This window comes from Salmo salar, chromosome ssa23 (genome assembly GCF_905237065.1).
Source record: "Salmo salar chromosome ssa23, Ssal_v3.1, whole genome shotgun sequence".
NCBI lineage: Eukaryota > Metazoa > Chordata > Actinopteri > Salmoniformes > Salmonidae > Salmo > Salmo salar.
Genome location: NC_059464.1, coordinates 42,038,913 through 42,111,001, shown reverse-complemented (window position 1 = coordinate 42,111,001; position 72,089 = coordinate 42,038,913). Strand labels below are relative to the sequence as shown.

The 72,089-nt window shown below is 42.7% G+C and overlaps 3 protein-coding genes across 5 annotated transcripts; 1 reads left to right on the top strand and 2 right to left on the bottom strand.

The window, feature by feature from the left end:
• Positions 1-18,912: 18,912 nt before the first annotated feature.
• On the bottom strand, positions 18,913-34,274 carry api5 (apoptosis inhibitor 5). Its single transcript, NM_001140346.1, is given in 14 exon segments — positions 18,913-19,879; positions 20,833-20,978; positions 21,230-21,309; positions 21,401-21,457; positions 21,619-21,712; positions 24,681-24,865; positions 26,445-26,534; positions 26,660-26,764; positions 27,235-27,441; positions 27,867-28,018; positions 28,568-28,633; positions 32,763-32,856; positions 33,047-33,208; positions 33,994-34,274. Coding segments are annotated over 14 exon segments (1,593 nt in total). The 5' UTR covers positions 34,069-34,274; the 3' UTR covers positions 18,913-19,799.
• Positions 34,275-35,209: 935 nt separating this feature from the next.
• LOC106584661 (sorting and assembly machinery component 50 homolog A) lies at positions 35,210-54,198 on the bottom strand. Of its 2 annotated transcripts, none has more exons than XM_014170160.2 (15): positions 54,007-54,198; positions 51,848-51,958; positions 51,645-51,746; positions 48,789-48,876; positions 48,523-48,629; positions 47,936-48,066; positions 46,763-46,850; positions 46,446-46,574; positions 46,090-46,161; positions 45,873-45,959; positions 45,134-45,204; positions 40,534-40,601; positions 40,257-40,403; positions 39,748-39,889; positions 35,210-36,889 (listed from the first exon to the last, which is right to left on the bottom strand). In XM_014170160.2, exons 1-15 carry the CDS (start codon positions 54,025-54,027, stop codon positions 36,844-36,846), a joined length of 1,410 nt encoding a protein of 469 aa, XP_014025635.1. In that variant the 5' UTR covers positions 54,028-54,198; the 3' UTR covers positions 35,210-36,843. The 2 variants fall into 2 exon arrangements, with proteins under 2 accessions (XP_014025635.1, XP_014025636.1); XM_014170161.2 differs by lacking the exon at positions 54,007-54,198 and adding an exon at positions 53,512-53,791.
• A 4,661-nt stretch (positions 54,199-58,859) lies between these two features.
• LOC106584662 (G/T mismatch-specific thymine DNA glycosylase) lies at positions 58,860-67,048 on the top strand. Of its 2 annotated transcripts, XM_014170162.2 has the most exons (11): positions 58,860-59,006; positions 59,269-59,339; positions 60,084-60,301; positions 60,693-60,892; positions 62,216-62,285; positions 62,559-62,694; positions 62,829-62,911; positions 63,300-63,394; positions 64,412-64,586; positions 64,876-65,001; positions 66,569-67,048. In XM_014170162.2, the coding sequence occupies exons 2-11, from the start codon at positions 59,284-59,286 to the stop codon at positions 66,718-66,720; spliced, it is 1,311 nt and encodes a 436-aa protein (XP_014025637.1). In that variant the 5' UTR covers positions 58,860-59,006; positions 59,269-59,283; the 3' UTR covers positions 66,721-67,048. The 2 variants fall into 2 exon arrangements, with proteins under 2 accessions (XP_014025637.1, XP_014025638.1); XM_014170163.2 differs by lacking the exon at positions 59,269-59,339 and having other exon boundaries at positions 58,866-59,006.
• The last annotated feature ends 5,041 nt before the right edge of the window (positions 67,049-72,089 follow it).

Below are 72,089 nucleotides of genomic sequence, written 5' to 3'. Positions count from 1 at the left end.
TTGGTGTGTGTGTGTGTGTGTGTGTGTGTGACTTGTTTCTCTTGGTCTGAGAGTCCTTTAGGTGCCTTTTGAGAAACAAGATTCTCTGGTCTGATGAAACCAAGATTGAACTCTTTGGCCTGAACACCAAGCATCACGTCTGGAGGAAACCTGGCACCATCCCTACGGTGAAGCATGGTGGTGGCAGCATCATGCTGTGGTGATGTTTTTCAGCGGCAGGGACTGGGAGACTAGTCAGGATCGAGGGAAAGATGAACGGAGCAAAGTACAGACAGATCCTTGGTGAAAACCTGCTCCAGAGTGCTTAGGATCTGAAACTGGGGCAAAGGTTCACCTTCCAACAGGATATCGACCCTAAGCACACAGCCAAGATAATGGAGGAATGGCTTCGGGACAAGTCTCTGAATATCCTTGAGTGGCCCAGCCAGAGCCCAGACTTGAACCCGATTGAGCCTCTCTGGAGAGACCTGAAAATAGCTGTGCAGCGACGCTCCCCATATAACCTGACAGAGATTGAGAGGATCTGCAGAGAAGAATGTGAGAAACTCCCCAAATACAGGTGTGCCAAGCTTGTAGAGTCATACCCAAGAAGACTCGAGTATGTAATCGCTGCGAAAGGTGCTTCAACAAAGTACTGAATAAAGAGTCCGAATACTTATGTTGTCTTATTTTTTTAAATAAATTAGCAAACATTTCTAAAAACCTGTTTTTGCTTTGTCATTATGTGTGTAGATTGATGAGTAAAACATTTAATTTAATAAATGTAATCAATTTTAGAATAAGGCTGTAACGTAACAAAATATGGAAATTGAATACTTTCCCGAAGGCACTGTACTTATTTTTTTTAACTAGGTAAGTCAGTTAAGAACAAATTCTTATTTACAATGACAACCTGAAAGTGTGTTAGTAAAGTATATGTTCCAAGCAACAATCATAAACTCGGTAGCACTGCGGAAATATTGATGCACTCCCAATTGGGAGGTTGCAAGTTCAAATCCCCAAATAATTATTGTATACTCTACGTCAAGTGTCCTTGAGAACTGCTAGCTTTATGTTGATGTAATGTTGGTGGTGATAATGGTACAATTATTTACTTGATTGTGGGTGGCTTTTAGCAAAGTGCAGAAATGCATTATAGCCAAGGAGTCTGTTGCCATATCTCTTTTACACTCACAGATCTGGTGTTGGAGCTGCCCTGCAGCAGGACATTACACGTTTGGTTCACAACACAAAAGATTTAACAGTAATTGAAATCAGAATAAATCTTTTTTTTTTTTTTAATAACACTTTTAAGTTGTTGTATATGAATTACTTTATTTTTACTGCAACTTAAGGCAAAGTGCAAAAATGTATTCTTGGCAATTAATATATAGCCAATCTCTGTTATGTCCATAGACCTGGAGGCTCGGCAGGTACTTCAGGTAGCTAGTAACCAAGATGTAGTGAGTTCAAATCCTGAAGTGAGGTTCAGTCCCAAGTAATCAGCATACTGTCATTTAACATTAAAAATACAGTAACTCGTTGTAAAAAACCTTCTGGAGGACCATGACACAACATTCTGAGAACGTCCCTGGAACAAACCTGGGAACTAGAATGAAACCTGGGGACCATGAATGTTTAAAAGGAATTCATGTAATTTAAAGTAAAGTATTGTAAATGACGTTTGACCTCTCGGCTTTTGCATGTGCTCAAATGATGTCACGTGAAATTTCATGGTATCACATATTGAACTGTTGCATCCCTATGTTGTAAAACAAAATTCACATGAGATCAGGTTATCACATATGTTCAAATGTTGTCATGTGTACTTTCATGTTCTCACATGTTTACATTTTGCATCAACATGTCACATTTATTTCACATTAATTTCACGAGATCACGTTATCACATTAACATCACATTAAATCACGTTATCACATGTGAAATTCATGTGGTTTTTCCATAAGGGACCCTAATTTGCCCTGAATTTGGTAAACCCTGGCCTACTGCACGAGGGCAAACGTAGATATTGAGGTGGCGCCATTGAAACGTGAGGAAGCGTCATAGAAACGTGAGGTGGCGCCATAGAAACGTGAGGTGGCGCCATAGAAACGTGAGATGGCGCTGTCTATGATGCTGGAAATGGCTGCCAACGCTATGCGTGTTGAGGCACACGGTAAACCCCCAGTCCAACAGACTGCTCCACCTTATGTCATGCCATCACTTTAATATGTAGCCTTTGACCACATGAGCACGAATTAGCATACACGTAAAAAAAAGATCGCAAAATAATTAGGATCTAACCAAACTACAAATAGACCTAAATGGTATTTGGCAAAAGCATTCACTTTAGAAAGTCACAGTTCTGTCCTAAATTGAACCCTATTCCCTATTTAGGGCACTACTTTTGACCAGAGCCCCATAGGACCCTATAGAACCCTATATAGGGCACTATTTTTTACCAGAGCCTGGTCTAACTTAGTGCAGAAATATATGGAATAGGATGCTATTTTGGATGCACTCATACACCTCACCTCAGGAGTGTCTCCAAACACACCACTGGTGCTTGGTTTTGTTGGGCCCTGCTGAGAATAGTAAAAAGACTTCACCACAACGGAACCATGACTAATAACCTTTGCCAAGAGTTGAGAGAAACAGAGTTGAGAGAAACACATATTGCAGACGGTAAGCGTCAGCCTTTACACATGACCTGCAGAAGACTTTTCTCGGAGTTGCTAAGAGAATCGTTCAACATATTTAAAAGTCTCAATAAGCTATAGCCTATGGGTTACTCTAGCATTATGTCTGCGGGGAAAGGCTTTGCGAATGACGCGGAGACTCTCTATTGTTCTGAAAAGTTAAGAGGGAAGAGTGGGCTAGGTCTGCTTCAATGGAATATGATAGCGCCATGACTTAAATGGCGACTGAACTTCCTGATTTTGGCCACGTTTAATATTTGTTTCATTAAGAAAAATGCTAGTGGCCATAACTGAATCCAAACGTGAGTTTGTTTCTGGGTGTGGTTTGATGTGGGTGTCTATTGTGTGTGTTCGCAGGTGGGAAGAGTTAGACAAACTTTTACGCCAACTAGCTTCAGCCAGTTGATGTGCAACCGTGACAAAGTTGGTTTGACTTTGGATAGTCTATCTCAGGGTCTAGTTAGGGACTGTCAATATTACACAACAACACAATCTCACACTCAATTCGTTCAAATATGTACAAAAAGTATTGCAGAGCAGATTTCGTGCATTTTTGTTTTTTGAGTGGCTTAATTAGAGTGACAATACAACACATTTTTGTGCGACTTCATTCATTGGAAAATTACTTTTTTTGGGGGGCAGACTTCGGAACAATCTTTTGAAAGTTGTTAGAGGCAATGGTGTTCTACACTGCCTTTTGTTTTTGTGTCCCACATTTATTTATATTAAAAAAACAAACGCGTTAACAACCCAATATTGTTAATCAACCAGGTTGTCACCGAAATAATTGTAATAATAGTATCCTTATGTTGTTGTATTTGTAATTAATGCCAATACTGTTTTCTATGCTTGTTTACATTTAATACTTTGGGATACTCGTGCACTTGTAGTCAGATATGCCCTTTATTCGTGTAGGCAACACCAGGTCTACATGACTTTCTTCATAACACATTTCATATTTTGTGGAGTCTACATTACACCATTTCTTTCATAATGCATTGTATCCAAGGCTATGTCGAATTTTATGAGGGTTGCCAGATTGGAGAAGAAAAATGTATATATATATTTTTGGGGGTATCGATGTTATTTGATTGGGGAATGGGGATAACTTTTTATGATGGGAAATTATAATACACACACACGCACACAAATACTTTGTTTGTACTCCTGTTATAGTTAACTCTTGACATTTGTATTAATTCTTTTTTATAAAATATTTGTAACTAGTTAAGTGTTTGCAGTTTGCATGTTTCAGTAATGTTTAACATGGTTAAATAGTCGTAAATCTTTGCTTGATTTATCTTTTAGAAAATTTGGCATTTTTATGCATATGCTGTATTTCCACTGATTAAAGCATTAATTAATCAACACACTACTGTAAATAAATGGACACTACCTGTTATAAAATAGGAAATTGCTCTATGTAAATAAATGGTGAGAAATTCTCAGTCTGAAGCCATTCAGCTATGGGTTTCACAGCCCTATAATAATGATACAAGTTATATCACCTTATAAAGTATCATGGCTCAGGAGAAGACCCAGATGCAGACAGTTTGAAGTAACAAAAGTTTATTATAAAAACAGGGAGCAGGCAAACGACAGGTCAAGGGCAGGCAGAGGTCAGTAATCCAGAGCAGAATCCGAAAGGTGCAGAACCCCAGGCAGGCTCAGGGTCAGGGCATGCAGAGGTCAGTAATCCAGCGCACTGTCACAAGGTACAGAAAAGGCAGGCAGGCTCAGGGTCAGGGCAGGCAGAATGGTAAAAAACAGGAAAACTAGAAAACAGGGACTAGAGAAAAAACAGAGTACGGGAGAAAACACTGGTAGGCTTGACAAGACAAGATGAACTGGCAACAGACAAACAGAGAACACAGGTATAAATACACTGGGGATAATGGTCGAAGATGGAAGACACCTGGAAGGGGGGTTTAGAAAAGCACAAAGACAGGTGACACAGATCAGGATATGACAAAAAAGGGTTTATTTACAACCTCTGGGGTTTAACATGTTGGGCCAAGTAGTATAAGAGAGTCTGACATATAACCTCTATCTTGAGTTCAGTCTTCACCAATGAAAACCAAGAGAGGCCTAGCTTTGTCCTTCATGACTGGAAAAGGCCTTGATTCTAGGCCGTAGAAAATCCTCCATCCATCTCATTAGATCAGAACAGGAAAGGCCTTGATTCTAGGCCGTAGAAAATCCTCCATCCATCTCATTAGATCAGAACAGGAAAGGCCTTGATTCTAGGCCGTAGAAAATCCTCCATCCATCTCATTAGATCAGAACAGGAAAGGCCTTGATTCTAGGCCGTTGAAAATCCTCCATCCATCTCATTAGATCAGAACAGGAAAGGCCTTGATTCTAGGCCGTAGAAAATCCTCCATCCATCTCATTAGATCAGAACAGGAAAGGCCTTGATTCTAGGCCCTAGAAAATCCTCCATCCATCTCATTAGATCAGAACAGGATGGATTCAACAGCGATTCATATTACTGGTATGCATCCTATAAAAAGGATAGTTGTGTTTGGCTGCGTAACACACATTATTTGTCTACCCATATGATGTGGATCATTGTCAGGTTATTAGATGTATAAACTTCCGTAAAACAACAGAACACCATGGTTGTAGTAACACTTTAAACAGCTAGTTTGTAAATGTGTAGAATGTGTTTAGTTTTGGGTCCACACTGGTAAATTAACTTAGACCGTCACAAGAGGATTTTCTTCTGAATAACTGGTCAGGGCATAACACTTTCCATTCAGCTTCAGGCTACGTTGATGTAAGGCTTGATCACAACTGTAGTGACTACTGCCTATCCGTCACGCCCATTGTTGCGTATCTATTGTTCACTAGATATATAAATGTAATTTACATCCAACACAATGTTGAAGAACAGAACGCTTCCCACCACTAGATCGGATGACTAGACGTGAGATGGACGTAATCCCAACGCTGCCACCAATGTAGCGGAAGAAAGTGAAAGCTGCAACAGGGACTCTAACCAGGGCTCATATATTGCAAAGTGAGCTCTAATGGCAGTTGTCATGAAAGCCGAGTAGGCCTCTGGGCAGAGGCAGTAGGGCTACAACGCTGGCTTATGCCTTGTTACAAGAGTATATAACATGATTGAGACGACCGTAATAAACATCATGAAACGACCTTGGAAAAGCCATAAGTGTAAGCCAACATAATTCATTATTTTACATGAACCTGTTTAACTGCATTGAAATGGCTTAATTGATCATAGTCCAGACTCGTTATAGATACATCTTAACTGATCATAGTCCAGGCTCGTTATAGATATGTCTTAATTGGTCATAGTCCAGACTCGTTATAGATACATCTTAATTGATCATAGTCCAGACTCGTTATAGATATGTCTTAATTGATCATAGTCCAGGCTCGTTATAGATACATCTTAATTGGTCATAGTCCAGACTCGTTATAGATACATCTTAATTGGTCATAGTCCAGGCTCGTTATAGATACGTCTTAATTGATCATAGTCCAGGCTCGTTATAGATATGTCTTAATTGATCATAGTCCAGGCTCGTTATAGATACGTCTTAATTGATCATAGTCCAGACTCGTTATAGATATGTCTTAATTGATCATAGTCCAGGCTCGTTATAGATATGTCTTAATTGATCATAGTCCAGACTCGTTATAGATATGTCTTAATTGATCATAGTCCAGACTCGTTATAGATACGTCTTAATTGATCATAGTCCAGACTCGTTATAGATACGTCTTAATTGATCATAGTCCAGACTCGTTATAGATATGTCTTAATTGATCATAGTCCAGGCTCGTTATAGATATCTTAATTGATCATAGTCCAGACTCGCTATAGATACGTCTTAATTGGTCATAGTCCAGGCTCGTTATAGTGGCAAATACCATGCAGTTGCACCAGGGGGATTTAAACCAAACAGATTTTTTTTTTGCAGGTCTTCTGTTTCCCCACATTTATTGATGAATTAATTTCCCAATCAAATACCTTAATCAAAACCACAACAACAAAAAACAGACGAATACAGCTTCTTACTCCAATCTTGCAACCCTCATAAAAATCTGACATAGCACCAGTTTCCCAAAGAATTAAGCAAAAACAAGCATAGAAAACCACATTGGCGTTAATAAAAATCGAATAAAAACGCTACTATTATAAGTATTTCGGTGACAACATGGTTTATTAATAATATTGGGTTGTTAACACGTTTGTTTTTTTATGTAAATAAATGTCAGACACAAAAAAAGGCAGTTTAGAACACCATTGCCCAAAATGCATTACTCCAATAACTTTCAAAAGATTGTTCCGAAGTTTTACCTTCCAAAATGTATTTTCCTATGAATGAAGTCGCACCAAAATGTGTGTATTTTCCTATGAATTAAATCGCACAAAAATGTGTGTATTTTCACATGAGTTAAACCACATAAAAACGGACAAAATATACTGAAATAGGTTTTTTACATATTTGCACTAATTGAGTGTGAGATTGTGTTGTACACAATGTAAATTTGACATTTTCATGTTGCACACTTTTTTTTGTTTCTCATTAAATTCTTTCAAATATTTGTATATGAATTTCTACAGTTTATAGTTGGTTTGAGGTTTTTGGGCTGTGCCGTGGCGGAGATCTTTGTGGGCTATACTCGGCCTTATCCCGGGATGGTATGTTGGTGGTTGGAGATATCCCTCCAGTGGTGTGGAGGCTGTGCTTTGGCAAAGTGGGTGGGGTTCTATCCTACCTGTTTGGCCCTGTCCGGGGGTTTCATCGGATGGGGCCACAGTATCTCCTGACCCCTCCTGTCTCAGCCTCCAGTATTTATGCTGCAGTAGTTTATGTGTCGGCGGGCTAGGGTCAGTCTGTCACATCTGGAGTATTTCTCTTGTCTTTTCCGGTGTCCTGTGTGAATTTAAATATGCTCTCTCTAATTCTCTCTTTCTCTTTCTTTCTCTCTCTTGGAGGACCTGAGCCCTAGGACCATGCCTCAGGACTACCTGGCTTGATGACTCCTTGCTGTCCCCAGTTCACCTGGCCGTGCTGCTGCTCCAGTTCCAACTGTTCTGCCTGCAGCTATGGAACCTTGACCTGTTCACCTGTCCCAGACCTGCTGTCCCAGACCTGCTGGAACCCTGACCTATTCACCGGATGTGCTACCTGTCCCAGACCTGCTGTTTTCAACTCTCTAGAGACAGCAGGAGCGGTAGAGATACTCTCAAAGATCGGCTATGAAAAAGCCAACTGACACTTACTCTTGTGTTACTGACTTGTTGCACCCTCGACAACTACTATGATTATTATTATTTGACCATGCTGGTCATTTATGAACATTTGAACATCTAGGCCATGTTCTGTTATAATCTCCACCCGGCACAGCCAGAAGACGACTGGTCACCCCTCATAGCCTGGTTCCTCTCTAGGTTTCTTCCTAGGTTTTGGCCTTTCTAGGGAGTTGTTCCTAGCCACCGTGCTTCTACACCTGCATTGCTTGCTGTTTGGGGTTTTAGGCTGGGTTTCTGTACAGCAATTTGAGATATCAGCTGATGTAAGAAGGGCTATATAAATAAATTTGATTTGATTTAAAGTTATTTACATTTGGCACTATTGGAATCTTAACATATTGTCCCATGTACATTGTGTAATTTACAGATGGTGTCTAACTATCCCTGTCAACATCCAAAGTCAACCCGAATTTACCACAGGCATAATGATCCCTGTCGCGAGTTGATGATTATGCCAACGTGTGTGATGTCAGCTGTGGGCATATGGGCAGGATTGAAACAAACTCAACCTTAATTTACGTTGTGATGTAGTCATGACCACGTCTCACAAAACTCAGTTATGGACGAGACTGACTTTATGGTCAAAATGATCCTATTTACACTTTGTAGTAACTTTTGATGGTAGAATAGATGTTTCTGACTCTTATCGATGCCACATAGTCCATTTTCTACTAGATAAGTAGTTTTTTAGGGGCAGTTGCTCAATTTGTTGAGATGAAATCATGGGGGGTGAATTTTTTATGATAGTCTTTCTTTCGTATTGATATTGTCAAGTAAACGATGAACTAATAGGCTAGGCGGCTTATTGGCGACCTATAGTCGAATCAAAAATGGAGAATCATATGATGTAATAACACAAATGTCAGACATGATAAGCAAGGTTTATATTTACTTGCATAAATCATGAAATGTACAATAAAATTGTCAAGGGTGACAGGCCTATATGGGTGTTCTCGGCATAAAGCAAATGGCTCGTCGTCCGCGTCCTTGCCTTTCCAGAGATGGATCATAAGACGTCATCGGGAACAATCAGGAGTCACGCAGCAGCACTCAGGGGTCAGAGCCAAGGCTGCCTGGAGAGAACGATTCCGGAGGTGACTAAGAACCGCCGACCATGGAAACAGAGTGCTGTCCTCCTTTATGAAAACATAAACACACAAGTCACCTCAACTCCCCCCGCCTCCTCTCCGTCTCTGCCTCCCTCCGCCTGTTTAAACTCTCCCTCCGTCATAACGGTAGCACATACGACTTGATAAAGAAATTAGAATACGGCCGCTATCTAAAACCGCTAGGATTTTAAACATGTCAATAAAACATGGTTTCATTTTCCATTTCTATTATGAAGCTCTCCAAAACATTTGCCTTATGGTTGGCCCCCTCGTCTCCCACATGTGCCTGTGTGTGTATACAGGGATCATTTTCATTTGTTTGACGTCCCTCCCATCTGCCTTCGGGTTTCCATTCCATCTCGCATCGGGCGACGCATAGTCGTTCTAGGAAATCGACAGGATTTTGGTTGTTTACTATTGAGAGCTGGATGAGGCGTGGGGGTGGGGGTGGGAGGCATGGATGGGATAAGGGGAGTGGAAGAGATTAATGGTGGGGGTTTGTTTGAATTTCAAACTCAGATTAAGGATCCCTTCCCTCCCCCTCCCTGTTTATTTTCCATCTCTCCTGCCTAAATGATGTCAATAGAAGCAGAGCTATAGGAGCTATTTATAGCATCCCCCCACCCACCCACCCCTCGGCATCACGTGGTTCAGAGCTGCTGCACAATAACCACCTCAAGACAAGAGTCTGCATGAATAGAGGCGGTGAATATTTATCAACGGACGGGTGTCCTGCCATTGTCACATTTACCCGCTGTGCAACACCCGCTTGAAAAAAAAAGTTTGTGCGTGGGTGTGTTTGGAGTGGGTGGATGTTTTATTTTTTCTTCTTAATTTTAACCGAAACCTTTATATGCAATATCGCTCCCGCAAACGTGCAACTGTAACTGACTGCAACTCGCACCCATTGACAAGGATTGCGCGCACACAACACACACGCGCGCGCTCATATTGGGTTCATTCATTCATCCCTTCACCCAGTCATTCACAGAATTCCTCCCGAGTTCCCCGAATGACTAGACGAAAGAATTTGGGAATACACTTGTTCTTCTGACGTAGAGTACATTTTGTACTTTACCAAACACCCAAATCTTCGGGGACATAAAAGTACACAGTGTTCCCTTGTTATTCGTTTTTGGTGCGCTTTATGCATAGACCACATACCATGGTGTTCTACTCTTCTCTCCCCCTAAACCCCTTCCAACTGGTTGTCTCTCGCTGCGTTCACATGCTACATTACATAACGAGGCTTTACGTCTTCCTCCCATCACAAATAAAGACACGGTTCGCTGCACAAGCGTCTTCGGTTGAGAACTGAAGTCTATTTTTATTGGCTATTTCTGCATGTGGCAGGCGATAAAAATACACGACAACCCCCATATCGCTTTCAAACCCAAATCCTTTATATTACACACTTAGTATACAAAACATTAAGAACGCCTGCTCTTTCCATGACAGACTGACCAGGTGAATCCAGGTAAAAGCTATGATCCCTTATTGATGTAATTTGTTAAATTCACTTCAATCAGTGTAGATGAAGGGGAGGAGACAGGTTAAAGAAGGATTGTTAAGCCTTGAGACAATTGAGACACGGATTGTGTATGTGTGCCATTCAGAGGGTGAATGGGCAAGACTAAAGATTTAAGTGCCTTTGAATGGGGATATGGTAGTTTGTGTCAAGAACTGCAACACTGCTGGGTTTTTCACGCTCAACAGTTTCCTGTGTGTATCAAGAATGGTCCACCACCCAAAGGACATCCAGCCAACTTGACAACTGTGGAAAGCATTGGAGTCAACATGGGCCAGCATCCCCGTGGAACGCTTTAGACACCTTGTAGAGTCCATGCCGACGATTTAAAGCTCTTCTGAGGGCAGGTGTTCCTAATATTTGGTGTACTCAGTGTATATTCCATACAGTATAGGCTATATCCATCGTCGAACAGCTATAACATCAAAACAACAACTAAAACGATATAACCGAGCCTTTTGTCAGAAATAACTTAACACAAATAAATCCCTTTTATATAGATTGGCATAGGGCTGCAACATTTACGCCATGTTGTGTGTTTGTCTTCTGAGCTCAATCTCACGTGCGATTGAATTTGTATGGGGTTGTAACAACAGCAAATCTTTTTCGATGTATAATTTATGGCGAGGTTGCTGTTTATAGCGAGCTGCGTATATTCGGTTCTGTCACACACGTGTAGCAGCGTCTTCCTCGCACTCATGCTGAAGTTGACATTCTGGCGCTGACTGGCTGCTATATATAGCTCGTCTCGCTGTGCTGTTACTATTCCCAGCATTGTACATGGGGGGGCGGGCGTTGATTTTCTTTAGTAAAGGGAAGAATACAAAGCTTTTGTTCAGAATGGATGCATTTATTTATCCGTGTAGGTACGTTCCTGCCCTGGTGTCTGTTTCGTTTGCATAGCAAACTGCTGCATCGATACGTTAATCACTTATGTATCAATCACTGGGAATCAAGTAATTATCTGTATGGCGCTATCCCATGGTGCTGAATGGTATAAAATCCCCTCTCTGGCCTTGTAAAACCATGGCGAGGTCTTATTAAAATACATTTATCTGGAGCCTTAAAACATAAGGATATTCAAGTTTCCCTCTCCTCGGGGAGCCGCTGCCACTCCATGTATGTGATGTATTCCAGAGCTAGCACACCTGATTTAACTTGTCAAGCAAGCCCTTGATTAGCTGGTTCAGGTGAGTTTGTTCAGGACTACAACTCCCGAGAAGAGGTTTGGGAACCACTGCTGTAAGGATAAAGACTTGGATTCGAAATGAGGTAGTGTTTTTTTTTGGGTTGAATGCCTCTAAGATCAGAACACAAGGCTTTAGAGACTGGCTACTATTGGTACACGACCAGGGCCGTATCCATAAAGCGTCTCAGAGTATGAGAGTGCTGATCTGGGATCAGGTCCACGTTGTCCATGCAATGTTATTCATTGTGATCTAAAAGCCAGATCTACTTTGATATGCTGGATACATACAACCCCAGGTAGCCAGAGTGAGGAGCAATAGGCTCTATAAGGGTTATAGTATAAACTACCACCATCAATAGACACATATGTAAACCATTTATTGAATGCTCATTGAGTTTCTTCATGTTTTTTTGTTGATTCACCTGGTTCTCCTGCTCAAGTCGACTACTCATTGAGGAACCGTTTCAACGCTGAGTCTTTCTGAGGTTTCTTCTATTCTATTCCTGCTGCTACACTCTCCACCTCCACTTCCTGGTTATTTTCGGCAGTGTGTTTTTGTGTCAGGCTCCGCGGATGGTGGGTTTGGGAAATACCTGGTCACGATAAATCAGGGGGAGGTTTAGCTAAGAACATGTCTCCCCCTACTGCATGGGAAGGAGAAATGCATGCATATACGGATGGTAGTTAGCAGATACATAAAGTGCTGTGAAAAAGTATTTGCCCCCTTTCTAATTTTGCACATTGTTTTTATACTAAATGTTATCAGATCTTCAACACCCAATGGCCCTGTGGGGAAAAAGTAATTGCCCCCATACACTCGAAATTGGGTAAAGTGTTATGAAATGTCATGTAATATTTTAAATTGTATATAACTGTCTTAATATTACTGGACCCCAGGAAGAGTAGCTGCTGCCATGGCAACAGCTAATGGGGATCCTTAATAAATACAAACAACTGGTTGTGCCACCTTTAGCCGCAATGACTCCAACCAGACACTTCCAGTAATTGTTGATCAGTCTCTCACATTGCTGTGGAGGAATTTTGGCCGACTCTTGCATGCAGAACTCATGGTTCCTTCTATGCTTTACTGCCTCAGGACCTGGACGACTGGCCTTAATAGGAGATAAACATCTACCATTATCACACCAGCCTCCCTCTGGACCCCCCCATAATCACACCAGCCTCCCTCTGGACCCCCCCATAATCACACCAGCCTCCCTCTGGACCCCCCATAATCACACCAGCCTCCCTCTGGACCCCCATAATCACACCAGCCTCCCTCTGGACCCGCCCATAATCACACCAGCCTCCCTCTGGACCCCCCCATAATCACACCAGCCTCCCTCTGGACCCCCCCCCATAATCACACCAGCCTCCCTCTGGACCCCCCCCCATAATCACACCAGCCTCCCTCTGGACCCCCCCCATAATCACACCAACCTCCCTCTGGATCCCCCCATAATCACATCAACCCCACTTCTAGACCCCCCCCATAATCACACCAACCCCCCTTCTAGACCCCCCCATAATCACACCAACCCCACTTCTAGACCCCCCATAATCACACCAACCTCCCTCTGGATCCCCCCATAATCACACCAACCTCCTTCTGGATCCCCCCATAATCACACCAACCTCCTTCTAGACCCCCCCCATAATCACACCAACCCCCCTTCTAGACCCCCCCCATAATCACACCAACCCCCTTCTAGACCCCCCCCCATAATCACACCAACCCCCACTTCTAGACCCCCCCCCATAATCACACCAACCCCCACCTTCTAGACCCCCCCATAATCACACCAACCCCCCCTTCTAGACCCCCCCATAATCACACCAACCCCCCTTCTAGACCCCCCCATAATCACACCAGCCTCCCTCTGGAGCCAGAGGGATGTTGGGAACATTATGGTGGCTCCAAAATTCCTCCACAGTGATGTGAGAGACTGATCAACATTGTTCCTCTATAATGAGTCAGAACATCATAACTACCTTGGCTGACATTCCCATTGCGTGGAAGCGTTTGGTTGAGGTCATTGCAGCTAAAGGTGACAACCAGTTATTGCAGCAAAAGGGGGCAATTCATTTCTCACAGGGGAATGGGGTGTTGAATAACTTTGTAAATTAAATATCTTTTTGTTGTTGTTATATGTAAACTCAGGTTCCCTTTCTCTAATATTAGGTTTTGGTTGAAGATCTGGTATCATTCAGTATCAGAAATATACAAAAAATAAAGAAAATCAGAAAAGGGGGCAAATACTTTTTCACGGCTCTGGTACATACATGCTAACATAAAAATTGTATAGACGCACCAGAAAGAGAAATAACAAATAATCAGGTTTGAAATATGGGCAACAAGGCTGAAGGAGGAGTCAAAAGAGCTTTGTGAGACCAGAGCATCTGGGAGACAATGGTCACGTCTCAAACCAAGTCCTATTCCCTATTTAGTGCACTCACTATTGGCAAGAAAATGGCAGGGGTAATTTGTGCAACTCAAAACGCCCTGAGACGAATAGACTAATGCATACTCATCCAATCAGATACACGCCCCTCTATGTATTGTTTCCATCCATGTCATGGTAGAGTCATGTTGACCTCAATAGGTCGCCATAGTCCCAAGCCCTAATCATTTAATAAGATGTATTCACTTATCTCAGATCTACAGTTCATTACAACCACGCAATGGGAATGTCAGCCAAGGTGGTTATGATGTTCTGACTCATTATAGAGGAACAATGTTTACACTCTGGGTTGAAGAGAAAGGGATTCTATCTACTTGACTAGCAGGGCCGTGTTCAACGGGCCACAACGTTGTGCAACGTTTAATAGAACAGAAACTGTGTTATGTGTGATTATGGTGGCTCCAGAGAGTGGTTGTGTACAGTGGACATGTGTTATTATGCTTCAGAGGGATGTTGTGGACATGTGTGATTTCAAATGGTCACCCTCATATAGATCATTTTAAACCACGCCCACAAAACATACCTTAGAGAATGCTGAAGAATGGTAAGCATAGTTTGGGGGAAATGTGACGTTCTATTTACACCGTTGCGAAAAGGAGCAAAACATTTCACGAACTGAATGCGTCCCAAGTCTCAAAGCTTCTCATACCCGGTAAGACTTACCGGATAGAATGCATTCTGCAATGCAAAGAAAATCAAAAACCTTTACATTACTATTGCAGGAGTTCAGGGGCAGGGGGGGACAAAATGCTGGTCTGTGTTGCCCTCTAGTGGAGGAGTTCAGGGGCAGGGGGGGACAAAATGCTGGTCTGTGTTGCCCTCTAGTGGAGGAGTTCAGGGGCAGGGGGGGACAAAATGCTGGTCTGTGTTGCCCTCTAGTGGAGGAGTTCAGGGGCAGGGGGGGACAAAATGCTGGTCTGTGTTGCCCTCTAGTGGAGGAGTTCAGGGGCAGGGGGAGACAAAATGCTGGTCTGTGTTGCCCTCTAGTGGAGGATTTCAGGGCCCATTTTAATAGATTAGGAGTGCCGATCTACGAGCAGCTTGGCATTTTATATCATAATGAATAAGATTAGATTGACAGAGGGGAGACCTGATCCTGGATCAGCACTCCTACTCTGACATACTTTATGAAATGGGCCCAATTGTTCAAAGTCAAAAGACCAACAGCAGCCCCGGTGTTCACGGCCGCTGCCCCGGTGTTCACGGCCGCTGCCCCGGTGTTCACGGCCGCTGCCCCGGTGTTCACGGCCGCTGCCCCGGTGTTCACGGCCGCTGCCCCGGTGTTCACGGACCGCATCCTGAATGGAACCCTATACCTTCCTACATAATGGGGAAGAGAGTGCCATTTGGGATGCACCCTTGTCTTGCTATTACAATTAACATTACTCAATAAGAAATAACCGCAGACTAGAAATCTATGAACGCTTAAAGAGTATGCTATGTGTGTATTGTGAGAACAAATTCATAATTTACTTTCAGATTGATATCATTATTGTAATTTGCTTACGTGAGTTTGACCTTAAGCTCGTCCTCAGGCTAATGGATCTGACGCTCGTCCTCAGGCTAATGGATCTGACGCTCGTCCTCAGGCTAATGGATCTGACGCTCGTCCTCAGGCTAATGGATCTGACGCTCGTCCTCAGGCTAATGGCTCTGACGCTCATCCTCAGGCTAATGGCTCGTCCTCAGGCTAATGGCTCGTCCTCAGGCTAATGGCTCGTCCTCAGGCTAATGGATCTGAAGCTCGTCCTCAGGCTAATGGCTCGTCCTCAGGCTAATGGATCTGAGGCTTGTCCTCAGGCTAATGGATCTTAACCTCGTCCTCAGGCTAATGGATCTTAACCTCGTCCTCAGGCTAATGGATACAGCATGTGAAAGAGAGAGCCAGCTAGCGGCCAACACTAGATTGATCTCAATCACAAGACACAAGAAAGTTCTTCATTCAGGAGGCTATGATTGATAAGATAATACATTTGATATTTAAAGTCCATTATCTCCATTGAGAAACCTAAACCATAGAAACCACACCGTGACAATATGAACACACAAACCATCTTGGTATTGATGTTCATCAGTTCGTTGTCGGGCATTTCCTACAAGTCATCTTCTGCTTCACTGAAAAACGAACTATTCAGATAGAGGTGAGGAATTGAAACTACCATCCGATTCAGAAATATGAGAGGGAGAGAAAGAACCGCCCCTCCTCCAACACACGTGTCCCCACATGCAGACCTGTAGCTCCCACTGTGAGCCTGTGTGCGTGTGTGGAACCGAGCCAGCATGTGAACGATGCGTGAGCGAGAGAGAGAGTCGGGACACTCCATCCGGGTGTGTAAAATAAAAGAGCTTTCTAAACAAGGCAGCCGCTATTTTTAGCTCCTTCAATTATTGGGCGCCAGATTCTACTCTCCCTACATCAAAGCAGTTCTCCCCACTCAGTCCCGACGCTGGGGGAGCTGGAGGGAAGGGAAATAAGGAATGGAGACAGGTTGCATCCCAAATGACACCGTATTCCCTGTACAGAACACTACTTCTGACCACTGTAGGGAACGGGGTGTCATTTGGGAGACAGAAGAGGGGAAAAAAACAGAGCATCCAAGCAAACCTGACAGAGGAGAGAGAAGAGGGGGGGGGGACTCGGGAGAGCGAGAGGAAGGGACAGAATAGAGGAAGGGAGAGAGAAGAGAGAATGGAGGGGGGAGAGAGAGAAGGATAATTTAAAATGTGGATCCCAGATAGCAGGGCCATGGCTAAAATTAGCTCTCCCTTCCTCCCCTCTCCCATTGATGAAAGGGTCTGAGCCAGGACTAAAGAGGGGGTGATGGAAGGTGAAAAGTGGAGGGGAGGAGTCCGGGACAGATGAGAGGGAGGGAATGACGAGGAGAGAAGAATACAGGTGTCTATGCTGCCCTTTCCCCACTTGTCCTTCAATCACGTTAGGTTTAAAAAGACCCACATCTCTCTCTGACTACACACAGAAATGCAAACGATTACTTAATCTATATAGCGGTCATGTTTTCCTGACATTATAAACCCCCCAATGACTGGACTACCATATATTCTGATAGTCTTTCTGTTGCTGTAAGATTCTGTTCACTCTTCTCAACAAGCCCTTGGAGAAGTCCTGCTATATGTTGTTTGGTGGAGGCATCGCCAATAGCTGCCATGTGTTGTTCATTGGAGACCTCGCCAACAGCTGCCATGTGTTGTTCGGTGGAGGCCTCGCCAACAGCTGCCATGTGTTGTTCGGTGGAGGCCTCGCCAACAGCTGCCATGTGTTGTTCGGTGGAGGCCTCGCCAACAACTGCCATGTGTTGTTCGGTGGAGGCCTCGCCAATAGCTGCCATGTGTTGTTCGGTGGAGGCCTCGCCAACAGCTGCCATGTGTTGTTCATTGGAGACCTCGCCAACAGCTGCCATGTGTTGTTCGGTGGAGGCCTCGCCAACAGCTGCCATGTGTTGTTCGGTGGAGGCCTCGCCAACAGCTGCCATGTGTTGTTCGGTGGAGGCCTCGCCAACAGCTGCCATGTGTTGTTCATTGGAGACCTCGCCAACAGCTGCCATGTGTTGTTCGGTGGAGGTCTCGCCAACAGCCGTTTCATCTCTTCCTCTGCAAGTTTCCATTTTCGCCTTGCTGCTGTCATTCTCTCCAAGTGTCAAGCCGAGATAGTCAAATAGACGTCAAAAAGCAGATATTGTTTTTGCATTGAAGCTAACCCTAACTCTTCTCCCAACCTTAACCCATTACGTTAATTCTCCTAACCGGCAACGAAAAGTCAATTCTGTCCAAGGTGCTGAAGGGTTAGGGGGCAGCTTGAGAGGCTTCAGAATCATCAGCAACCTAAGCACAAATATGTTTGTCACCTTTTAGATAAAAAGGTCAGTCATATTTTAGCTAGGAAAATGAAATACATTTAACTCACCAATATTGTTAAATCTCTATAGAAACCATGTCAAGCCATTCCTTCCTGTGGTGCTGAGGGTGAAAGGGAGTACTTCACTGCTGTAGAACTTAGCGGATTGGTTAGGTGGAAGCAATATGTTAATATTTTCACCCAGCAAATCACAAGGCAGGACGAAGCAATCCACCATAACATGAATATATATTAATTCCTCTCAGATCTACAGGAAACAGTGGGATGTCATTTCCTTCAAGATACCTTACTCTTCCTTTGACAGCAAGGTCAGGTGGGCTTCAGAAAACACCAGTTCTTTCACAAAAAAAGGTTAAATAAAATCAAATGAACAAATTCTAGCAAGTGAAGCTCAGTACAAGCTAAAACAGGGGGTTGTGTTCAGTTGGTCTTTTTGTTGTAGCAACATTTTATAACAGTACATACCAAACACCACATTTGTCCCAAATACCACAAGCTTGGAGGTATGTTTGCTCCCGCGTGCAGCGGGATGGGAGGTGTTCAAATCAATAGTTGCTACGTTTCCTTCAACCTGAATGCACCCCAGGAGTCTGTTTTGTATTGATTGATATAGACGATACAAAACCAACTATAAAGCAGAGAACCTATATAAAAACAGGTCAACTTCTGTATTCTGCATAGAGAAGAAAAGGTTTGAAGGACCATTTGGTAGAAAAAAATACCCAGAAATAAATCGATCATGTATGCCAATCAGATTTGATTTCCTTTTTTTAATCCAAAAGTTTTTAAATAACATTTATGGGGAGAAATGTTTAATAAAAAATAAAAAAAAAGCATGCAAAACATTCATGGAAAACTCAAATTGAGGGTCTAAACATTTAAATTTAGTAGAAAAGTTACTTGGGAGTTAATTCAAATTAAACTCCCAAATCCTCAATCTGCCTTGGCTGATTTCAATGACAACCAATGTCCAATAAAACAAATTAACTTTGTAATAATGATCTTTTCGGCGTCACATAACCTGTTTTGCAGAGGAAATAATCTAGTTTTTCTACTACCTAAAAATTCAGAATACATTGGTTTTCAATGCAATGGTCTTATTTTAACATGGTGTTACACAAACAAGAGGGCATGGTGGTGGAGACATCAATACAAGTTTGATAAAAAATTCAGATGAGAACATTTCGATTCATACAAAGTAGCGAAGAGAGTAGGCCAATCCAAATCCAAGCTCGAAAAAAATTTTAAGGAATAAAAAGAGAATGCATTCGTCAACAGTTTATAAAACTTTTTTTTTTTCTGACAAAAATATCAAATCAGGTACAACTTGTCAGTCTCTGGTTCCACAAAAATACTAATAAAAAACTAAAACCACAAGGATCTACTTGAACAATCGCTTCACCAGGCAAGAGTGTGAGGGTGGAAATGTCAGGTAGGAAAGTCCAAATCCCAGTCTCCTTGAAGTGGATTTACTCTGAGGGCAGGAAACGACAAAATAAACTTCCTTTGCACAGGTGTTTGGAGGCAGAGGAAAAATAACAAGTGGACACAGGTTGAGGAGCGGTGGTCATGGAGACCCCCTTGGTTACGGCAGGGATCCTGATGTGCTGCAGTTCAGTGTGTGTAGGGTGTGTGTGTGTGTGTGTAGTGTGTGTGTGTGATGGTGGACTCAGTAGATTCGGCCTCGGCTCCTGCCTCCCCTGCCTCCGAATCCTCTTCCCCGGCCGCCCCTGAAGCCTCCGCGCTGCTCTGGAATCACAAGACGGGCACAACAGACGGGGGATCAGTATGGACGATCACGGTAAGGGCCAGGAGATTTCCCTGACTGTTAGGAATAACCTCTGGGCCTTAGTTTGAAGGGATCCAACAGCCTATAAAAGGAAAAACCGTCTAACATGGTTGGGGGAAAAACTTCTGGTGTTACTCCATGTGTGTTATAGCTCAAAAGCATCGGAATATGGAGACATTCCCTCCCATTCAGTTGCAGATTTCTCAACTGCTCACATGAAACAGAGGGCTCAGCTTGAAAACAATGCCTGATTTGGGTTAATTAAGCAATAAGGCACCTCAGGTTTGTGTTATATGGCCAATATACCACGGCTAAGGTTGTACTTAAGCACGACACATCGCGGAGTGCCTGGATACAGCCCTTATCCGTAGTATATTGGCCATATAACACAAACCTGAGGTGCCTTATTGCTATTATAAAAACAGGTTACCAATGTAATTAGAGCAGTAAAAAATGTTTTGTCATACGTGTGGAATACGGTCTGTTATACCATGGCTGTCAACCATTCAGCATTCAAGCATCGAACAACCCAGTTTATAACTATCCTTTGAACACGGTACATTACAGCATCAAATCATTAGCATGTGCACCTCGGTCACTCAAGTAACACCACCAGAAAGGGTGTACGTGGCACAAAACACGGTGGAAGTGAACTATATCTAACACACACATTGGAGAGGATCAGTAGGCCCCCAAAACATGACCACAGTTCAGTCAGTACATCATCTCACCCAGAGTGACAAAGTTACACCAAGAGCATTCTACTTATGTAGGAGACAAGACGTCAGAGAATAGGAGAAATAAACAGAGATATGTCTGAACAACGTCAGTCTTCCACCCAGTGCCCCTAAAACCCAGCTATGGCTCAGGGTGCCACCCTCGCCGCCCCCGCGCCGCCCTGCGCCGCCCTCACCGTTGGAGAAGTTGCCGATGGTGGCGCTGTATTTGCCACTGGGGGGATTGTAGATCTGCCGTGCGTCCCTCCGGGGCAAGGGGGGGGACAGCTGCTTCTTCATGGTACTGCCTGCACCCATATCCTCCCCGGACGGGCGCTTCAGACTGTGGTGGGCAAAGAGGGCAAAGGTCACATAGTGTTATGACCCCAGGTGACCTCTTATCTAATGGTGTTTTATCTGAAGATTTGCTACTGACAAGATGCTAGAGTCCCTGTATAATGTATTACAAATCCATTCGTTGAGAGGAGACTGAAACCCAGTGTAATGCATCTTTAAGACTGTTAAAGAACACCTCGTCAGAAACCGATATTCTGGGTCACCAGATTCCCAGTGACAACATTGAAAGAGGCTTACGCTACAGCCTCAGCCTTCTGGACAGGCTTCCAGGACAGCGTAACTGTGCTCTTGTACGACGGTGGGTTGTGGAAGAGATCCTGCAGAGAAAGGGAACAGTAAAATGTTAGCTAGTGTTTCAGGGTCGACCAGGTGCGTTTCAGGGTCGACCAGGTGTTTCGAACGACTCACCTTGATCAGAACGTTGATGTTGTTGGTGATCTTCAGAGCCACCACTTTGATCTTGTTCTGAGATGAAAAAACAATATAACCATCAGGGAATAATTACAATAGAAAACTGTCTACAGCTCTGGATTGAAATCAGAACAACTATGAGGCTTGTCAAGAAGAAACAAGTGACGCATCATTGGAGACCAAAACAACAGCCAATAGCCATGATACATAGCTACCTCTTCAGTCTTCAGTGCGTCTCCCGTCTTGCCTTGCAGGGCAACTCGCAGCTGGCGAATGTATACCTGCAGCCCTCTGGCGAAGTACTGTAATCTGGAGGTAGGAGAGAAATCAAACGTGGGTTTTACACCTTTCAAACCAAGACGTTTTTCCCGCCATCTTCAGCATCCCGCCAACCAACCTAGTAATGATTTCTGTAAAGTTCTGACTTAGTATGAAGCGTAGCCGTAATGCTGAGGCGGCATTGGAAGGCTCTTGGTGGTTGCTAGGCAGCTAACTACTATCATCCTGGCAGTTGTAAACTTTGCGAGGCATGTCACTTCATCCATCTCGTCGCGTAGCCCACCACATGCACTGTTTTCTCAATTATAACTGGATGGATCCATAAAGACTTACTGTGGGAATAAATATCACTGAATGACAAAAAAAAAATGGAAATAAAATAGGCTAATGCAATTGAAGGCATCAAATTGTTGCTTACTGAAACTCCCAAAGTCATTCAATTGTTAAACTGTTCAAAGCATTAGCCTACCTGTGTGGAGTCACTATTTCAGCACCGTTTCGCACTTTTGAGACAAATGTGGATATTGTTTTATTTTCACAGAGTCGCCGTTTGGATATTGGTTAGGCTACAATTAGGCTGTGAAATGTTAGCTAAGTTGAGGCGAGTGCTGCTCATGATCATCTTGTCTAGTTGGCTCATTATTTTGCATTGATCAGAACATTTTGCCAGCATGTTATGTAGTTTAACTTACGGGTTATTTTGCTCTTCACTCGCAGTCGCTTAGTAGCCTAGGCCTACTCCCAACCAACATGTGACTTGTCTTCAAGTGATTTGGTTTCACTGAATCTCTTTCTGTTTATTTGGTTAATTCTAAATCAGTAGAGGTGGGACAGCTCCATCTGTCACTGCTCAGAAACATTTAGCATGCTAGCATGTAGCCTAAATCAGGTGATTATCACTGCTCAGAAACATGTAGCATGCTAGCATGTAGCCTAAATCAGGTGATTATCACTGCTCAGAAACATGTAGCATGCTATAATGTAGCCTAAATCAGGTGATTATCTCTGCTCAGAAACATGTAGCATGTAGCCTAAATCAGGTGATTATCACTGCTCAGAAACATGTAGCATGTAGCCTAAATCAGGTGATTATCACTGCTCAGAAACATGTAGCATGCTATAATGTAGCCTAAATCAGGTGATTATCACTGCTCAGAAACATGTAGCATGCTATAATGTAGCCTAAATCAGGTGATTATCTCTGCTCAGAAACATGTAGCATGTAGCCTAAATCAGGTGATTATCACTGCTCAGAAACATGTAGCATGTAGCCTAAATCAGGTGATTATCACTGCTCAGAAACATGTAGCATGTAGCTTAAATCAGGTGATTATCACTGCTCAGAAACATGTAGCATGCTATAATGTAGCCTAAATCAGGTAAACGTCTATTTTTGCTCAATTGCATAAATGCAACTCCAAAAGCCCCACGGAGGATGTGAAATTTGAACACGAGACCCAAATGCTTTTGAAACTATAGAACGCTATTATTTTCTAAGTGTATAATGAAGATACTCAATGTGAGACCCTAACCCCTAACAAAACAGAGAGTGGATAAAAAAAAAAAAAAGTGGATAAAATTTTTATTTTTGAAATCATGGACTTGCCGTGGGGGTTCTTTATTTATATGACAGCAGTTCCACACGTTGCCATGCAGGAAAAATATTATTTTGTCTGTAATTTATTCTGTTACATTTCATTATATTCTTAGCCTACTATAAAATTCAATGAGCTCCAATTGGGACAGTGAAACATTTGCTTTGACTGTATACTCCAACACTTTGAAATGATACAATGACTGAGGTTGAAGTGCAGACTGTCAGCTTTAATGTGAGGGTATTTTCATCCATATCAGGTGAACCGTTTAGAAATTACAGCACTTTGTGTACATGTCATCCCACCCATTTTAGGGTACAAAAATATTGGGGCAAATTCACTTGTGTATTAGTGGTCAAGTTAACCATTTGGTCCCATATTCGGATTGGAGGTTAACTTTAAAGATATGCTAGTGGTCAACAACTCAGATGTGGAAGCCAAACAACTCAAATGCTTAGAATAATGCTTGTTAATGATTTGTAACTTAAGTGGATGTCTTGTACGTCAATCCATTCATTTTACAACGTAATTAAATACACTTGTATTTAGAATTCCATTTCAGACATTTCTTCATTGTCTACTACTGTAAATCACCTACAGCTTAAGTGTTATTACAAGTCAAATGATACGTTTATATAATATACACATATCAAATACTACTGCCCACTACAACCGCAGTCATGGTATCATTTCAAATCCAAAGTGCTGGAAGTACAGAGCCAAAACAACAAAATGTGTCACTGTCCCAATGCTTTGAGCTCACTGTGTGTGTGTGTGTGTGTGTGTGTGTGTGTTGACTGTAGTCAGGGTAGCCCAAGTAGGCCTAGTTGGTTGAATGATCAATAAACACCTATTGATTTCATGTGAATGGCTCAGCCATCTAGGTTGCAGACTAGTAACATCATTCAACTCCAAATATGCTATTCTAATCTTTTAAAAATACCTTATTTGTTTTGTGTTTCTTAGGACCTGCCTATAACGACCTAATAGTGGATTTCTTTGTGATGGGTGTGTATTCCAACTGATTTACTCAAGTAAGACGTCCACCCACATCTACTCCCACACTGGACGGCACGTAGGAAAAACTTATCCAGGGAGGAAAACATGGCCAGATAAAAATGACAGGCAACTTTCAGTAAAGTCTGTATGTAAAAGATTATTAGACCGACTTAAACATTTTGTTTTTTAACTACGACGCGGTAACAAATCACTAACATTACTGGCATCCACACACTACAGTAGATACTGATACAAATTAAACAGAAGCGTTATAAAAACGCAGATGACTGATGAAAATGTAGACCGAAATAAATTGAAATGCCAAACGTTCCCACAATATACCAAGACCTATCAAAAAGACAAGCGAACGTTGCCAAAACGTTACGGGGCAAACCCTCCTCTACCTGATCTTGAAGTCTTTGAGGCGCTCTGCATTGATCTTGTCAATGAGGAAATCAGGCAGCTTTTTGCCCAGCTGGTGGAAGCTGAAGAGAAGACACTCCACGTAGCTGAACTGCAGCTTGGGCTCGTCGCTCAGTGTGTTCTCGCCGTTCTCACCCTCCGCCTCTGGAGGCAGCGGCATCAACTCCTAGACACAGGGAGGACCAGTTAGCCGTTTACCCCTCTGGACCAGTTAGCCTTTTACCCCTCTGGACCAGTTAGCCTTTTACCCCTCTGGACCAGTTAGCCTTTTACCCCTCTGGACCAGTTAGCCTTTTACCCCTCTGGACCAGTTAGCCTTTTACCCCTCTGGACCAGTTAGCCTTTTACCCCTCTGGACCAGTTAGCCTTTTACCCCTCTGGACCAGTTAGCCTTTTACCCCTCTGGACCAGTTAGCCTTTTACCCCTCTGGACCAGTTAGCCTTTTACCCCTCTGGACCAGTTAGCCTTTTACCCCTCTGGACCAGTTAGCCTTTTACCCCTCTGGACCAGTTAGCCTTTTACCCCTCTGGACCAGTTAGCCTTTTACCCCTCTGGACCAGTTAGCCTTTTACCCCTCTGGACCAGTTAGCCTTTTACCCCTCTGGACCAGTTAAGGGCAAAACACACCATAACCAACATCGGCCTCATACTTCAGCACGGTCTGTTTGGTCCATTGGCCTTTTACCAGTCTGATAAACCAGACCGTTACGTAAGCTGGTCCAAAATCAACAACTAGATAGAGATACCAGTATGGTGAAAGCCCTCCTAACCCCATTAGAAGGTACCAGTATGGTGAAAGCCCTCCTAACCCCATTAGAAGGTACCAGTATGGTGAAAGCCCTCCTAACCCCATTAGAAGGTACCAGTATGGTGAAAGCCCTCCTAACCCCATTAGAAGGTACCAGTATGGTGAAAGCCCTCCTAACCCCATTAGAAGGTACCAGTATGGTGAAAGCCCTCCTAACCCCATTAGAAGGTACCAGTATGGTGAAAGCCCTCCTAACCCCATCAGAAGGTACCAGTATGGTGAAAGCCCTCCTAACCCCATTAGAAGGTACCAGTATGGTGAAAGCCCTCCTAACCCCATTAGAAGGTACCAGTATGGTGAAAGCCCTCCTAACCCCATTAGAAGGTACCAGTATGGTGAAAGCCCTCCTAACCCCATTAGAAGGTACCAGTATGGTGAAAGCCCTCCTAACCCCATCAGAAGGTACCAGTATGGTGAAAGCCCTCCTAACCCCATTAGAAGGTACCAGTATGGTGAAAGCCCTCCTAACCCCATTAGAAGGTACCAGTATGGTGAAAGCCCTCCTAACCCCATTAGAAGGTACCAGTATGGTGAAAGCCCTCCTAACCCCATCAGAAGGTACCAGTATGGTGAAAGCCCTCCTAACCCCATTAGAAGGTACCAGTATGGTGAAAGCCCTCCTAACCCCATCAGAAGGTACCAGTATGGTGAAAGCCCTCCTAACCCCATTAGAAGGTACCAGTATGGTGAAAGCCCTCCTAACCCCATCAGAAGGTACCAGTATGGTGAAAGCCCTCCTAACCCCATCAGAAGGTACCAGTATGGTGAAAGCCCTCCTAACCCCATCAGAAGGTACCAGTATGGTGAAAGCCCTCCTAACCCCATCAGAAGGTACCAGTATGGTGAAAGCCCTCCTAACCCCATTAGAAGGTACCAGTATGGTGAAAGCCCTCCTAACCCCATTAGAAGGCTGAGATGCGCTAGGCTGTTACTTACAAGCAGCTTCTCAAACAGCATGGTGAGGTTGGTCTCCACCTTCTCCATGTCCCCACAGAATGGACTCATCTCAGCAAGCAGCTTCAGCACCTACACACACACACACACACACACACACACACGTCAATGCTATTGTCCCCGGCATGTTGGAGCCAACATGGAGGACTAGTTGCCTGAACTCTGTACGGTTGGTACAGGGGAGGGTGGTAACTGACCTCCAGCTGAATGTCCAGCTCTGCTACGGGACTGGTCAGGGAGCTGAGGTTGGGCAGGACGTGGTCACAGAAGTAAGTGACGAAGCGGGTGGAATGGACATTTTTCTGGAAGTGTAAAAAGAATGAGTTTCAAGCTCAGGAAGTTCAAGTTTATTTGTCTCTGAGGAACATTTGTTTTAGGGGGGGGGGGGGGGGGTCAGAAGCTGGAACAAACATGCATAAATAGAAAATAAGTAAAAATGAGACCTAAAGGCACAAACACAATTTGCATTTTGCAAACAATTACAGTGTGTGTGTGGTGACAGTGAGCATTGTGAAACAACAGTGTTTGGTGATACTGTGTGTGCTGTGAGCGGGAGATAAGCAGTTGCTTCAGTTGGTAAGAGTGTGGCACTAGCAAAGCCAAGGTCGCAGGTTCAAGTCCCACAGGGGACACAAAAATGACTATGAACTCACTGTACTGGAAGACACTAAGTGGAGTATAGTATGTTAGAATGTCTGTGTGTGACTCTCAGAGAAGAGGTGGAGTATATTATTATGGCCTGTGTGTTATAGTGTGTGTGTGTATCACTCACAGAGAAGAGGGGCAGGGCCTGGCGCGTGCACTGCAGCAAGCGGTCCACAGTGTCGGGGTCAGCGGGGTTCAGGGCCTGCTCCAGAAAGGCCTGCTCCACCACCAGCTCCACCAGCTGCTGCCGTCCACTCATCGTCTGCAGGCCCTTCAGCACCATCAGGATACGCATCAGCAGCACAAACTCTTCCCCAGTCACGTCCTCCAGCACCTGGGGTGGGACACAGGGTCAACGTGGGGACACAGGGCTGGGTGGTGTTCAGTAGGCACCAAACAGAAGAAAAATGACTCAAACTGGGAGGGACTACCAGGACTTGTAGCAAAAAATGACTTTCTTGTTGGACGATGTGCTCTAATGAAAATGACCCAGGAGTCGCCGTGACCCACGAGTCGCCGTGACCCACGAGTCGCCGTGACCCACGAGTCGCCGTGACCCACGAGTCGCCAGTTACAAATATATCCTACATCCAACTAGGTGACAGATCCCTCCTACAGAGCTCTTGTATTCAGTTTGTCAATTAATAGTAATAAAAACGAATTGTAATCTATCCTATCCAAGCCCTTTCACAAAGAGCTCTACTAACCAGCCCCAAGCAGGGAGTTAGTTATCACGCGGATCGTTGCTATGGAACAGACCTTCTTTGTCTCAGTGAAGATGTAGTCCTCCACCTCCTTAGTCATGGCGTCCTCAGGCATGGTCTTCAGCTTGATGGAGAGGAACTTGATGGCCCTCTCCCTCACTATGTCCTCCCCCTGTAGGATCTGAGAGAACAGACCTCCTAGTGTAGCTGAGACACAATAGAGAAATACAGGTTGCTTAGCCACAGGACATAAAGAGGCTATGCAGAAGTCCTGCCTCTGGGGGGTTATGTTATGCTCACCTCAACTAACTATGATGGTTAATTACAGTTTTCTAACTATTCCGGTGCCCATTTCACCCATTCGTTTGGCATTAAGGCCTGCCACATGTTTACTAACGCGTTGTTCAGAGTTCTACACAACAGACGGTGTGGAAATACAGTCAGGTATAAAAACATCTGAAAAAAACTACAATTTCTTTTGAACTACTCTTTTCTTTTTAGAGCATTGCACGAATACAAGAGCACGAGGCAGGGCGCCCTGCCTGTTCACTAGTGTATACAAGAGCACGAGGCAGGGCGCCCTGCCTGTTCACTAGTGTATACAAGAGCACGAGGCAGGGCGCCCTGCCTGTTCACTAGGTTATACAAGAGCACAAGGCAGGGCGCCCTGCCTGTTCACTAGTTAAGTTGTCCGTCATCTCACGATTGAAAACCTATTCATACATGAGATAAAAAATAAAACAAATGGACACTTACCCTTCGCATCCATCTTGAAGATGGAGACCAGCGCTGTGTTCACTTGGTTGAATTCGGCCGAATCATCTGTAAACAACAACGTAGAAGAGAGTATAAATATTGGTCCAACAGCATCCCAGACGGTACATATCTCCTATTGACACCCACGGTATACACAATATCCACTCCCTGGAGAGTATAAACACCACCACGGTATACACAATATCCACTCCCAGGAGAGTATAAACCATGGTATACATAATATCCACTCCCAGGAGAGTATAAACACCACCACGGTATACATAATATCCACTCCCAGGAGAGTATAAACACCACCACGGTATACATAATATCCACTCCCAGGAGAGTATAAACCATGGTATACATAATATCCACTCCCAGGAGAGTATAAACCATGGTATACATAATATCCACTCCCAGGAGAGTATAAACCATGGTATACACAATATCCACTCCCAGGAGAGTATAAACCATGGTATACACAATATCCACTCCCAGGAGAGTATAAACCATGGTATACACAATATCCACTCCCAGGAGAGTATAAACCATGGTATACACAATATCCACTCCCAGGAGAGTATAAACCATGGTATACACAATATCCACTCCCAGGAGAGTATAAACCATGGTATACACAATATCCACTCCCAGGAGAGTATAAACCATGGTATACATAATATCCACTCCCAGGAGAGTATAAACCATGGTATACATAATGTCCACTCCCAGGAGAGTATAAACCATGGTATACATAATGTCCACCCCCAGGAGGGTATAAACATTACCCCTCAACAGGGCATGTGCTACATTGGTTTGATACAAGGTACGAGTGTTGCTCGGTATACCGGTAACGTTCCCATGGTAATCGTTCATTACCCAAACATCACGATACCAACAGTTTCAGAATAACGCAGAAAAGTTTCATATGATACTACCGATCTAAAGAACCTGCTGTCGCTTGTTATAAAATGTTTATAAATTCAGTTGAATTCAAGAAACAGCCACCACCTCACTCGCCTGCTTCTCTCTGGGCTTTCCCTGTATGTAGTCTTGCTATTGTACCACTGCTCTTTAATTACTTGTTACTTTTATTTATTATTCCTATTTTTTCTTAAACTGCGTTGTTGGTTAGGGGCTCATAAGTAAGCACTTCACTGTAAGGTCTACCCTGTTGTATTCAGCACTTCACTGTAAGGTCTACCCTGTTGTATTCAGCATTTCACTGTAAGGTCTACATCTGTTGTACTCAGCACTTCACTGTAAGGTCTACCCTGTTGTATTCAGCACTTCACTGTAAGGTCTACCCTGTTGTACTCAGCATTTCACTGTAAGGTCTACCCTGTTGTATTCAGCATTTCACTGTAAGGTCTACCCTGTTGTATTCAGCATTTCACTGTAAGGTCTACCCTGTTGTATTCAGCACTTCACTGTAAGGTCTACATCTGTTGTTCTCAGCACTTCACTGTAAGGTCTACCCTGTTGTACTCAGCACTTCACTGTAAGGTCTACCCTGTTGTATTCAGCATTTCACTGTAAGGTCTACCCTGTTGTATTCAGCACTTCACTGTAAGGTCTACCCTGTTGTATTCAGCACTTCACTGTAAGGTCTACCCTGTTGTATTCAGCACTTCACTGTAAGGTCTACCCTGTTGTATTCAGCACTTCACTGTAAGGTCTACCCTGTTGTATTCAGCACTTCACTGTAAGGTCTACCCTGTTGTTCTCAGCACTTCACTGTAAGGTCTACATCTGTTGTATTCAGCACTTCACTGTAAGGTCTACATCTGTTGTATTCAGCACTTCACTGTAAGGTCTACCTCTGTTGTATTCAGCACTTCACTGTAAGGTCTACATCTGTTGTACTCAGCACTTCACTGTAAGGTCTACATCTGTTGTACTCAGCACTTCACTGTAAGGTCTACATCTGTTGTACTCAGCACTTCACTGTAAGGTCTACCCTGTTGTATTCAGCACTTCACTGTAAGGTCTACATCTGTTGTATTCAGCACTTCACTGTAAGGTCTACCCTGTTGTATTCAGCACTTCACTGTAAGGTCTACATCTGTTGTACTCAGCACTTCACTGTAAGGTCTACCCTGTTGTACTCAGCACTTCACTGTAAGGTCTACCCTGTTGTATTCAGCATTTCACTGTAAGGTCTACCCTGTTGTACTCAGCACTTCACTGTAAGGTCTACCCTGTTGTATTCAGCACTTCACTGTAAGGTCTACCCTGTTGTATTCAGCATTTCACTGTAAGGTCTACCCTGTTGTACTCAGCACTTCACTGTAAGGTCTACCCTGTTGTATTCAGCATTTCACTGTAAGGTCTACCCTGTTGTATTCAGCACTTCACTGTAAGGTCTACCCTGTTGTACTCAGCATTTCACTGTAAGGTCTACATCTGTTGTATTCAGCACTTCACTGTAAGGTCTACATCTGTTGTATTCAGCACTTCACTGTAAGGTCTACATCTGTTGTATTCAGCACTTCACTGTAAGGTCTACCCTGTTGTATTCAGCACTTCACTGTAAGGTCTACCCTGTTGTTCTCAGCACTTCACTGTAAAGGTCTACCCTGTTGTATTCAGCATTTCACTGTAAGGTCTACATCTGTTGTATTCAGCACTTCACTGTAAGGTCTACATCTGTTGTATTCAGCACTTCACTGTAAGGTCTACATCTGTTGTTCTCAGCACTTCACTGTAAGGTCTACATCTGTTGTATTCAGAACTTCACTGTAAGGTCTACATCTGTTGTATTCAGCACTTCACTGTAAGGTCTACATCTGTTGTATTCAGAACTTCACTGTAAGGTCTACCCTGTTGTATTCAGCACTTCACTGTAAGGTTGTTTTCGGCGCCTGTGACAAATACAATTTGATCTATTCCTCTATCAGTTTATAAAATGGAATTTAGCCGTGATGGCGAGTGAGATTTATTAAATGTATTTAACCAGGCAAATCAGTTAAGAACAAATTCCTATTTCCAATGACAGCCTACCAAAAGGCTTCCTGCAGAGATGGGGATAAAATGTTCTTAAAAAAAATGACAAAACACTCATCACTACATAAAAAGAGACCTAGGACAACACAGCATGGCAGCAACACAACATGGTAGCGGAACAAAACAGGGTACAAACATTGGGCACAGACAACAGCACAAAGAGCAAGAAGGTAGAGACAACAATACATCACTGCAGTCCTTGAGTCTTCTGTTATATTTGTTACATCAGAGTAGGGAGAGCAAAGTTGATACACTATATAATTTCATTGCCTGTTATAACTATGGGCACAGGCCAGTCTGAGTAGACTGGAAGTTCGCTGTGACGCAGCCTCCCGAGTGCCAGAGAGAGTCAATTGAGCACAAGCCTAAACGGGTAAAAATATGACCCATATTACCAGAGACACCTTTTTTCCTTCTATGGGATTCCTTTCTAACAGTTTTATCCCCGTATTATAAATGTCTTTCAAATTATTTCCTCCTTGCACTGTCTGTTATAAAAATAAAAAAAATACTGACCAAAGGAGATCTTTTTTTAATCAAGAATATTTTAAGTATTATTTTCTATAATCCTTTATACAATTTCACAAACCATGCCGCGGCCCGTTGTAAACTAATCCAGGGTAACCAATTATTGGTTTGATAACAAACAATGTTGTTCAGTCATGTTACCTAGCTAGCTAACAACCCGGTAACTTGACAGTAGGTCTAGGCTAATATGATAGGCCCAGGAAGAAAGGGTCTGCTACTTGTGACATGTGCTTCTAAAAAAAAAAGACTAAAAAAAAGGAATGATTCATGTAGGTCTAAACTATATTAAAACATTCTCCTTCTGGTGTTACTTCAATTCTGTTTGGTGCCTAACATTTTAAAAGTTGGAAGCAGTGTGTTTATGACAGAGAAGGAAACAGAGTGTGATGAAGGGGGGGAGATGTGTGTTTGTGGGAGAGAGTAGTGTGTGTGTTTATGAAGGATTAGATGTGTGCTTATTAAGTGAAGAATAAAGAAGGTAACATGCAATATTTTCCCTTACTGCCATGCAGATCATTATGCATGTATATTCCACTAGGCCAATCCCCCCTCTGTGGTAAAAGCAATACTTGGCCTGGTATCGAAATTAAAATGTTTGTATCACAACAACACCAAGTTAAATGTGAAAATATCTAGGAGGGTCAGCTTAAGAATACTGTACCTGTCTGGAGAAGCTGGGTGAGGATATCTGCTACCCTGACGATGTTCTCCCCGGCTGCGAAACGGGGGAGCTCTTTGATGGCCTGCCTCCGAATCTACAGGAGGAAAGACGAAGAACCAACAACCGATGAGCAGCGGAGTAGTAGGACTACTGTGACCAGGCATTAGATATACAGCTACTCTTTAATATAGATTGCTTCAAATCTAACTTTTTTTGTCTTCTCCATTCTGCACAATGGAATTACCCAAATGGATATGATAGTGCCGCTGGGATAAAATCCTTACCGAGACGTCTTCATCCTCACACAGGTCAAGCTGAGCGTTGATTGCTGCATCCGCCAGCTCTGGGAAACTGCTGAAGAATTTGGGAATGAACTGTGCTGCCAAGCGCTTCTCTTTAGGACCGCCTTTCACACCATCAAGGATCCCCTGATAGGCATCTTTGTGCTGGAGGACAGATCCAAACAATTTGATACATTAACAAGTTTGTAATATTAGGACATCACTGTCCAACATGAATGCAAAAGCTTCCAGTTTAGTGTTGGTCAAAATACTGAGTAGACTAGAGATGAATCCCTTGGCATTATACTAGCTAGTTGTCAGTAGTAGTAGTAGCTACTTAGCTAGTTAACAACACTATAGTAAGAGAGCGCCTTTGATTTTTACACTGTAAATCTAACCAGCATGACAAGTTGCAAATCATGCCATGGCTCAATTACTTTTTCAGGGGCTGTGCAAGGCAATCAATAACTCATCTTAGACAATTAACGTTAGCTAACTATCCGCTATTTAGCTAGTGGGATAGGGGTCAGGTCAAATCAATTGGCTAGCATGAAGCTAGCTAGCTGTCTGTGTTCTGTTTTAACTTCGCTAAGCCAACTAAAATGTATTACACACATCGTCAAGTAACTAACTAGTTACCTTGCTTGCTAGAAATGTAAATGAATAGGGCATAGTTAACGTTAGTTCCATGTGTTACCTGGCTAGCTACGATACAAACGCCGGGTAAATCAAGTGAAACAGGATTAGCTAGCAAGTTAGGCCCATTTTAGCTTGCTAGTTTAACATGATGCTAACTAGCTAATTACTATACCTAACCAATGTGTGCGATTCGGCCTAACTTTCACCTCTGGCTTCCACTGCTGTAACTTATTTAAAGAAGAAAAAAAAATTGAGCTATTCTGGAAGATACTTCAATTACTTAGATAACTAGTCATCCATCTCATGCATACCTGGCTCAGATCCTCCGGCTTGGCATCAGCAAGAATCCCATAGTTACGATACAGCTCCTCGATAGTGACCGCCATCAGCGTGGGTCCAACTGCGTGTTGTCGAGATGACAATACAAAACAATATTCCACCGATAAGACTTTAAATTCTTCCCTTTAAGTCCAGAATTTCTCCAAAACATAAACAATACTACGTGCTGTGTATTGGAAAAGGGGATGGGGAGAGGAAATTTGTAGAACAGCTGCGAATGAAACCCCGTTGTCCGTTCCTTGCTACGAAAATTAGTATCAGGAAGAACATTAATGCGCATGCGCTTGCTTCAGTGACGCACATCGACGTTCTGGAAAGCGCGGACTAGATTCCTCATCTTCATCATCTTCCCTACAATACTGTAGTTTCCACTGTCCGAGTGAAGTTAGCAATTTGATGACAGTGATGGCAAACGCATATCCTATATATAAAGTAGGGACAATGGACCTTTCATTTCACTGTATGATACATTTTTAATGGCACGGCTTTCGGACCAACTCGAGCGCATCCAAAAGCTTGTCTGTCATCAACTTTATGCAAAAATATTCAGTGGTGGGCAAAAAGTACCCAATTGTTACACTTTAAATTTGATTTATTATTAAGACGACTCAAGTAAAAGTGAAAAGTCACCCAATAAAATACTAATTGAGTAAAAGGCTAAAAGTACAGTATTTGGTTCTATCGAGAGAAAACTACAAATAATTTCAAATTTCTTATACAGAAGCAAACTAGATTATTTATTTTTATATAAAACAATGTATAGATAGCCAGGGGCACTCAAACATAATTTACAAATGAAGCATTAGTGTTTAGCGAGTCCACCAACTCAGAGGCACTAGTGATGACCCGCATTCTCTTGATAAGTGCTTTAATTTGACCATTTTCCTGTCCTGCTAAGCATTCGGGAATGTTACGAGTACTTCTGAGTGTCAGGGAAAGTGTATGGGAGTAAAGAGTACATATTTTCTTTAGGACTGTAGTAGAGTAAAACTAAAAGTTGTCAAATCTAAATAGTAAAGTACAGATACAAAAACTACTTAAGTAGTACTTCAAGGTATCTTTACTTATTTACTTTACACCACTGAAAATTGTTTAATCCATGTTGTTTCAATACACAAACCAAAAATCAACTGGAAGGCAAGTGAATGCTATAGAGACTCAGTGTAACTTGAATAAGTGTAACTTGAATAACTGTAGAGGATAACATTTATTAAATCAGCATAATAATACAGACCACATTGACATATTTGACTCATGATAAGGGCACTCATGGCTGATGTCTGCCTTTCTTAGGTTTCCACTAGAGGTCTTCACGGATCCACCTGTAACCGAATACCCGAGAGGGTTCAGATCCAGAATTCTAAATAATGTCACAGGTCTGTGTCGGATCTGATATGATTGTATGTGCAATTTTAAAATCGACCAAATAAACCCGCAAACCTGGTTTCAAAAAACAGATAAAGCATCACCTCACAGCACAACGCCTCTCCCCTATTTGACCTAGATAGTTTATGTGTATGTATTGATATATAGGCTGCGTGTGCCTTTTTAAAAATGTATGTAGGTCTGTCCTTGGTCTGTTTTTGTCTATTAATGTTCTGTATGATGTCATGTTTTGTGTTTTGTGTGGACTCCAGGAAGAGTAACTGCTGCTTTTGCAACAGCTAATGGGGATCCTAATAAAATACCAAATAGACTTGTCCGGAAGTACCCGTACAGATCTGCACGTGACTGCTGCAGTACAGAGAGGGAGATAAATCATATCATTTAAGCTGCTCCTCTTTTCACAGGAGTGGCATGTCTAGCTTGTTGTTGGCCAATCATAAGTCATCAAAGCAGCAATAGGCTAGACCAGTGTTTTCCAAACTCGGTCCCGGGGACCCTAAGCGGTGCAGTTTTATTATGTATTTTTTGCCCTGGCACTACACAGATGATTCAAATAATCAACTCATCATTAAACTTTGATTATTTGAATCAGCTGTATAGTGCTAGGGCAAAAAAACCTAAATGTGCACCGCTTAGGGTCCCCGGGACCGAGTTTGGAAAACACTGGGCTACAGTCATAGAGCCTCCATGTGTGGCAAAAGTTAGGAAATATCAATGGAATTTTTAATTTAAAATGACAGAAGTTAAAGGAGAGGGATAGGCTACAAAGACCAAGAGCCAACAGGTAGGCTGATACTTAATATTCCGAATGAAGTTGTTTGTAACTGTGTAGGATGAGAAAAACATAGCTAGGTAGGCTGCTATTACTCTACTATAGCGAGAGTCGGCTTGGTCGGTTGCCGTTTCTCGTCTCTCCCTCCCTCTTCCCTGCTCCCCGTGTCACTCGCTCACACATCCTGCTAGAGCTCTACCTCTCGCGCGATTTATCAGCTCCGGTAGCTTAAATGGACTTTTCTGTGAATTCCCTCACTCGGATCGGGTCTGGTTCCGACCAGGTCTACGAGGAATGTGTCTAGTTGTCCTCGTGTCCATTCGGAACGGGTCTCTATATTTAACAAATAAATGTATGCATATTGGGTCCGGATGGGAAAGCCACAGGTCCATTTCGGAACAGGTCCAACTTTTTGGACCCGTGAAGGCCTCTTGTTTTAACATCTTGAGCACTGGGGGCTCTCATCGTTCATTAGTACTGGAGGAAAATCCCCATTGATGCCTTGTCCATTTTACTTACAATAGTTTGGTTGCAGTAGACATTTCATTCCCAGCAACCTTCGCTGTGCTGAAAGTGACCCCTATAGATCACCTTCCATTTACTAAAACCAACGAAACAAACTCCTGTGTTCCACAATTCAATGCAGCATGACAACAGGACGACATCACAGAAATCGGATTCCAGCACCAAACTGGACCCCGTCGCATATCCTAAACAAACAAAGAACAAAGTGCCATTTCTTAACAGTAACCCAATACCCTTATCACAATATTGAGCCAAACATCTAGCTGTACTGGGCTAGCCTGGTTACACAACCACCACATTTGCCGAAACCATTATGGAAATGACACTGGAAAATAAATGAACCAAGCCAGTACGGTTTGGGTTGGCCCTTTACAGTGAATCAGACATAAGTGTTCTGCTCAACTCCAGTGCATTCGGAAAGTATTCAGACCCCTTTAAATATTTTCCCCCTCGTCTATCTACACACAATACCCCATAATGAAAAAGCAAACAGATTTTCAGAAACCTTTGCTAATTTATATTTAAAAAAAAGATATCACATTTACATCAGATCTCAGAAGACCTAAGATTAAGAATTGTTGACTTGCAGAAGCTGATGTTCATCAGTCCATGGTAACACAAATTGTCTATAAATGGATTAAGTTCAGCACTCTCCCTAGGAGTGGCCATCCTGCAAAGATTACTGCAAGAGCACAGTGCAGAATGCTCAATGAGGTTAAGAAGAATCCACGAGAGTCAGCTAAAGACTTACAGAAATCTCTGGAACATGCTAACATCTCTGTTGACGAGTCTACGACACGTAAAACACTAAACAAGAATGGTGTTCATGGGAGGACACCACGGAAGAAGCCACTGCTGTCCAAAAAAAAACATTGCTGCACGTCTGAAGTTTACTAAAGAGCACCTGGATGTTCCACAGCGCTACTGGCAAAATATTCTGTGGACAGATTAAACTAAAGTTGAATTGTTTGGAAGGAACACACAACACTATGTGTGGAGAAAAAAAATGGCACAGCACACCAACATCTAAACCTCATCCCAACTGTAAAGTATTGTGGAGGGAGCATCATGGTTTGGGGCTGTTTTGCTGCCTCATGGCCTGGACAACTTGCCATCATCGACGGAAAAATTACTTCCCCAGTTTATCAAGACATTTTGCAGGAGAATGTTAGGCTATCTGTTCGCGAATTGAAGCTCAACAGAAGTTGGGTGACGCAACAGGACAATGACCCAAAACACAGAAGTAAATCAACAACAGAATGGCTTCTTCAACAGAAGAAAAAATGTCTTCTGGAGTGGCCCAGTCAGTTTAAGCAGACTGTCTATTGTTGTGACCTAGATGAGCAGATCAAATGTTATGACCAATTTATGCAGAAATACAGGTATTTCCAAATGGTTCATACTTTTTCTTTCCACTAAGTATTCAGACTCTTTATTCAGTACTTTGTTGAAGCACCCTTGGCAGAGATTACAGCCTCGAGTCTTCTTGGGTATGACGCTACAACTTGGCACACCTGTATTTGTGGAGTTTCTCCCATTCTTCTCTGTAGATCCTCTCAAGTTCTGTCAGGTTGGGTGGGGTGCGTCGCTGCACAGCTATTTTCAGGTCTCTCCAGAGATGTTCGATCAGGTTCAAGTCCGGGCTCTGTTTGGGCCACTCAAGGACATTGAGACTTGTCCCGAAGCCACTCCTGCAATGTCTTGGCTGTGTGCTTAGCGTATATGTTCTGTTGAAAGGTGAACCTTACCCCAGTCTGAGGTCCTGAGCGCTCTGGAGCAGGTTTTCAAGGATCTCTCTGTACTTTGCTCTATTCATCTTTCCCTCGATCCTGACTAGTCTCCCAGTCCCTGAAAAACATCCCCACAGCATGATGCTGCCACCACCATGCTTCACCTTAGGGATGGTACCAGGTCTCCTCCAGACCTGATGCTTGGCATTCAGGCCAAAGAGTTCAATCTTGGTTTCATCAGACCAGAGAATCTTGTTTCTCATGATCTGAGAGTCACTTAGGTGCCTTTTTGTCAAACTCCTGTCATGCGCCTTTTACTGAGGGGCATCCGTCTGGCCACTCTACCATAAAGGTCTGATTGGTAGAGTGCTGCAGAGATGGTTGTCCTTCTGGAAGGTTCTCCCATCTCCACAGAGGAACTCTGTCAGAGTGACCATCGGGTTCTTGGTCACCTCCCTGACCAAGGCCACTGCGTTCTTGGGGACCTTCAATGCTGCAGAAATGTTTTGGTACCCTTCCCCAGATCTGTGCCTCGACACAATCCTTTCTCGGGGCTCTACGGACAATTCCTTCGACCTCATAGCTTGGTTTTTGCTCTGACATGCACTGTCAACTGTGGGACCTTTTATATAGACAGGTGTGTGCCTTTCCAAATCATGTCCAATCAATTTAAATTTACCACAGGTGGACTCCAATCAAGTTGTAGAAACATCAAGGATGATCAATGGAAACAGGATGCACCTGAACTCAATTTCATGTCTCGTAGCAAAAGGTCTGAATATTTATGTAAATAAGGCATCTGCTTTTTATACATTTGCAAACATTTCTAAAAACCTGTTTTCGCTTCGTATTGTGTGTAAATTGATGGAAAACATTTATTTATTTATTACATTTTTGAATAAGGCTGTAATGTAACAACGTGGAAAAAGTGAAGGGGTCTGAATACACTGTATATGAACTATATAGTATTGTTTCTAAGCTATGGACTATCATGTCATGGTTTGATAACAGGAAGGGCAGATAATACGCTATCTGATGGTCCCGTGTGGCTCAGTTGGTAGAGCATGGTGTTTGCAACGCCAGGGTTGTGGGTTCGATTCCCACGGGGGACCAGTACGAAAAGAAAAAAAAAAATGTATGCATTCACTACTGTAAGTCGCGCTGGATAAGAGCGTCTGCTAAATGACTAAAATGTAAAAAAATCTGTCTCCACTATCATGTCATGGTTTGATAACAGGAAGGGCAGATAATAGGCTACCTGTCTCCACTATCATGTCATGGTTTGAAAACAGGAAGGGCAGATAATAGGCTACCTGTCTCCACTCTGGACGCCCATGGGAATGCAGTAGTTGAGCTCCAGCCGGGCGATGTTTCCAAGTCGCAGCACGATGCCCGCTCCATAGGACCAGCGGATACACTCTGCCAGCTTACTCAGGTGTGCTCGAGGCCCGTCACCTGGAGCAACACACATACACACCACAGCCTGAGGGGTCATTCCACCTCAAAAAGCACAAGAAAGCGGATTTCCACACCCACCATGTCAGATTCTTCTGACATCGTTTTTGTTGTTAAAAACTAATAAGATTAGCATTCCCGGAAACATTTTGTTGAAATCCAATTGGCTCTCTACATATTACCAGGTCATTTCACATACATACATACATACATTACATACTTGTGATTGAGTCCTGCGGATTTCTCATACTGATGAATTTGAACATAGACTCAGCTTGTTAAGATGGTATTACAGCTATCATCTCAGAACATCTGACACTTCCACATCATAGATCGTGGGGTTCAATTACATCTTTAAAACACACACCATAGTTGAGGTTACACAGGTTCCCAGCATTGAGGAAGAAGTGGGTCCTGAAGAGGTCTCCGAATCCCCCTTTGCCTGGACGGAAGGGCAGTGGAGTATACAGGTGGACGGCTCCAGCCCAATACACCTCACCTCCCAGGTAGTCACCTGGTCATTCAGACAATAAAACCACACGTGATGTGAGAAAGTTACCCATCTTAAATAAATATATATATATATCTTTTTTTTACATTTAAAAATGGGACTTCATTCAAACGGACAGAGGATAACATCTCACCTTCACTCTGTGGGCCGATGCTGTACATACTGAATCCTCTGACGCTAGTAGGACCACCGAGATAGAACCTGAAGAGACATTTCGGTAGAAACCATAGAAACAAACCACAAAAACAGAATTCCAGCTACATCACAATCATGCTTCTAGGGAAAGAGGATCATTTTGTACATGTATTAAAACTGAGTTTGGCCAATTCCAGTCCCCTTATTTAAGGGGTCTGTGGTCCGACTTGCGATCCTTTTTTATATAGAAGGACTGAGAAGCTCAGTTCTGGTGACTTGAGGATGTTCAATATAAATAAATAAAATAAATCTATATATATATATATTCAAACACCATCTAAAACATAATTTCCACCTCCAGAAATGAGCCCCAAAAACATATTGGTAAAAATGTTTAAATTATTTGAACCGGATATCCTGTCCATGGTATATTGTCAGATGTTCTATTAGTAATATGCATTATCACCTCTAGCCAACTGATGCTGCATAGTGGCTATAACATGTACATAGGCTGAAGCATGAGGTTTGTCCATCTGCATTTACCCTACTGGACACAACATTCTGAATGTTGTTTTAATTTTTATTATAAATATACAGTGCCAGTCAAAAGTTTGGACACACCTACTCATTCCAGGGTCTTTATTTTTTACTATTTTCTACATGTAGAATAATAGTGAAGACATCAAAACTATTAAATAACACATATGGAATCATGTAGTAACCAAAAAAGTGTTAAACAAAATCAAAATATATTTTATATTTGAGATTCTTCAAAGTAGCCACCCTTTGCCTTTGACAGCTTTGCACACTTTTAGCATTCTCTCAACCAGCTTCATGAGGTAGTCACCTGGAATACATTTCAAGGTGAATGAGTAGGTGTGTCCAAACTTTTGACTAGTACTGTATAAATAATGACTTACTATTCACTATTATTTATTTATTTTCAATTGCAAAGTAAGTCCTTGTCCTTTTAAGACAATTTTCTCCTTTGAGATTTGTTGTCAGCATGCTTGAAACTCCAGTTGGAACTGAATCTGTTAAAACGACACCACCTGAAGGAGAAACAGTTGGAACTGAATCTGTTAACCTGTTATGGATAGGGGGCAATATTTTCACGGCCGGATAAAAAACGTACCCGATTTAATCTGGTTATTACTCCTGCCCAGAAACTAGAATATGCATATAATTAGTAGATTTGGATAGAACACCCTAACGTTTCTAAAACTGTTTGAATGGTGTCTGTGAGTATAACAGAACTCATATGGCAGGCCAAAACCTGAGAAGATTCTATATGGGAAGTGCCCGGTCTGACCATTTCTTGGCCTTCTGTAGCCTCTTTATCGAAAATACAGGATCTCTGCTGTAACGTGACATTTTCTAAGGCTTTCATTGGCTCTCAGAAGGCGCCAGAATGTTGAATGATAACTCTGCAGTCTCTGGGCGAAAAACAGTAGGGGTTTTGGAGAGTGGTACTACTGAGAACAATGGCACTGGCGCACGCGTGCATGTGACGACTCCATTTTCTTATTTCAGTGTTTGAACGGATACAACGTCTCCCGGTTGGAATATTATCGCTATTTTACGAGAAAAATCGCATAAATATTGATTTTAAACAGCGTTTGACATGCTTCGAAGTACGGTAATGGAATATTTTGAAATTTTTGGTCACGAAACGCACCGGCACGTCACCCTTCGGATAGTGATTTGAACTCACGAACAAAATGGCGGTATTTGGATATAAATATGGATTATTTGGAACCAAAACAAAATTGGGTGTTGAAGTAGAAGTCCTGGGAGTGCATTCTGATGAAGAACAGCAAAGGTAATCACATTTTTCTTATAGTAAATCTGAGTTTGGTGAGTGCCAAACTTGGTGGGTGTCAAATTAGCTAGCCGTGATGGACGGGCTATCTACTCAGAATATTGCAAAATGTGCTTTCACCAAAAAGCTATTTTAAAATCGGACACCGCGATTGCATAAAGGAGTTCTGGATCTATAATTCTTAAAATAATTGTTATGTTTTTTTGTCAACGTTTATCGTGAGTAATTTAGTAAATTCACCGGAAGTTTTCGGTGGGTATGCTAGTTCTGAACAAAACATGCTAATGTAAAAAGCTGTTTTCTGATATAAATATGAACTTGATTGAACAAAACATGCATGTATTGTATAACATAATGTCCTAGGAGTGTCATCTGATGAAGATCATCAAAGGTTAGTGCTGCATTTAGCTGTGGTTTTGGTTTTTGTGACATTATATGCTAGCTTGAAAAATGGGTGTGTGATTATTTCTGGCTGGGTACTCTCCTGACATAATCTAATGTTTTGCTTTCGTTGTAAAGCCTTTTTGAAATCGGACAATGTGGTTAGATAAAGGAGAGTCTTGTCTTTAAAATGGTGTAAAATAGTCATAAGTTTGAAAAATTGAAGTTTTTGCATTTTTTAGGTATTTGTAATTCACGCCACGCTATACCATTGGATATTGGTGAGGCGTTCCGCTAGCGGAACGTCTGTCCCTAACAGGTTAAACGACACCACCTGAAGGAGTAACAGTTGGAACTGAATCTGTTAAACGACACCACCTGAAGGAGAAACAGTTGGAACTGAATCTGTTAAACGACACCACCTGAAGGAGAAACAGTTGGAACTGAATCTGTTAAACGACACCACCTGAAGGAGAAACAGTTGGAACTGAATCTGTTAAACGACACCACCTGAAGGAGTAAAGAAATAAAATGGTAGCAAACTGTGACGCCGTTCTGGTTTAACAAAGGCCAAAACTGCTTTCAAAAAGGCTTTTCCCGCGATGGCATTAATAACTGTTGTGCATTGACATAATACATGTTTCCCTCCCTATCGCAGCCTGAATGCACCGAGAGGAAAACCTTTCATATAGAACACACAACAACAAGCCGACCAGGGAAACAGTGTTAGGATCTAACACAACAACAAGCCGACCAGGGACACAGTGTTAGGATCTAACACACAACAAGCCGACCAGGGAAACAGTGTTAGGATCTAACACAACAACAAGCCGACCAGGGAAACAGTGTTAGGATCTAACACACAACAAGCCGACCAGGGAAACAGTGTTAGGCTCTAACACACTCATGGGACGCTTAGTAAAGCTTAAACCAAGTTTATTCACCCACTGGGTCATATAGCTGCATAAGAAAAGGAACATATTCATACAAGCACTTGTATTTAACCCTTTCTCCTACGCTGAGCCCCTTCCTTACACATCTGAACAGCCAATACACCTCTGTTGCTAAGATTATGTTCTTCCTCACTTCATCTGACCTCCTCACTCCTCCTCATGGGATCCCTGATGTCCAACAAAAACATATTCTGACAGAACGTAAACGTTCTACATTCCCCTCTCTCCCTCAGTGACATGAATATGTATATTTCATGTCTAAAAGTCAGAACCCAGCAATAGGTCAACTATTCTACTCGGTGGTTGTCTGATCTTTGTTTTAATAACATTACATGGCAGAAATAGTAGCACTGGAAAGTCCTGAGCTCAGTGATAAAGTTGAGGCTTTGAATGACTTTACCAGCAGCTACAGTAGGCTAGACACCACCGTCTGAGTTGAGCGCCACGGCCCATTTATAGACCATTTCATTCCCTTCATCTGAACATCGGAGTGTCAGCAACAATCATACATGTCAGTTCAGTGCACACAGCCTAACAGAGAACATGAAATAATTGGGAATATATTTCATAGCCTAACACTGAAGCATGTATATTTTATGTCCTCTCCAAACCAGAGACTTTTATTTCGGATCTACACGGCTCTCTCCAGAATCCATACGACGGATCTACACGGCTCTCTCCAGAATCCATACGACGGATCTACACGGCTCTCTCCAGAATCCATACGACGGATCTACACGGATCTCTCCAGAATCCATACGACGGATCTACACGGATCTCTCCAGAATCCATACGACGGATCTACACGGATCTCTCCAGAATCCATACGACGGATCTACACGGATCTCTCCAGAATCCATACGACGGATCTACACGGATCTCTCCAGAATCCATACGACGGATCTACACGGATCTCTCCAGAATCCATACGACGGATCTACACGGATCTCTCCAGAATCCATACGACGGATCTACACGGATCTCTCCAGAATCCATACGACGGATCTACACGGATCTCTCCAGAATCCATACGACGGATCTACACGGATCTCACCAGAATCCATACGACGGATCCTCACGGATCTCTCCAGAATCCATACGACGGATCCTCACGGATCTCTCCAGAATCCATACGACGGATCTACACGGCTCTCTCCAGAATCCATACGACGGATCTACACGGCTCTCTCCAGAATCCATACGACGGATCTACACGGCTCTCTCCAGAATCCATATGACGGATCTACACGGCTCTCTCCAGAATCCATATGACGGATCTACACGGCTCTCTCCAGAATCCATATGACGGAAATCCATCGAACTTTAACCCCTGACTATACAGTATAAAGACAACATGGCAGGGCCACATTAAAAATCAGCCATGTTTGACACCCCTGCTTTTCAATGATGGTTTTCTGAAACAGAGAGAAGTATTGTCTTACCTGTCAGCAATGCAAGTTGGCTTATCTCCAATGGGCAGGAGGCATCCGCCCCAGAGAGATGCAGACAGGACCTGAAAGATAGAGGAACGAGGTCTCAACAAATGTGCTCTTTTATCCACACATTTATCCCAACCTGGTCAAAACCATTTGTCAACCCTCCATCAACAAGCTATTTACATAGACTCAGGCTCTCCCTCTCCTGCTGTCTCAAACTCTGAATGCCCGGCTATGAAAAGCCAACTGACATCATTTACTCCTGAGGTGCTGACCTGTTGCCCCCTTATACAACCACTATTATTTGACCCTGCTGGTCATTTATGAACGTAAAAACATCTTAAAGAACAATCTGGCCTTAATGGCCATGTACTCTTATAATCTCTACCTGGCACAGCCAGAAGAGGACCGGTCCCCCCTCAGAGCCTGGTTCCTCTCTAGGTTTCTTCCTAGGTTCCTGTTTTTCTAGGGAGTTTTTCCTAGCCACCGTGCTTCTACATCAGCATGGCTTTCTGTTTGGGGTTTTAGGCTGGGTTTCTATATAAACACTGTGACATCTGCTGATGTAAATAAGGTTTTATAAATAAATTATATTGATTGATTGATTGTTATAACTTGTTTACTATAAAGATGGTCCAGAACCAGTTCAATACTCAGACTGAGATCCAACTTGTGATTCATGTGTGTAACTAAAGTTTTTCGCACAAATTTCATCTCGATAAATAGGACGATTTTAGTTTCTCACCGAGTCCCAGAAGAGACGTTTGTTAAATTGGAGCTCAAAGTCCTCTTTCAGAAAACTGGCATCTCCTCCAGTGTAGCCAGCCAACTCCTACAAAATCACAACAACACATCAGCTGAATGAGTTGTTGGTTCAAAAATGGTCTGGGGAAAATGGTTTTATTAAGGTATTACCATTGAATACAACACTGGGCCAGGTAATGTTCACCTAACCTACACACCTGGTTGATTTTCAGCAAGGCTCCCCTCCTGGGAAGGATTGTGGAGTTTCTGGTGTCGATGACCATGGCATGCTATGAGGGCCAAGGAGAAAAGAGCAACATGTTGAGGAAAAAGTCAAGTGTCTAAGTGGGGCCGAATCCTAACTCGAGATACACGTGGGTAAAAATGTTTTTGCACAAATTTCCCATTGACGTCATCAATGGAAGATTTACACAAAAGCCTAAATGAAGTGTACAGATCTCAGAACAGGAGTTTGGGCCTAAATGTTTTACCACAATGTTTTAATCCCTGGGGTGGAAAAAAGAAAAGGGGTAGTCGTGTGAGGGATTGTGAAGCAAAACTCAAGTCTCGGTACCGAGAGTGATGACTTGAGGGAGTGGCCGCTCTCCTCCCGGACTGCGAATGAGGCAGTACGCGCCAGACATCCCAGCTCTCGCCACACACCCTCCCACTTCAGGGTGTGGTTCGTCTTCCAAAGAGGGAACTGTTTGCAAAACAGAGAGGGAGAAAGAAGAGAGAGGATCAACCACTTACAAAAGCATTACAGTAGGATGAAATTTAATTTGAAAAAGAAATAGCTGAGAAGTTCCAATTCTACTCATCTTAGCATAACAACAGTAAATGAGAACTCTACAGTAATGATAGATGGATGAATGGAAAAATGTTCTTTACACTGAATTCTGTGGAGACGCCGCGATCAGTCTCTCTCAGCGAGCTCCATGGAAACTGGCCTGTGACTTTGTAAAAGTTAACGGCGAAACTGCAACAGCAAGAGCAAGTCAATTAGAAGAAGAACAAAAAGAGCCCAGGGATCTATAGAATGAACCACTTAAAGGTGCTCCACCCCCAGGGATCTATAGAATGAACCACTTAAAGGTGCTCCACCCCCAGGGATCTATAGAATGAACAACTTAAAGGTGCTCCACCCCCAGGGATCTATAGAATGAACAACTTAAAGGTGCTCCACCCCCAGGGATCTATAGAATGAACAACTTAAAGGTGCTCCACCCCCAGGGATCTATAGAATGAACAACTTAAAGGTGCTCCACCCCCAGGGATCTATAGAATGAACAACTTAAAGGTGCTCCACCCCCAGGGATCTATAGAATGAACCACTTAAAGGTGCTCCACCCCCAGGGATCTATAGAATGAACAACTTAAAGGTGCTCCACCCCCAGGGATCTATAGAATGAACAACTTAAAAGGTGCTCCACCCCCAGGGATCTATAGAATGAACAACTTAAAAGGTGCTACACATAGCATTTCTCTGAATGTTTTCCTCTATGTGGAAGCTAACTGAATTGCAACAGCACTTGGCTCCATTCAAAACAAATCTCCCCCGTATCCACGGCAACAATGGCGGAGACTCGTGCTTGAGCCTCTTACTTTCGGGTTTTGGTTCACCAGCTTTATTGATAATATATTTCACAGCGATTTAGATGGTACAATGATTCTCTCCACTATTCTGTGGTTGTTTTCTCAAATAAACGGAAATTGAGCGAACAGCGTAGAATTTTTACAACCAGGAAAGGGCACAGTGATTTCTACATTAGCCACTTGACACGATTTCCACTAGATAACACAGCCAAAAACAGCTTTCCTTCAAATGCCGCACCGGCGGGAGAAATCAATAGTCGAATATCACAGCCAATCACAACACTGGCGGGTTAAGTAATACTGTGAAACACCATCATTGCACTATTACTGCAGATATATTATGAACATTTTCAGAAATTACTCATCAAAAAAAGTATAAAATAAAAATCCAGTGTAGCACCTTTAAACGTAAATCCGTGTATTTACAGCATTGCTTATAATATAAGTAGCAGGTTTTTGTTCTCATACTTGCGCTCAAAGTGACCAGGTTGAGGCTTGAAGAATGACAGCCCATAGGAAGTCTCTTTGGTGCCATAGGAGAACTGGAATGTAAGCTTTTCCGCACGACCGAAAACATTGGGCAGCTTCAGACCAAGAACCTACAGTAAGAGAGAGGGAAAACTAGTCAGAAACCTGACCACAGCGGAGGATGGTACCTCCTAGAGCGTGTGTAATCACCACCATATCTCTTTATAAATTAATCTGTCCTTAATTTCTAATTTTCTCTCTCCTCGCTTCCTTCTCAAAACACATTGGAGAATTAGGTCCAAGGCAGTGTTTCCCAAACTCCGTCCTCTTGACCCCAATGGGTGCAGGTTGTTTTTGTTCTTCCCACAAGCACTACACAGCTGATTAAAATAATTAAAGCTTGACGATGAGTTGATTATTTGAATCGGCTGTGTAGTGCTAGGTTAAAAACGTGCACCCCTTGGGGACCCGAGGACCGAGTTTGGGAAAGACTGGTCCAAATGGAGGAACATTGGGTCCTTCTCCTCCAATACAATTTAGAAGGAGATAAGGAGATAGGAATCATGACAAGATGACTTCGTTCTCACCATGCTGCCTTCGTTATTTCCAACCATGGTGTTATAGCTACCAGTCATACGTCTCAGCTCAGTCACTTCAAACGTCACATCTAGTCCGTTAGGCAGAGCATCCACCCCTGAAAGGAAGTGGGTTTTTAGAATTACATTTCTGTCTTTTTTTGTTGTTGTTTGAACCACTTTCCCCATTCATTTTATTATTTTCCCAATGTAATATGCAAAACTTTGGTACTGATACTGTTCGGATTAAGAACGGATCATCCTTCTAACCACAGTACCTTGTGAGGTATCAATAACAACCTCCACCTGTCTGAAGATACCAAGACGGAGGAGCTTCTGTCTGGCTTCGTGTGCTCTCTTCATGACCTAAAAAAATAAATAAAATGTAAACAAAGTAAGTTCTACTTTTGCTACAGTCTCCACAGCGTCTCCATACACAGCGTTTCCCCACTAGCTCCGGCTGTTGGCTATACAGCCGATTACAGACTAATTTTCAGACAGGTACTTTTTCCTCACTGAAATAAACTAGGCTACTTTTCAATTGGCTAGTCAGGAAAAAAAAAGGTCTGAAGAACCCCCTCCCGCTAGAATGAGCGATATGCATCTTCTAGCGATCTATTGATAGGACATGCGCCTGTCAATCACAAAGCGAGCAAAGACAGAGAAACACTGCTGGTTGATAGTCTGCTGTCTGTCCTGACTCTCGGTACCTGGGTGTGTGTGCTGGTCTGTCCTGACTCTCGGTACCTGGGTGTGTGTGCTGGTCTGTCCTGACTCTCGGTACCTGGGTGTGTGTGCTGGTCTGTCCTGACTCTCGGTACCTGGGTGTGTGTGCTGGTCTGTCCTGACTCTCGGTACCTGGGTGTGTGTGCTGGTCTGTCCTGACTCTCGGTACCTGGGTGTGTGTGCTGGTCTGTCCTGACTCTCGGTACCTGGGTGTGTGTGCTGGTCTGTCCTGACTCTCGGTACCTGGGTGTGTGTGCTGGTCTGTCCTGACTCTCGGTACCTGGGTGTGTGTGCTGGTCTGTCCTGACTCTCGGTACCTGGGTGTGTGTGCTGGTCTGTCCTGACTCTCGGTACCTGGGTGTGTGTGCTGGTCTGTCCTGACTCTCGGTACCTGGGTGTGTGTGCTGGTCTGTCCTGACTCTCGGTACCTGGGTGTGTGTGCTGGTCTGTCCTGACTCTCGGTACCTGGGTGTGTGTGCTGGTCTGTCCTGACTCTCGGTACCTGGGTGTGTGTGCTGGTCTGTCCTGACTCTCGGTACCTGGGTGTGTGTGCTGGTCTGTCCTGACTCTCGGTACCTGGGTGTGTGTGCTGGTCTGTCCTGACTCTCGGTACCTGGGTGTGTGTGCTGGTCTGTCCTGACTCTCGGTACCTGGGTGTGTGTGCTGGTCTGTCCTGACTCTCGGTACCTGGGTGTGTGTGCTGAGGTTGCACTTAAATTTCTTTACACGTATGGAGCGAGCATATGGAAAGCTGTTTTAACATATATTCATAATTTTTTTATATCCATAATAAAACTATTCTATATCAATAATTACATTTTTTATTTAAAAAAAAATAATAATAATAATAATAATAATTTTGAATAAAAAATTGTTTGATATCAACAATTAAAATTATTGATATGGAAAAATACAATTATTGATATAAAAAAAAATCATATGAATATGTTAACAGCTTTCCATAGAGAGCATGAATTTGCATGTCCCATATAATGTGGGAACGACGAGTCGACATCCACTTAGTCTGTTGTTTTCTGGCACATTCCTTCATTTTCTTTCTGGTCAGACATTACAGGGATGCAATTTGTTTGTCTCTGTGTCCAGACAGAAGAAAGTTAGAGGATGCTTTGCCGAGCCAAGGTTAACTAGCGTTAGCAGATACCCATAGACTTCCAGTCATTGCGCTAACCCTAGTTAGCTACTTCATTCAAACTGCACGCAAAGATATAAAAATGCTATCCACGAGTTAATCTACAATGCATTTAAGAACTACACCATGTCCTGGCCAGTGAGGAAAAACGTTAACGTTGGGCCCTGGCACGTTTCATAAGCAGCCACGGAGTGGTGGCACATAGGCTATTTACTGTGCTTTGATTGGCGAACAGCAAGATTGACTAGTTTATAAAAGGTGTCGAACTGACTGAATAAAGTCGATCTCATATATTCTTGCCAGTTATACGTCCATGGAATCGCATCGGGACAACTAAAGACCTCGTCTTGTATTTTGATATGAAGTTCATCAGGACTTGCCAGACACCGACATGAAACTGAGTGACTCGTCAGTAGCCTACCGAATCGCATCGGTAAGAGAGCTGTTAATTTGGCTTATTTGCATACTGGTAGACTTTTTGGCAATTATCAACAGATAAACTATGAAAACATTAGATGAAGATGGTGAATCCTCCTCACTGCAAGAACAATAGGTAGGCTAAGTGGAGAAAGAACAATAGGTAGGCTAAGTGGAGAAAGAACAATAGCTAGGCTAAGTGGAGAAAGAACAATAGCTAGGCTAAGTGGAGAAAGAACAATAGCTAGGCTAAGTGGAGAAAGAACAATAGCTAGGCTAAGTGGAGAAAGAACAATAGCTAGGCTAAGTGGAGAAAGAACAATAGCTAGGCTAAGTGGAGAAAGAACAATAGCTAGGCTAAGTGGAGAAAGAACAATAGCTAGGCTAAGTGGAGAAAGCCTCACTCTGGTCCAAAATATGATTAAAGAAAACAGATTGCATAGTTTTAAAAGCTAATGACTTATATGGTATTTCAAAGACATTGATATAGGTCTATTGATTTAATCAAAGTGTTGACAATGGACTAGTCAACTGCTGCTTTCTGTATAGCAAAGCCCATGTTTAACACCTGCTTCATTCTTCAATCATACCTGTATTGCAGAAAGCTGAGAAAATGCCTCGTAAAAGGAAGCTTGAAACCCATGGAAGTCAGCAGACTTACAGGATTCCAGTGCACTGAAAATTACAATTTTTCCTACGTTTTATATAATATTGTACAACAACTGATGAAATGAACACTGTAAAAGTGTTTGACTGGCTACTCCATGTGATTGTGTTAAACACTGCATACCGTCTCCACACATTAAATCTGTGGTCTGTATCCTACTGTAGATTCACTCACGTCAATCAAGTTCTTTGCTCTGAAGACACCAGCAATCTCATACGTTAAGCAATCCTCCTTGGTTCTTCCCAGACCATCAATGTGAACATGCTGGACTATGACCTATAGGACAAATATACCAAGGAGTTATAATCAGCATTGACAGGCAACAATAAAAAGGTGACTTTGACATTCAACCACACAAGAAACAACTTGAGCCGTACATCTTTGTTTTCAAGAACCTCTTGTTTTGATTCCTGTTCCATATCTGGTGTCTCGATGTCATCCGCATGAACCCCCAACTCAGGTCCCTGCATTGGCAGAGGGTCAAGACTCTGCAACACAACAGACATTGTGATGAATCAATGACTGACCAGGATACTTCTTGTATTGTAAAGCTAGTTATCTGTACAAAACCCGATAGCTAAAATGGCAGTTAGGTGGCTTTAGTGGTTTTATTATTATGATAAAGGTAGTTGGTAAATACCATATTGAGATTAACTAGTACAAGTCATTCTTCAAAATGTCATTAGTTGAAGTTAGTGGAAATGTCAGAATGTGGTTGTAAGCACCTAAGCAAGCTCACGACGGCACTGGAGAATTGCGCTGAAATGTATAGAGGCCGTTTTGCAGGCTCCCGTCCAATTCTATTTATTTTTATTTTCTTTTTTTCCTTCTAGACATCAGAAAAGCGATCACTAACCTCGATTTGGATGAAGATTTCTACATCAATGAGTCGAAGGCACAAGACATACTGCTTACCCAGGACCAGGCCCTAATCTCTGACGCTGGGAAGAAACTGCCATATAGAGGCCGACATGCGTGTACACTGATCAGATTTTTTGATTTGATGATGCACCCCCATGCATTAGTTCTCTAGACAGCATTCTGCCTTCTCCCGACCGTTCTCAGCCATTAGCGTCGCCCACAACTGCCTCATGTGAACTACAATCCCGACACCATGTTTTAGCATTTAGGTTAATAATCATTGCTTGCAATATGGCTTTTGAAACATATGGCCCTTATCTTTCATCAGCGAGAAAGACGCATTCAAATAAAACGCATATACAACTACGGGGGCCTCCATACAACGAAACTACACTTCTGCTACACTTCCCGAGTTAAAATGATACATAGGTGTTGGGAGCACGCTAGATAGTTGCCTGGAAACCAGACGTTGAATTGCATTGAATTCCAGTGGTGTAAAGTACTTAAGTAAAAATACTATAAAGTACTACTTAAGTAGTTTTGTGGGGTATCTGTACTTTACTATTCATATTTTTGCCAACTTTTACTTCACTACATTCCTAAAGCAAATAATGTACTTTTTACTCCATACATTTTCCCTGACACCCAAAAGTACTCGTTACATTTTGACAGGAAAATTGTCCAATTCAAACACTTATCAAGAGAACATCCCTGGTCATCCCTACTGCCTCTGATCTGGAGGACTCACTAAACACAAATGCTTTGTTTATACATTTTGTCTGTGTGTTGGAGTGTGTCCCTGGCAATGCATCAAATGTTTTTATTTTTGATGGTGCCATCTGGTTTGCTTAAAGGTTAATATAAGGAATTTGAAATGGTTTATACTTTTACTTTTGATACTTAAGTACATTTGAGCAATTCCATTTACTTTTGATACTTAACTATATTTAAAACCAAATACTTTTACTCAAGTAGTATTTTACTGGGTGACTTTCACTTTTACTTGAGTCATTTTCTATTAAGGTACCTTTACTTTTACTCAAGTAGAACAATTGAGTACTTTTTCCACCACTGTTGAATTCTACATCAGACAGAAATTAGTGTTTGAAACAGTAAAGTTTACTCTCACGTCCTCTACAAGGCAGAATGTTGAATAAAATCCCATTTTAATGCGCTTTACCGGTTGTCCGTGCGGTTGGTCCTTTTTGACGGTAGGAATGTGAGACAATATATCCACAGGAAAGTATAATTACATCAACTTTTCAAAGCGCTGGTATTGTGTTCAGAAGCGTGCACACAAGATAAATAATACATACTAAAGACGCACGCATATGTGCCGAGCTCATGCACGTGTTTACATGGTTCTGCGCTTCAGGTGATTGACATCTGATATTATCAAAACTCCCTCCTACTGAAGACGCCTTCGTCCAATGACTCGTGTCATGATCACTATTTAAGATCCGTGAACGCTGTTGTTGCAACTGTGATCATGTTCATTTCCTTTACTGACATCGACAGTTCATGTATCTGAAGTTCAGCTAGTTTCCATAGTTGGCAAGCTGTCCAACTGGGCCCCTTTCGCTGGACGTGACAGCTAGCTATACTAAGCTAGCTATTGGCTACTGCACTCAGAGGTCATGCTGTCACCCTTTGCATTTTGAGCAGTTATCCTTACCCTCGCGTGGACGGTGCCCATGATTAAGGTCTTGAATGTACAGTCCTTCAAATGTTGGTGTTTATTTTACGAAATTAAAGGACATTTAATTCACGCTCGGCTCAATAGAGATGTAGCTTCGTGGACGGGGGAAGCCATGACACCATCAAAACCACACCCCCTACCTCATCCTGGGTGTATTCAAGATGTCAACGTTTCACAACGTATTGCATTTATTTGATTTTATTTCACCTTTATTTAGCTAGGCAAGTCAGTAAAGAACAAATTCTTATTTACAATGACGGCCTACCCAGGCCAAACCCCAGATGACGCTGGGATAATTGTGCACCACCCTGTTGGACTCCCAATCACAGCTGGATGTGATACAGCCTGGATGCGAACCAGGGACTGTAGTGACACCTCTAGCACTGAGATGCAGTGCATTAGACCGCTGCACCACTTGGGAACTAGCATTTTTGACAACCGCTGGTTACTGTAAATACAAAACAATAGTGTACAAGTGAGATTCATATTTTCAAAACTGAAGCGTTGCTTAATTATCATATATAATAACATGTGCTTGGATTTTTGTAGGACTTTTCGAACAAGTGAATGATGGATGGTGGACAAGCCGAGACAAGTTGCATTCAAGAATGTGACCATACTGGGTCCAGACAACATAAATCTGCCTGTAGCACTAACCCAATTTCACCATTACGTGATGTATTGTTGTCTCTACCTTCTTGTCCTTTCTGTGGTTGTCTGTGCCCAATAATGTTTGTAACATGTTTTGTGTTGCTACCATGTTGTTGTTATGTTGTGTTGCTACCATGTTGTTGTATGTTGTGTTGCTACCATGCTGTGTTGTCATGTGTTGCTGCCTTGCTATGTTGTTGTCTTAGGTCACTCTTTATGTAGTGTTGTGTTGTCTCTCTTGTCGTGATGTGTGTTTTCTCCTATATTTGTATTTTATTTTTAATCCCAGGACCCGTCCCCGCAGGAGGCCTTTTGGTAGGCCGTCATTGTAAATAAGAATTTGTTCTTAACTGACTTGCCTAGTTATAAAAAGGTTAAATAAATGACTTTCATTAATGACTAGTTCATGTAGCCATCATAGACATATCAATCAAAATACCACACACTATTTTGACATAAATGTTGCTGAGCTTCTCTGTAAAAGAATGAGGAAAAATACAGAAAAATTGTCATATCACAGATTATCTCACAATAATACACATTTAACCCAGTGAATAAGTAACGGGTTTATGTTTGACTGAAAAGAGATCGATTTTACTTCTCTCTCGAAGGTTTCCTGCGATACCTTGCCCTTGGCCACACCTTCAGGATACTCATTAAACTTCATTATCCCCTGAGTGGTTAATGCTGTGGAACAAAATCATGCATAGTATGTTGAGTGAGTGTTTTCTTCAGGAGTGATGAAATGTTGGGAACATTGGGGTGATTTATCTCAAAAACTCAGAAGTAAAATTTGGCGTTATTGCGTCAGATATGTTACGTGCGTCTGTCAACGAGAGATTATGTATAGATTTATATAGGGCCGAATCATCGGTATTCCCCCCAACTTTTGGATGAATCTCATTGTCCCCCACTTGTTTTTGAATCACTTATCTGATACAGTAAGTCGTTTTCCCACTGTCTTTTCCCATCCAAATGGTTTCTGGGCCATTACCATGAAAATGATCAAAGGAACCCTTTCCGTGATTCCCCCTCCATGTATTGAACAAAAGTGATGTGCTCTTATTTGGTAGGGTCAAAGATTCCAAAAACAGAATTCAAGTTTGTGTCATTGAACAGGCTTGGGCAATCCAGTGACTGGATTTTGGACATTCTTAACTGTTCAAGATGTGTGATATAACTCTCTTGGTCTCTGTAGTAGAAACAGCACAGAGGATGGGAAAAGATATATACACTACCAGTCATAAGTTTTAGAACACCTACTCATTCAAGGGTTTTTCTTCATTTTTTACTATTTTCTACATTGTAGAATAATAGTGAAGATGTCAAAACTATGAAATAACACATTTGGAATCATGTAGTAACCAAAAATGTGTTAAAGAAATCAAAATATATTTTATATTTGAGATTCTTCAAATAGCCACCCTTTGCCTTGATGACAGCTTTGCACACGCTTTGTCTATGCATGCAGATGACTCAACATTATACACGTCAGCTCCTACAGCGACATAATTTACTGCAATGCTTAACAAAGTGCTGCAGTTTCAGAATGGGGGGCAAGGAATAAGTTTAGTCCTAAATATTTCTAAAACTAAAAGCATTGAATTTGCGACAAATCTTTCACTAAGCCCTGAACCTCAACTAAATCTTGTAATGAATAATGTGGAAATTGAGCAAGTTGAGGTGACTAAACTGCTTGAATTAACCCTGCATTGTAAACTGTCACGGTCAAAAATGTTTACAACAGTAGCTAAGATGGGGAGAAGTCTGTCCCTAATAAAGTGCTGCTCTGCCTTCTTAACAACACTATCAACAAGGCAGGTCCTACAGGCCCTAGTTTTGTCGCACCTGGACTACTGTTCAGTCGTATAGTCAGATGCCACAAAGAGGGACTTAGGAAAATTACAATTGGCTGAGAGCTGGGCAGCACGGCTGGCCCATAAATGTTTTCTGTTGTTGTTTTTTAACCTTTATTTAACTAGGCAAGTCAGTTAAAAACTCATTTTTATTTACAATGACGGCCTACCCCAGCCAACCCTGAGCCAATTGTACGCTGCCCTATGGCACTCCCCAATCACAGCCGGATGTGATGCAGCCTGGATTTGAACCAAGTACTGCACTGAGATGCAGTGTCTTATTCCACTGCACCACTCTGGAGCCCTAAATGTACACAGAGAGATAACAACATTAATAATATGCATGTTATGTCAAATCTCTCATGGCTCAATGTGGAGGAGAGATTGACTTCATCATTACTTCTTCTTGTAAGAAATGTTGAACGCTGAATGCACCGAGGTGTCTGTTTTAAAATACTAGAGCACAGCTGGGACACCCACGCATACCCCACAAGACATGCCAACAGAGGTCTCTTCGCAATCCCCAAGTCCAGAACAGACTATGGGAGGCGCATAGTACTACATAGAGCCATGACTACATGGAACTCTATTCCACATCAGGTAAACCCCAGGAAGAGTAGCCGCTGCCTTGGCAGGAACTAATGGGGATCCATAATAAACCCCAGGAAGAGTAGCCGCTGCCTTGGCGGGAACTAATGGGGATCCATAATAAACCCCAGGAAGAGTAGCCGCTGCCTTGGCGGGAACTAATGGGGATCCATAATAAACCCCAGGAAGAGTAGCCGCTGCCTTGGCGGGAACTAATGGGGATCCATAATAAACCCCAGGAAGAGTAGCCGCTGCCTTGGCGGGAACTAATGGGGATCCATAATAAACCCCAGGAAGAGTAGCCGCTGCCTTGGCAGGAACTAATGGGGAGACATAATAAGTACAAAAAATACAAATACTGCAGAGGGAGCACGCCCCCATCCACATCGACAGGGCCACACATTACTGACAACCTGAATTGTTCCATCCACATCGACAGGGCCACACATTACTGACAACCTGAATTGTTCCATCCACATCGACAGGGCCACACATTACTGGCAACCTGAATTGTTCCATCCACATCGACAGGGCCACACATTACTGACAACCTGAATTGTTCCATCCACATCGACAGGGCCACACATTACTGACAAGGGCCACACACTACTGACAACCTGAATTGTTCCATCCACATCGACATTACTGACAACCTGAATTGTTCCATCCACATCGACAGGGCCACACATTACTGACAACCTGAATTGTTCCATCCACACAGACAGTGTGGAGAAGAAGGCACAACAGCACCTCTTTAACCTCAGGAGGCTGAAGAAAGCCAGCTTGGCCCCTAAAACCCTCACAAACCTCTACAGATGCACCATTGAGACCATCCTCTATGGAACGGCTGGTAGCCTAGTGGTTAGTGTTGGACTAGTTACCGAAAGGTTGCAAGATCGAATCCCCGAGTTGACAAGGTAAAAATCTGTCGTTCTGCCCATGAGCAAGGCAGTTAACCCACTGTTCCTAGGCCGTCATTGAAAACAATAATTTTTTCTTAACTGATTTGGCTAGTAAAATAAAAAATCCTGTTGGACTGTATCACCACCTGGTAAGGTGTCTGCAACCGCAGGGCTCTCCAGGGGGTGGTGCCTGCCCCACAGGACATCAACAGCACCTGGTATCACAGGAAGATCATCAAGGACCTCAGCCACCCAAGCCGCAGCCTGTTCACCCTGCTACTATCTAGAAGGTGGAGACAGTGCAGGTGGGACTTCTCCAGGCCATCAGACTGTTAAAAAGTCACCACTAGCCGGCCTCTGCTCTGAACTTTAGTCACTGTTACTAGCCGGTACTCGACCCTGCACCTTACGAGACTGCTGCCCTATGGACATTTATAATTGAATACTTGTCACTTTAATAGTGTTTACATACCGTTTTACCAACTTCATATGTATGTATTGTGTTCTAGTCAAGGCTCATCCTATAACTACTGCTGTACACAACTTTTTTATTCATATACTGTCCATAATGTCTATACACACCATCATATACATAGATAGTTATATTCCGGACTCTGACATTGCTCGTTCTAATATTAATTCCTTTATATTAATTTTGGGGATTTGGGTGTATTGTTAGGCATTACTGCACTGTTGGAGCTAGGAACATAAGATTTTCGCTGCACCCGCGATAACATCCGCAAAATATGTGTACGCGACCAATACAATTTGATTTAATTTTGAATGGATTAATGATGTGAGCTCCACACTCCAACCCAGTAGGTGGCGACAACGCAAATACTTTTGTTGGGGGTAAAGCTAACAATAAACTGAAAAACGCTTCACCCCAATGTTCCTAAATGGTCTTTGTTTTGGGTCCATTGATCGCCCTCAATCGGTACATTTTGTGAAAAAGGAATTCTAAACATATGTATAACAGGTATGTCGCTGCTCAACATCTTTTGTATTAGCACGTTTATATACTCCCCTGGCAATTTCCCAGCAAGCTTGTTTAGTAGCTAGAATGAATGTTAGTTGTCTGTAACCCTTCTTACCACCAAACGTCTTTGTGGTGTTGTGATAACATTCAGTTTGCCAAATCTAAAGGCCGATAGTTCGCCAATACTCCTACTGTGGTAAATTACAGTGTAAAAGGGCATATCATTGTAGCTAACAGCAACATGAATGTTAATTTATTTAAGTAAATCCTCGTAAAGATGGAAGAAAAGCAGTATACGTCACTGACGGTTCCTACGGATTATCTCCAACAGTGGTGAGTTGTCCTCCAAACGCGTTGGTGTTGGGAGGTTTTGCATAAAATACAATTGTTGTGGAGGTCTCCATCGACATGTATGAAATAAAGCTGATTTTACAACAACTGTCATAACAGTTCCTATCGTCATGGCCTACAACTGGCTATGTATTATTGTCATCATTAGACAAAGCATGCTTTTTTTGCCCTGCAACACTATACTTTTTAAAATTAAGAAACCATTATGATCCTGTGAAGACAGACCGGCAGGAAGGCAGACATTTCTACATGGTACAATGTACATGATTACGTAAAGATTTTGCAAAGAAAAAAGCTGATTGGAAGTTTATATGCAAAGTTACTCTATGGATGCAGAGTGAGGTGACACGTCATTGATAGGCCATTTACATTTAACTAAAGTAATCCTAGACGTTAAAACATTTGCGTACTTACAACATGATCATTAATAGCACACACACCCATGTCAAATCAAATAGTTGGCCCATGAGTAGGGCCATGAATGTTTTCTGACCAGGAAACATGAGACGTCAAACCAATGTGTGTGGGAGATTCTATGAAGGTTGCTGTCATATTTGTTGATGTAAACTCATATATACTGGGTTCCCAGGAGCATGAACCATTTCTCTATGGACCCTCAGTCATTTCTTTGTCTTCCGGTTTGTCACCTCTCTGGACAAACCCCATTTGAAAACAAAAGAAGATGGTGTCACCCCAGTCTGTTTCTTTTGTCTTCTGGACCTGTAGGTACCAGTCCACCCAGCAGCACCCCCAAGCTCAACATGTTATGCAGTACCATAACACGGGTCATATGGGTCATTACATGGAGGGATCCAGAGAGGACCGGGTCATGACAGAGCTGTCTGTCCACCAGGACCCCCCTGTCCACCAAGAGCTGGACTTCCATCACGACTTCCATCAAGAGCCTATTGTCCAACATGATCAGCCTGTAGATACATCACAAGGTATGTGATGACCCCCCCCCTCCTTACTTAGCCATGCCGTCTGCCATGTTTGCGTGGTCAATATTTGTACAGCTCTATTTGTCGTGCACTCTCTCCTCTGCGTACACACATTTCCCCAGTCCCCACCACCCTGGTGTTAACATGAACTGACCTATCCTCACGCGGTGCTGTTCCAGTAATCAATCCAATTGTATTTGTCTAGTACCTTCCACAGAATCATTGGGCGTGTCTGAGATTGACTACATTGCAGTCGAACTGCACAGGATCACTGATTTTTATAAATCCCCATTTTGCTTCCCAGATAACCACTCATTATGTGATCAAGATTTGCGATTCTGTACCTCACCTCAAATGGATTCCCCCGCAAACTTGTTAATTTTCTGTCTTTTAGCTCCGACGCCAGGGAAGAGAAAGAGAGGTCGGCCTCCCAAACAGAAGCCGGGGGAGGGCCAACCACAGGAGGACTACGATCAGGCAGAGGCCCTGAAGAAAGCCAAAAGGACCCTTAACCGTTTCAATGGCATGTCAGTGGATGAGGTTATGGCCAAAACGCTGCCAGATATTATTGACCACAACCTGGACATTTTGATAGTGAGTTTTAATGTCATTTAATTTGTGAGATTTTCAGATTGGTGATGTTGAGTAGGGCTGTTTATGTAAAGTTTGGCCAATTTTTTTATTTTTTATTTTTATTTTTTTATCTGTACTATTATTAATGATAGGCCATTCTACCCTGATGCTAGCCCATGGAATACACCATTCTACCCTAATGATAGCCCATGGAATACACCATTCTACCCTAATGATAGCCCATGGAATACACCATTCTACCCTAATGATAGCCCATGGAATACACCATTCTACCCTAATGATAGCCCATGGAATACACCATTCTACCCTAATGATAGCCCATGGAATACACCATTCTACCCTAATGATAGCCCATGGAATACACCATTCTACCCTAATGATAGCCCATGGAATACACCATTCTACCCTAATGATAGCCCATGGAATACACCATTCTACCCTGATGCTAGCACATGGAATACACCATTCTACCCTGATGCTAGCACATGGAATACACCATTCTACCCTGATGCTAGCACCTGGAATACACCATTCTACCCTGATGCTAGCCCCTGGAATATACCATTCTACCCTGATGCTAGCACATGGAATACACACACCATTCTACCCTGATGATAGCCCCTGGAATACACACACCATTCTACCCTAATGATAGCCCATGGAATACACCATCTACCCTGATGCTAGCCCCTGGAATACACACACCATTCTACCCTAATGATAGCCCATGGAATACACCATTCTACCCTGATGCTAGCCCCTGGAATACACACACCATCCTACCCTAATGATAGCCCATGGAATACACCATTCTACCCTGATGCTAGCCCCTGGAATACACACACCATTCTACCCTAATGATAGCACATGGAATACACCATTCTACCCTGATGATAGCCCATGGAATACACCATTTTACCCTAATGATAGCACATGGAATACACTCACCATGCTACCCTAATGATAGCACATGGAATACACACACCATTCTACCCTAATGATAGCACATGGAATACACTCACCATGCTACCCTAATGATAGCACATGGAATACACACACCAATCTACCCTAATGATAGCACATGGAATACACACACCATTCTACCCTAATGATAGCACATGGAATACACACACCATTCTACCCTAATGATAGCCCCTGGAATACACACACCATTCTACCCTAATGATAGCACATTGGATCAAACACAACTTTTCATTAGATTAAACCCATGTACTACGTGTGTTGTGAATTTGAATCTAATCAAAAATGCCTCTTCGGTCTCTAGCATTTTGCAATAATAAGAAATTATGATCCCTTTCTCAGATTGGTATCAATCCAGGACTGTTGTCAGCCTACAAGGGACGACATTACCCAAACCCAGGAAACCATTTTTGTACGTAGCACTCACTTCTATTTCCATACATACATACAGAGTACTGTAATACCACATACTGACTGCCTGATTAGGGTCATGTTCATTAGGGCAAAACATTGTGCAGCGGAAGAAAAAAAAACAAGCCATTCTTGTTGGACGAGTTCAAACGGTACCTCTCTCTTTGACTCGTTTTAGAACGCTTTCTTCCGTTTCGTGCCTAGTGAACACAACCCACGTTATTAGTAACATTATGATGAAAGTGATTGAGCTTGTTTTTGTTTTGGAACTTAGGGAAATGCCTGTTCCTCTCTGGTCTCACTGATGAGCAGCTCAACCACATGCATGATCTGAGCCTGCCGGAGAAGTATGGCATTGGCTTTACCAACATGGTGGAGAGGACAACGCCAGGAAGCAAAGACCTCTCAAGGTGTCAAACCTATAGTAATAAACCTATAGTAATAAACCTATAGTAATAAAAAAAAGCACAGATGTCATTAAACATCCATGCTGCATTTTCTTTCTAGTTCATTGTCTAGGCTAAATTTGTTACTATTTCTACAGCAAAGAGTTTCGTGAAGGAGGCCGGCAATTGGTGGAGAAGCTGAAGAAATACAAGCCACTAATTGCAGCTTTCAACGGAAAATGTGAGCACATTTTTAGAGGATATCAGTAATTACAATTATAGTTTGTTTTGTCTTTTACAGATAAAAACAGAAATACTTGTCATTTCGACAAAAGTTAGACCTACATCATTTCATGATGATATTCATTGCATTACGGTCTGGTTCGATTCCAGGCTGTATCACAGCGGTCTAAGGCACTGCTTATCAGTGCTAGAGGCGTCACTACAGACACCCTGGTTCAAATCCAGGCTGTATCACAACCGGCCGTGATTAGGTGTCCCATAGGGCCGGCGCACAATTGGCCCAGCGTCGTCCGGGTTTGGCCGGTGTAGGCCGTCATTGTAAATAAGAATTTGTTCTTCACTGACTTGCCTAGTTAAATAAAGGTTAAATTACTCTTCTTTGGCAGGTATTTATGAAATTTTCAGCAAAGAGATCTTTGGAGTGAAGGCAAAGAAACTCGAGTTTGGCTTACAGCCGTACAAAATCCCAGAAACCGAAACAGTAAGTAGTTTTACCAAAATACACTGAACCAAAATATAAACGCAACATGTAAAGAAAGTGTTGGTCCCATGTTTTATGAGCTGAAATAAAAGATCCCAGAAATGTTTCATACACACAAGCTTATTTCTCAAAAATGTTGTGCACAAATTTGTTTCCATCCCTGTTAGTGAGCATTTGTCCTTTGCCAAGATAATCCATCCACCTGACAGGTGTGCGAGCAGAATGCCCCATGGTGAGGTTATGGTATGGACAGGCATAAGCTACTGACAACGAACACAACTACATTTTATCGATGGCAATTTGAATGCAGAGAGATTGTCGTGCCATTCATCCTCTGCCATCACCTCATGTGTCAGCATGATAATGCATGGCCCTATGTCGCAAGGATCTGTACACAATTCTTAGAAGCTGAAAATGTTGCAGTTCTTCCATGGCCTGCATACTCACCAGAAATGTCACCCATTGAGCATGTTTGGGATGCTCTGGATAGATGCATACGACAGCGTGTTCCAGTTACCGCCAATATCCAGCAACTTCGTACAGCCATTGAAGAGGAGTGGGACAACATTCTACAGGTCACAATCAACAGCCTGATCAACTCTATGTGAAGGAGATGTCACGCTGCATGAGGCAAATGGTCACACCAGATACTGACTGGTTTTCTGATCCACGCCCCCCCTTTTTTTTTTTTAAGGTATCTGAACTCCATAGATTAGGGCCTAATGAATTTATTTCAATTGACGGATTGCCTTAAAATCTTTGAAATTGTTGCATGTTGCGTTTTTTAATTTTTGTTCAGTGTAGTAACTAGTAGCACATGTTTGTATCCATTCTCTCATTGTCTGTTCCTACTGTTGTTTTGGGGTCTGTTCAAGAGGGTACAACGTTATAGCTTCCGATAGAAATGCATTGTAGATCAAGTTTAGCGTAATGTCACGTAGAGCTGTGAGCCGTGTCGGCTCCAAACATTTCTACCTGCAACGTTGCGAATATCTTCACTCATTGCATACATCCCAGGTGTGCTACTTGATGCCTTCGTCAAGCCCCCGCTGTGCCCAGTTCCCCCGCGCTCAGGACAAGGTTCACTTCTACATCAAGCTGAAGGAGCTACGGGACAAGATCAAAGGTGTGGTCTCAGTGGCCCGCGAGGTGCAAGAGACTGAGTACCACTTCAACTTGGGACTTGCCAAAGGTAAAATAATGGTCATGACGGAGTTAAGTTAAGCGTTGCCACACTTCAGTCTCGTTCACGCTGCTATTTCAGAACGAACATGAGAAAGCCGTTAACTGAATCTCTGATATGTACTGAATCTAATGCCATTGATAAGGATGCCATCATGCGCTTCATGTTACGCCAATTATATCCAGTCATGTGGTGTACATTCAAATGATAAGTGAGGGTATGCTCTGTAGATTGGCAATCGTGTTGAAGAGCAGTGTTGTTGATCAGTAATCTTGTATTTCCTGTATCACTGCTACAGAGGATGCTAAGAGGATGGCCATCAAGGAGGAGCAGGTGGATCCTGAGTACGAGACCTGCGACGGGGAGCGCGAGGAGGCAAGGCAAAGCACAAGCTACTGCAACATTTCCTCCACCAAAGAGACCGGTGAGAGCAAGTTTCTGAAGAGTGGTTTTTTTTTGTCTTTCGTTAGTGCATCTCGGATGATAGGAAAGATGAACGACTTGTCATCACTATTCATACAGCTGTTGGTTTGTTAAAGGGTTACTTCAGGAGTTAGGCAATGAAGCCCTTTACCTTCTAACCCAGAGTCAGATGAAGCCCTTACTCTACTGACCCAGAGTCAGATGAAGCCCTTACTCTACTGACCCAGAGTCAGATGAAGCCCTTACTCTACTGACCCAGAGTCAGATGAAGCCCTTACTCTACTGACCCAGAGTCAGATGAAGCCCTTACTCTACTGACCCAGAGTCAGATGAAGCCCTTACTCTACTGACCCAGAGTCAGATGAAGCCCTTACTCTACTGACCCAGAGTCAGATGAAGCCCTTACTCTACTGACCCAGAGTCAGATGAAGCCCTTACTCTACTGACCCAGAGTCAGATGAAGCCCTTACTCTACTGACCCAGAGTCAGATGAAGCCCTTACTCTACTGACCCAGAGTCAGATGAAGCCCTTACTCTACTGACCCAGAGTCAGATGAAGCCCTTACTCTACTGACCCAGAGTCAGATGAAGGCCTTACTCTACTGACCCAGAGTCAGATGAAGGCCTTACTCTACTGACCCAGAGTCAGATGAAGCCCTTACTCTACTGACCCAGAGTCAGATGAAGCCCTTACTCTACTGACCCAGAGTCAGATGAAGCCCTTACTCTACTGACCCAGAGTCAGATGAAGCCCTTACTCTACTGACCCAGAGTCAGATGAAGCCCTTACTCTACTGACCCAGAGTCAGATGAAGCCCTTACTCTACTGACCCAGAGTCAGATGAAGCCCTTACTCTACTGACCCAGAGTCAGATGAAGCCCTTACTCTACTGACCCAGAGTCAGATGAAGCCCTTACTCTACTGACCCAGAGTCAGATGAAGCCCTTACTCTACTGACCCAGAGTCAGATGAAGCCCTTACTCTACTGACCCAGAGTCAGATGAAGCCCTTACTCTACTGACCCAGAGTCAGATGAAGCCCTTACTCTACTGACCCAGAGTCAGATGAAGCCCTTACTCTACTGACCCAGAGTCAGATGAAGCCCTTACTCTACTGACCCAGAGTCAGATGAAGCCCTTACTCTACTGACCCAGAGTCAGATGAAGCCCTTACTCTACTGACCCAGAGTCAGATGAAGCCCTTACTCTACTGACCCAGAGTCAGATGAAGCCCTTACTCTACTGACCCAGAGTCAGATGAAGCCCTTACTCTACTGACCCAGAGTCAGATGAAGCCCTTACTCTACTGACCCAGAGTCAGATGAAGCCCTTACTCTACTGACCCAGAGTCAGATGAAGCCCTTACTCTACTGACCCAGAGTCAGATGAAGCCCTTACTCTACTGACCCAGAGTCAGATGAAGCCCTTACTCTACTGACCCAGAGTCAGATGAAGCCCTTACTCTACTGACCCAGAGTCAGATGAAGCCCTTTATCTAGATGAACTCGTGGATACTATTTTTACGTCTGAATAAATTGTGTTTTTTTTATTTTTTATACTCCTTTCAGCAATGCCCAGTAAGGACCAAGCCCAAGCTACACCATTGAACCACATGCCATACGACCAGTGGATGACCCAGTCGTTTGCAGACCAGATACCGGACATTAGCTGTAACAGTAGCAATGTAGCTCAACCTCAGTTGGGAGCAGAAACCTTTTGAAGAAGGCCCCCACAAGAAAAGTCATTGGGTCACACCGTTTCTGAGGCATCATAATGCATGCGTCACACTAGAAGGAAGATGGAGGAGAAATGGCCAATCTTGACTGGACTCCTGTTTTTCAAATTCTCTCTTTAAAACACAGCCCATTATTTTCCCCCATTAATTTTTATAACTATTTATTGCATTTCATACAGCATGTGTCCAGTGTCTTATTTTTATATTTTTAAAGAATGGGATTTTGTTGTATCCCTCACATGTGGAAGTGTAATTGTGCTCTGGAATTTTTAAGTTTGTTATTACAGAGATATTAAATCAGTTGTACAACTGACATTGGCACTTGAATCCGGAACTTATTGATGTACATGGTTCATTATGACTTGTAAAGTGATCAAGTTGCATGAAAAAGATAGGCGCCTGACAGTCCCAGAAAACGTAATGCAACGGAAAATGAAGCTTTTCTTATTGGACAAATTCAAACTGTACCTCCCCTGTTTGCTTCTGCTTTGTGTCTCTAGTGAATTCAACTGTGGAAAGCTTTTAAAGAGAACTGGTTAAACAGGGAGGAACTGAAATGCTTACGAGTTTTGTTACAGTGTGCCCTAATGAACACGACCCTAGTTTCCGTCTCCTGTGTTCACAGCCACCTTTTCTAGCGGTCCCAGCAGTTTTCTTCAGGCCATTTCAAACAAGACAGTTTCAGGTGAAGTTTCCTCCTTATGACTGATGATCATGGCGTTTATATAATTCATCTGACCTCTGAACCATCTTCAGCAGAGCAACAGAGTTTATCATTTGCTAAACAAGACGGACATCTTACAATGTCAAACGAGAATATGTCCCTGGACGCAGAATCCAATCACTCCTTTCATTATACAGAAATAACCATGAAATTATCATGACAAATGTTTAGATGACAGTCCATCATTTACATGGATTGTAGCCAAGTCAGTTTTCCTGACAGTTGATTATACTTTCTGGGCACACAATGTTATTAGCTAGTCTATAAAGTGTATGCTCGGTGCCAACTTTCTACTCATGGATAATGAGTGCGTTTCGACTAGGCAAGTCAGTTAAGAACAAATTCTTATTTACAATGACAGCCTACCAGGGAACAGTGGGTTAACCTCCTTGTTCAGGGGCAGAACGACAGATTTTTACCTTGTCAGCTCAGGGATCTTGCAACCTTTCAGTTACCAGTCTAACACTCTAACCACTAGGCTACCTGCCGCCTACCCTTAACTGTATTCCCTCTGGAGGAAGAAATTGTGGTTCCTGTTACTCCCATTGTCTTGTTCTGATGCAACTTGGTTGTGTAATTAGTATCAATATAAATCCTCATCGAAAATATACATTATCCCGTTCAAAGCCTGGCTTGACTGGATGATTGACGTATATGGTGTTTACATTTACATTTGAGTCATTTAGCAGACGCTCTTATCCAGAGCGACTTACAGTAGTGAATTCATACATTTTTTTCCTCCTTTTTTTTCTTTTTCGTTGATGATGTTGTGTTTGGACAAAGAAATCTTCAATGTCAAACGGGTAGACAGATGGGTAAATGAAGTTGTTATAAGCCATAATACTGTAGTGTAGTAACATTAACATTGTTGTTAGTACTGCATAGTTGCATAGTTATTTCATAACCCAAAGGCAGATGGCGATATTGAGTTGTTTCACCTTACCGTCCAAAGGGGATCTATCCATCTATACACTCGTATCCCCCCGTGGACCGTACATAAAACATTCTCCATTCAGGCTGCAAAGGTGTTGCTTTCCCCCGTAACTCAATTTAACCCCTGGTCAGATGGTTTCAAAATGCTACCGTGGACCTACGGGTCGTAGAATGGATGCCTCTGGCACAGGAGACTAGATGTGTATTCGTTCCGCTGATTCTGTTTCAAAACGTTTAAGGGGAAGCGAACAAAACGAAGAAGGACCCATCTGAATTTGTTCAGTAGAAACTCTGGTTTTGCCCTGTTTGCTTCCATTTGGTTCTGAAACGATAAACGGTTTCCGTTGCAATACGTAATGATTACACCCCTGGGGTGTAATCATTAGTCCAAACTGTGAATGTTTTGGAACAAAAACTAGAGTTTCTATTGGAGAAATTCAGGTAGGTCCCTCCGTTTCATTGCGTTTGGTTCCTAGTGAATAGACCCCTGGGTTGTCACACTAATACACAGGGAACCCAGCATGGCCAGAAAGTACTACTACACGTGGGAGTCGTGTTGCTCTCCTAGTTCACGCCTCCAATAAGCTATTTGCATACACTTTGAAAATGGAAAAGAGGCCATGCTAATTTGGTAGTTGGAAAATTAGAACAGACACTCAGTTTCTCTTTGCACCTTGCACTTACCATTTTCTGTTTACGATTTGGGATTTTAATTCAGGAAGTTATGTTCACCATTTACTTTCATTTTCTTTGGAATTTTATTGTGGCATTAATCATGCACACTGATATGAAAATGTAAATTCATTTATAATTTTCACACACCTATTTAGCGTTTAAGCATTTATTTTCAAAGTGGCACTGATAATCCCCCATAACCACATTCTGTATCCCGATCTCCCACCATCACATTGAAAAGGCTTTCCTCCAGGCAACCCTGGCTGGGTTCCCACTTGATAGGCCAGTTGCAAAGTAAAAAAATGGCTATATAGTAAGAATGTATGTGAACAAAAATTAGTTTTTTTGGTCTTAATTCAAGGTTATGCATAAGGTTTGCAAATGTGATTAGGGTTAGGTTTTGAAGAAGAGAAATATGAGTTCCTCAGCTAAGGCGAGGCGACGCAACAAACAACTGGCGAACTCTGCTGGTTCACGCTGGGTTCATAGCCTCCCCCTGAAAAAGTGTCCCAGCGGCAGAGAGGAAAAGGTGAAGTGATGAGGTTTTGTACTGCCCCAAATCTGTCCAGGAAAACAAGCCCAAGAAGTGCAGAATTTATGTATGACGGTCAATGAGAGATTCTCGAATTTGGTCAACAGAACATTTAATTGCTAATTTGCTACACAATGCTTATTTGATTGAATAGACGTTTCGTAACAATTAGGTTGTTAAGAATGCACTGATATAAGTGGACGCACGTGGCATTTCGGCAACTAAAAAAACAACTTTATATTGGAGTTGTGCCTGTTAGACATACGCCCAGACCGTGAGCAGAGCAACAGGCCCAGTCCTACACCCACCCAAGCCCCATCCTGCGACCTAACAGGGATATATCAGATGCTCAGCATGCTCTGCTCACAACTATTGGTCAGAGCCTAAACCACACAAATAAGAGGTGACAGCATTCCCTCCCAAATATGCCCCCCTAGACACAACTACGACAAAACAACCAACAAAAATGGGTCACGAGGCACGCTGGGTCTATATCAGTAGAGGCTCCTCCTCAGTGAATTTCATGATTTTTTAAAAAAATGTTTTTAAAGTTACCCACTTTAGATTAAACTATACAACATATATTCACATCACCAAATAATTGATTAAAACAAACTGTTTTGCAATGAAGGTCTACAGTAGCCTCAACAGCACTCTGTAGGGTAGCACCATGGTGTAGCTGGAGGACAGCTAGCTTCCGTCCTCCTCTGGGCACACCGACTTCAATACAAAACCTAGGAGGCTCATGGTTTTCACCCCCTTCCATAGACTTATAGAATCATTATGACAACTCCCAGGAACATCCTCGAACCGATCAGAGCTCTTGCAGCATGACGTGACGTTGTCCACCCAATCAAAGGATCGGAGAATGAGTAGTTGACACAAAGAGAGAAAGACAAACGTTGAACAGTTTTTCTCAAATTAATTTCTTCCAAAATTGAGCTCAGTTGGTAGAGCATGGTGTTTGCAACGCATGGTGTTTGCAACGCCAGGGTTGTGGGTTCGATTCCCACGGGGGGCCAGCACAGGAAAAAAAAAATTATGAAATGAAATGTATGCATTCACTACTGTAAGTCGCTCTGGATAAGAGCGTCTGCTAAATGACAAAAAAAAAAAAGATAGCTATATTTTGTTGTATTTAAAAAATCTATATGTTTTTTACTCAAACACCTGGCTCAAACCGAGAGGGATGCTATGTTAGCTAGCTGGCTATGACTATCCAACACTGAAACTCTTCCAAGTCAAGGTAAGCTTTTGGTTTTATTAATTTATTGCCACCAGGGCCCGCCAGTGTAACTGCTGAACTGCTTTCTGACTGTACACTGTACTGCATGATTGTAGCAGGTTTAATAATGTTTCAGTTCTAGAAGCTATGTTGACTATAAAGTGACAATGATGTAGGCTGTTTGTAGCGGTTAGCGTTCATGGTATAGAGGTTTGGCTTGGAAAGGTTTTTCACCTGGTCACAGACAGATAATGTGTTGTGCACTGAAGTCCACAAGAGAATGGAAAAGGTGACAGGAGGATAGCGCGTCGATCGCTGCTAGAAGGAATTATATATACAATGATCAAAGTGACCATGCTGTTTTTACGAGGCTGCTGTGAAAGTGAACTGATAATAATAATCCTCCCTCATCTTAAACGACACCAACCACCACTGATTCTCAGTGTATATCAATTAATTGGTGAGGGCACTAGAACAGTCTGCAGCACCTGGCCTCACCCTACTGGACTTGGAAATCAAATGACAACTGTTTGCAGATTATCTGGTGCTCCTGTACCCAATCAAGAAGGGCCTACAGCAGCACCTAGATCTTCTGCACAGATTCTGTCAGACTTGGGCCTTGACAGTAAATCTCTGTAAGACAAAAATAATGGTGTTCCAAAAAAGGTCCAGTAGCCAGGACAACAAATACAAATTCTATCTAGACATTGTTGCCCTAGAGCACACAAAAAACTATACATACCTTGGCCTAAACAAACATCAACACCACAGGTAACTTCCACAAGGCTGTGAACGATCTAAAAAGACAAGGCAAGAAGGGCTTTCTACTTCATCAAAAGGAACATAAAACTCAACATCCCAATTTGGATCTGGCAAAAAATTATTCAGTTATATAACCCATTGCCCTCTATGGTTGTGAGGTCTGGTGTCCACTCACCAACCAATAATTTACAAAATAGGACAAACACCCAATTGAGACTCTGCAAGCATGAATTCTGTAAAAAATACACTTTGTGTACAAAGCAAACCCCAAACAATGCATGCAGAGCAGATTTTAGGACGATACCCGCTAGTTATCTACATCCCCCAAAAGAGCTGTTCAATTTTACATCCACCTAACCTATAAAATAGTCCCCTCAGCCAGCTGGTTCTGGGGCTCTGTTCACAAATACACAAACAGACCCCATAGAGCCCTAGGACAGCAACACAATGACCTAAGAAAAAAGATAGGTATTTGACACACTGAAAAGAATCAACCAAAAAAA

What these genes read in the sequence shown, in the direction of transcription:
- LOC106584662 (XM_014170162.2), top strand. Translation starts at nt 59,284, where the DNA reads ATGGAAGAAAAGCAGTATACGTCACTGACGGTTCCTACGGATTATCTC. An exon ending in AAATCCCAGAAACCGAAACA is followed by an intron (nt 63,395 to 64,411) that starts GTAAGTAGTTTT and finishes CATACATCCCAG; the next exon opens with GTGTGCTACTTGATGCCTTC. An exon ending in CAACTTGGGACTTGCCAAAG is followed by an intron (nt 64,587 to 64,875) that starts GTAAAATAATGG and finishes TCACTGCTACAG; the next exon opens with AGGATGCTAAGAGGATGGCC.
- LOC106584661 (XM_014170160.2), bottom strand. Translation starts at nt 54,027, where the DNA reads ATGGGCACCGTCCACGCGAGG. An exon ending in CCTTGCTGAAAATCAACCAG is followed by an intron (nt 45,960 to 46,089) that starts GTGTGTAGGTTA and finishes GTGATTTTGTAG; the next exon opens with GAGTTGGCTGGCTACACTGG. An exon ending in CCAACTTGCATTGCTGACAG is followed by an intron (nt 40,602 to 45,133) that starts GTAAGACAATAC and finishes ATGTCTCTTCAG; the next exon opens with GTTCTATCTCGGTGGTCCTA.